This window comes from Herpailurus yagouaroundi, unplaced genomic scaffold, assembly GCF_014898765.1.
Source record: "Herpailurus yagouaroundi ecotype Mexico unplaced genomic scaffold, PumYag 166, whole genome shotgun sequence".
Classification (NCBI taxonomy): domain Eukaryota; kingdom Metazoa; phylum Chordata; class Mammalia; order Carnivora; family Felidae; genus Herpailurus; species Herpailurus yagouaroundi.
Genome location: NW_024412407.1, coordinates 34,948,042 through 35,015,220, shown reverse-complemented (window position 1 = coordinate 35,015,220; position 67,179 = coordinate 34,948,042). Strand labels below are relative to the sequence as shown.

Genomic DNA, 67,179 nt, shown 5'->3' with positions numbered 1-67,179 from the left:
CACCCAGGTGCCCCAAGAAAGATAGTTCTTTATCAATTCTGCATAAAGGATAAAAGGAGTTTTCTGGCTCTCCAAGTATCTTTTCCGGCAGTCTGTGAGAGTCTCGGAGATCCCTAGTATGGGTGCGGGGTGTCTGCACGTGTGCAGCTCACCTACACAACACATCTATGCGTGTAGCCAGAGATCAGATGTAATTGTAAGGTACAGAGTCACTTCCACAGTGAGGTGAAACCATTGTCCTTAATCTTATTCACTCTATGTATGCAAATATATCATGCCGGTAAAAAAAATCATTCCATTCAAATCAGTAACAAAACAGAAGTTGATTGCAAAGTGGAGAAGTGATGCATGTCACCAGGTGTTGTGACCGAGGACTCATGACCCACCCCTGTGACCTGGCTTTCCACGACCTTTCTCATATGCCCTTAGGGTGGGTGATGTGACAATCAAAGAGCATTACCTCGCTATCTATGGCCTCCCACATCCCTGCTTTTCTCAACATCTTTTCTTCCAGAAAGGCATTCCAGTCTGAAAGGCTTTCCTATATATAGTGAAGAAATTTGAGGACATAACTTATATATCTAGACGACGTTAATCCCACGTAGGTTTTCACGAGGTTTAGGTTTGGCCTAAACCCTTACGCAGGACCTCTCATATTCACCTATTGGGACACCTAGGAAGTGACACGAATATTTTAAGACAAGCAGTAAGCGGATGCTGCTGCTCATTGCCAAGACATGGCCAGTCTGGGGCTCTGGTCACCTCAAACCCTGCCCGGCTGCCCCTGGGTCTAGGGAACTGACATTTCTCCATCTTGTGATCCCTTCCAGGACTCCTTGCCTCTCTCCTGTCTGGTTTGCCAGTCCTTCTTGGGTCTGACCCTGCGAGTTAGAGTTCTCAATGGTGCCAATAATTCCCTTCAGAGACGAGTTTTTCTGTAAGTCCTTCCCTTGAGGGGCCCAGCTCTACGTGCCTCCTGCTCAGGTCTTGCCCCCGACTCTTCCCAAATCTCCCCAAACTCTTCTTGACAGCGTTTACACCTCAGTCCAACGTGGCATCCTTTGTGAGGCCTCCTACCAGTTGAGTAATGCTGGTCTCCCACGGTAGCTGGTCTTCAGAGGACCAGCCTCTTTGTGTCCGAGTACTCAAAATTTGAAATTATATTTATTGGCTGGCTTACCTGCTTTTCTCCTACTCTTCTGTGTGCTTCAGGAAGACAGGAACTCGTTTTGTTTCCTTCTGTATTTCCCAGGGCCCAGCACAGTGTCTGCACGTATAGGAGCATTTGTTGCACGAACAAATACAGTTTTGGGGAGAAAGGTGTCTTTTTGCTTGTCACAGGCTAATTGGGATTATAACATCTCATTTAGAGAACACCACTGTCAAATTCCCTCTGCTCTGTTCTGGTGTCTCCATTTCTTCTGAAATAATTTTGATGGATTTCAGCTGATCAACCATGAGGTTCTTATTTTTTTTTTATTTTTATTTTTTCATATAAGAACACTTAAATCCAATGTGATAAAAGCTACTTACAAGCCTGAGGCTTGGAGGAAAGAAAGGAAATTCTTTAGTTTTTGGGCTGAGTGCATTTCATCACATCCAAGTTTTATTTCCCTGAGGCTTTTCTTTGTCGAGCTTGGGAAAGTGCTGTTTCCTACGAGAACCACACAAGAACCAACTTCAAATATAAACGAGAAAAGCATCCCCAAAGCAAAAATCAGAGAACCATTTTAGATTGATCCCCCCAAAGATCAATTGCAATCTTCTTCTTCTTTTTTTTTTTTTTTCAAGTGCATTACTTTTCTAAACTGACTCGAACCAAATAGATGAACAAGGACCTTCCAGCCTATATAAACCAAACTGGAGATCGATGAGCCTATGCCAGCAGGTAGGCTCAGAAAGGATTTATCTTCCTAAATTTAAGGCAGTAAGCTGCTTCTGGCAATGTTTTCTCTTAGGAGAACGGGGTGAGTGTGTCCTGGGCTGAACATGACTCTGGACAAGGGGAGGAGGGGAGGTGCAGATTGGAAGCTGAATGTTTCCAGTGACAGGACTGACTCATAAAATCTTTCCATTGATTGTGCCATATCAAGTCAATCACTTCCTGCCTTCCTGGGCCAAGTTGGGAAAGCCTGGACACTCTTTGCTACAAGCCAGAGCAAGGAGGGAGACCTCCCTTGTTAACAGAGCGGTGCTTGCTGAACTCACACTATCTTTTTTTTTTTTTTTTAAGTTTATGTATTTATTTTTGAGAGAGACCGGGGCGGGGGGGAGTGGGCAGAGAGAGAGAGAGAGATAGAATCCCAAGCAGGCTTCACACTGTCAGCACAGAGCCTGATGGGGAGCTCGAACTCACCAATGGGGAGATCATGACCTGAGCATAAATCAAGAGTCCGATGCTTAGCCAACTGAGCCGTCCAGGCACCTCACACTACCTTCAGAGTCACACGGGAACTTGTGAAAAATGCAGTGTCCCAGGGCCATCTCCTGGAGGTTCTGATTTAGTAGCTCTGGGTCTGACTAGGAGAATTTATATTTGGAACAACTGTCCCAGCTGATTTGTCTGATTCTGCAGGTTTGAGGAAAGGCATTGGATAGGTAGCCACGTTCGTTCTTCTTTGGCAGATCCACCAATTTTCCAGGCAAGCCCTGGTTGCTGCCTCCTCAACCTTTGAATTCCAAGCCAGAGGAAGACTCTCAGTACGTTCATTCAGCGTGTCATGTGGTTCTGTGGACAGTACTTAGGTCCTCTCTCTGGAAGGATCTTGGTGGAGATGTCCCAGTGGTTGAGGTGGGACTGGGCTATCAGGAGACAATCCCTTTAGGGATGGAATGGCCTTTGCCAGCACTAGGACCCCACTTGGGGCCCCCTCCTTATGTTCCTGGTACAACCACACCTTCCCCCCAGTTTCCATCTTCGCCTCTAAGCTCCTTCCCAAGTCTCTCCCTGTCTCTATTAGAACTCCACGGCCTCCAGTGCATCTGCGCATTTCCATTTCAAACTCCGCTCATGCAAGACTACTCATCTCTCCTCTCCACCCCCACATGTGTTCTTCCTGGGTTACCTCTTCTACAAAACAGAATCATTATCCACCTAGTTACCCCGGCCAGGATCCCGACTTCTCCCCCTTCCTCATTCTTTGCATCTAATCCCACATATCTGTTTAAGGCAGTGGTTTGCAACCCTGGCTGCAAAACATAATCATGTGGAAAGATTTTTTAAAACATACCCATGCCTGGGCTCCACTCCCAGAAATTCTGATTTAATTGGTCTGTGGTGAGGTCAGGCCCTGGAGAGCTTTTTTTTTTTTTTTTTTTTTAATGTTTATTTATTTATCCTGAGAGACAGAGAGTGAAGCGGGAAAGGGACAGAGAGAAAGAGAGAGAAAGAGAGAGAAGAAGAAGGGGGAGGAGGGGGGGCAGAGAATCCCAAGCAGGCTCCATGCAGCCAGCGTAGAGCCCAATGCAGGGCTCGAACTCACAAACTGTGAAATCATGACCTGAACCAAAATCAGGAGTCAGATGCTCAAATGGTTGAGCCACGGGGTGTCCCAAGCCATGGAGAGCTTTTCAAACTTCCCAGGTGATTCTAATGTGTAACCAGGGTTCTCTCTCCCCCAGTTACACACTTCCTTCCATAGGAGGCAAATCTGATCAGCTGGGGGTGGGGGAGGCAGGGGGAGGAGGGTAAGGCACTTACCTTGGGCACAAAATTCAAGGGAGCACCAAGACCCGCAGTAATCAAGGTAAATAATATGTTTGAAAATCAAAATGAAGGCAAAAAAGACCACGGTAAACAACACATCAACATTTTATGAAAACAGCCTGTTGCGGTTTGTTTTACAACCCTGCGTTATTTCGCAACAGGAGCAATTGTTTCCAATCGGGCCGTGGTTCCCAGGCTTGTGTGGCTGCCCTGTCCCTCCCGTGGGTTTATGAGGGTTGACAGAGGCGTGTGAACAGATTAGGCAATGGACTTAGATTTTTTTCATTGGAGATTTTCTATTTGGTTCAAAGTACGGGAGGTATTTTGGTAAGTATAAACAGGAACGCTCATTTTGCCTTTTGCCTGAGTTTCCAACGCGGCTCAATACAGCATGGGCTTCTCCCTTTGCAGCTCCTCCTTCCCAGGGCTACATTCCTGCCTTTGGGATAGAAGCTCTGTATGAGTTGACCAAGCCCAGCTCTCCAGCCCCATGTCCGGTTGCTGCCCCTGTTGTGCATTTGTGCTCTAGCGATAACGAATGCCTCGCGGTTCTCTGGATGTGTCTTCATTTTCCTCGCAGCTACACCTTTACACGGGTATTTTTTTCTGCCCTGCAAATCTGGGTCATTGCAGTCAGCTGAGTAGTTTGTTGTTGTTGTTGTTGTTGTTGTTGTTGATTTTTGTACCGCACAGAGACACCTGGCTGAGATGGTGAGCAGGGTTGGAATTTAGCCTCGTTCCGCTTACCAAGCCCTGTGTCCTGGCATGAGGCTGCCTCCCTGGGGGTTGGGGGTGGGGAGGCACCTTTTCTAATTCATCCACCCATAGGGGGCACATTTTTCTGGTTTGCACAAAGACTCCTTGTTGGTGGCTGCTCTGAGTATCATTCCCTGTATCACCTGCCCCATGAATTCCTGCCTACCATTTAAGACAGAGCTCGAGGTTTGACCTCCACTGTGAAGTCTTCCTTGCCCTCAGTCTCTCAGACAGAGTGACTCTGTGTTCTAAGTCACCACCTCATCCTCTGCGTGCTTTTATGATGGCAGCTTTCTCAGTGAATTGTAATTATGGGAACAACCATGGAGACACCTGGCTGGCAGATTCGTCTGGCATATATCAGTCAAGAACAGGGTGGTTCTTCTTTAATCTAAGGATGTCTTTGAAGAGCACTAGAACAATCAGTGGTAAAGTAAAGCATCCAGACAAGTAACTCCTTTCCCTTCAGGACACCAGACAACTGGTTCATGGCTAAGTTAGTCGGAATGTGCTGGGCCAGCTAAGGCAACAAGTCCGACTCTGGGTGAGTTAATACCAAAGTCTTATTTCTTGCTTAGACTACGTCTTCATCATGAAATCCAGATGGATGGAGCTTGCCACCGTGGAAGAAAAAGAATCAAACTCCCGATGGCCCTGCGCCAGCAATTAATTGCCTCTGCCTGGCTTTGACTTTGCAAGTGACATTATCTCTGCTCCAACTTATTGGCCAGAATTAGTGCCATGGTTCCACCCAACCTCACAAGGGCAATCCTGCCATATGCCTGGAAGGCAGGAGAGTTTGAAAAACGTTTGGCAAACAGCACTTACGACTACCGGAGCTGACACTTTCCATAGAGTTGACGGAGTTTCCTTATTTCCTAAATGCTCTTATCATGTGTTTTGGTGTTTAGAAAAATGGGTTATCAACATCAGAACATGGTGATAACAACTGTAGCTAAAAACCAAAGCACAGTCTTTTTTGGAAATCTTTCAGTGACATCTTTGCTCATAAATAAGGATTCTCATGGGGTTTGTGTCTGTTGCAGTTTACAGATGTAGTTCAGATTATACTGTCAAAAACAGCAGAGTGGTAGTGGCCCAAATGCACTTTTAGAAGAGATTCTTATTATCTTAGAAAGATTTATATGTATGTATGTATATATATATGTGTGTGTGTGTATGTATATAATATGATGCATATTATATAAATATATAAAAATTAAATGTATATAACTATCACATGAATATATAAAAATTAAATATATAAACATATAAATATATGTATATATACATACATACATAATTGAAATAAATTGCCTCATCCATCCAATTGATCAAACGAGATAGTGGATGTGAAAACCGTTTGTAAAGTGCTAAAACGTGAAGGGCTGTTTAAAAACAAATTATTATTAGCCTAAAGGACCAGTCATCCCAAAGATCCATCTATTCTAAGACCTTATCCTGCTATAGGCATCTCCTTGTTTCTTTTCCATGGATTTTCATTTGCTTTTAAAACAGGCCCCTAATAATAACAGATCTAGCCAACATTTTTAAAAATGTGAATCGAATCAGCTGTAAGTTCAAATCAAAACTCAAAAAGCTCAGTTTTTCAGACTGACAGAAAGTTTCCAGACAGAAATTGCCCTGGGAGTAATGCCATTTGGAGTTGACATTAAGGAATTTAAAAGTGAATTGCAGATGAAGTCTACACAGAGTTCTTCTACATACCAATAAAGTCCAGGTGGGAGCTATGACAAAACGTTCCCTTTGTAGAATATATTTTTAAAAGTTCAGCCCTGTTAGTATGTTCAGGTGGGCTCTGTTTTTTGGAAGATGTGCATATCTATAAGACTCTTAAAAACAGAATAACTAAGCAGTGAATTTCACATTTAAAAAGAATTTTATTGGAGTGCCTGGGTGGCTCAGTCGGTTAAGCGTCCGACTTCGGCTCAGGTCATGATCTTGCAGTCCATGAGTTCGAGCCCCGCGTCGGGCTCTGTGCTGACAGCTCAGAGCCTGGGGCCTGTTTCTGATTCTGTGTCTCCCTCTCTCTCTGCCCCTCCCCCGTTCATGCTCTGTCTCTGTCTCAAAAATAAATTAAAAAAAAAATTTAAAAATAATTTTATTTATTTTTATTTTTTGTTTTAACTGTTTATTTATTTACTTTGAGAGAGAGAGGGAGAGCATGCACCTGAGCGCATGGTTGGGGGGAAGGGCCAGAGAGAGAGGGAAAGAAAGAATCCCAAGCAGGCTCCACACTGTCAATGCAGAGCCTGATGCAAGGCTCCATCTCATGAACCACGAGATCATGACGTGAGCCGAAATCAAGAGTCAGATGCTTAACTGACTGAGACACCCAGGCGCCCCTAAAAGGAATTTTAAAATCGTGCTCCCTTGGTACATTTATATCACATAAAAGAACATGTTGGTGAGTTAAAAATGTCAGTTTCGTCAAGTAAAATATATATGCAGTACTATAATTTATTTTCTTTCCCTGTGTTTTACACCTTTTTTATGGATAGCTTCCTCTGTATCTGCTTTACTGGGTGTACTCAATTATCCTATAGTAATTGGGCAATAACAGATATGACTGAAATCCCTACCAGTTTAGTTTATCTTGAGCCCTATGATGACACATAGTTATCTCAAGAGCTTGTGACTATAATCATGTGAAAGTCCTGTCGAAATGAAAAATTATGTCTGACCTCAAATGAAAGGACTTGTGTAAAATAAAGTGCCAACACATCTCATATCAAATGCCAATCTTGTACATGTGAATGTTTTTCTCCGAGAACATATAAAAGTCAATAAGATCTGCTTACTTTTCATATTAAAAAAACAGTCTGCCTAGAGGATTCATCCTGTTGGAGATCTGGTGCAACGTTTCCAAACCCGGATTTGATTTATCTACTGATTAAATGTGGCTTGAGTTCTAATAGTTCCACTCTCTTTAGAAAAATCCAGAAAGATATCCAGTGGCATTTCCGAAGCGTACTTGGTAGTTCTTTGAGTGACGGATGAGATCAATATTGGAAATTCCTCATTCAACTCACCTCTCCGATCTGACAGCTGGACTATCACAGTAACCCAATCACACTGATTTTCTTGAGACTTTCTTGAAAGCTGTTCCAGGAAAAGCATTCTAATAACGTTGTCAGCAGTGGATGCATCCTCATGCTTCCTGAGTCCTCCTCTTTGAAGCCCTTTGAATAAATAAATTCTGATACGTGTTAAAATGCAAACTTAATTTTAACTCATCTGTCTGTGAAAGGCAGCCAGTATGATCTCTCACAGAAGACCGGGAGCTTAAAACTGGCTTGAGCCATCAAGACATTTTCGACGACTCCAAGGAGATGTCTGGGATGTCAAGCATGTCTCCTTAGAAGTCGAGGTCTTCACGATTGCCCCCGTTGAATGTTGAGAAGCGCCTTCTTCTCGCGAAAAATACAGAGGCTTTTGTACCAAGGAAGCACACATACGTTTTCCAGTTTATTGCTCATCAATTGTGTGCTTATAAAGGAGATGAGTAGGCTTAATCTGAGGAAGATGCTACAGAAATATCTTCTTTACCATCTGAGCTTGAGGCAAAAAGAGAACTTCATCCTGCCACAACTTAAGGGCTTGGTATGTGACACCCCTGGGTCCTTATATTATCAGAGAAAGCTTCTGGGAAAAGGTAGACTTGGAACTGATTGTGGGAGGAGAAAAAGAGGATAACAAGGCATGAATCTGGCCAATCTGAAGGAGAAAGAATCCTGGAAAGAGGGGTCATCTGTTTAAAAGAAGAGAGAAGAAGGGCACCTGGGTGGCTCAGTCAGTTGAGCATCAGACTCTTGATTTCGGCTCAGGTCATGATCACAGGGTCATGGGATTGAGTGCCGCAGGGGGTTCCGTGCTCTCTCTCCCTCTGCCCCTCTCCCCCATTTGTGCCATCTCTCTCTAAAAAATAAATAAAAATAAAAAAGCAATAAAAGGAAAAGAAGGAATAATGGTAGAGAGCGTGAGAGAATTTAGCCTGATGAGACCACAGCTTGAAATAAGGCATGCTAACTGGAAGCCTTTAAGCTTATGGGGAGAGCATGAAATTTAATGTGGAGGGAAACAAATCTTTGATGATCTTCAGGTCAGGAAAAATCATCAAAATGAAGGATATATTAACTCTACTTGGCAGGTATTTTATTAGCATCATGCTCTAACTGAGCTAACCAGCCACATTATACCAGGGAGATATTTTATAACAAAGTTTTTCAGCAATACCCTTTCTTCTGGATAAAGTCAGCAGAGGATTATCTAAAATACGTAAGAGAATAAGCACCTTTTAAATGATACAACCTGGTACATATAAGTAAATGAGTTTAAATCTTCACATAATACCTGTTGAATTGACTAATTGAGTACAATATGGTAATCATAAATAGTTTTATCATTTTTTTTTAAGTGGTTCCTCATGGATCTTGACTTAGAAGGCTATTGGGGTTTTTAGCTTTATGTGAATTGCTGCATTAACTTCAAAGAAATGATATTGTACTTTCATTAAAATATTCTTTAACTTCATAAACTCATACTTTTCTGGATTAATCTCTCCTGTGTTGGCCACTCATGGTGCCTGCTATGCCTTGCTGCCTGGAGGCGAATTTCCTGCCCACAGCTTCTTGCTGAGGGAGCAGACATATGTGACCAAGTCTGTCCCACATGACAAAGGCAGGCACAGCTGAATGCACCAAGGATGGGTACGAGACCCATGGGCTGGCAGTCCAGAAGCTGACTGTAAATTAAGAGGAGGGCCACTTCTAAAGAGCTCCCTGTCAGAAGCAATGATGATTAGTTGGACCGCTCAGACTTCCTTTCAGGAATCTGAATATGATACTTGGGGAGAGAACCAGTCAGCCCATAGTGGGTGGATACATGAAAACACCTCAAAAGGAGACAGGGAGGAAATTATCAAAATGGCTGAGGGGCATTTCAGGGCTGAGGTGGGGACAACAATCTCCTACCAATGCCTGACAGTATTCCATCTCCACGAAGCTGGCTGAGTGGCTATATCTGCTCTCAGAGAGTTTTGTCTCCCTGCTGCCATATGTAACCTCACAATCCAACGCCATTCCTGAAACAGCCTGAATGAGGCACTTGCCACCGTAGAACCCCCACCCCCCAAATCTAACTAACACGTAGTCCAAAATTTGGTACAAAGATGTTCAATTTTACTTTTACTAATTTTAAGAAAGACATTTTGGGAAACAATATTAGCCACCACATACGGTTTGAATGGGCTTATTATTAAAATGGGTTGGCCAACTCAACAGAAACATCTGCCAAACCAACCAAACAACACAAGACAGAATTATGTTGAAGATGCCACTGTCATCATTTTGAGGATAAAAACTAGGAGGATCAATGATGATGATTTTCTTCCAGAGCAGATGTAAGGTTGTGGCTTGTTTATCCCTCGAGTTGGGTTCTTTACGTGGTTTGTTAAATAGCATGTCATCAATAGGTCTGAGTCTTCACGTTTAAACATTTTCCCTCAATTTTTTATTACCGATAAAAGCAGAGGGCAACACTCTTTGGTCATTTACCTACATACTTGTTTGTTCTGAGAACATTGCTCAGGGCACAGATTTCAAAAAGGACCAGCTATCGGAGGGCAGCAGAAAAATATATGACATGTTGGAACATTGTGCAGAGGGTGAGCAAGCCCTTGAACCGTGGCTGGGGAACCTGGATTCTAGTCAATTCTGCCGCTGGCAAGCCATGTTATTGTGGCCAAGTCCCTTTCCTTGTCTGTAAAAGGAGGGAGCTGTGATCCTGAAATTCTCTGCGTTGTGTTATCTCCCCTACAAAAATCATAAACTCCGCCAAAGCAACATTGTCTGCCTTATCTGCTTAGGGCTCAATCCAAGAACAGTTCCTATTCTTGCAGGTGCTTAGGAAATACTTGGTGATCTTGAGCAGTTCACGCTGTATGTTGCTTACTAAAAAGGCTCTTTTTCATGTATGGAGTCTTAGCTATCCTTCAAATTGCTTTCACATAGGAGGCCCTCAACACTCACTGGTCTGAGATATCACATTTGGTTCTCAGGGGGTCCACGCTTACTTGTTAATACAGAAATTCAGGCATGGAGAAGCCGTATACAATGGGAAGAGGGGTGGCCTGTGAGTCGAAAGACCTGGCCCACCACTAACTACTGTGTGACTTTGGGCAAGTCTTTCTTTTTCTCTAAGGTTCTGTTTTCTGGTGGCACACCTCTGGTCCTGTTATACCTGTTATGTACAACAAATGGGTGTTAAGAATAGAAGAATCCATCAGGAAGGATGTGGAGCTGTAGGAGGAATGTAGTCAAAGTAATTAATGCAGAGGCATCAGTCCATTAGAAACATCAAGACAGGCAGACTCTGTTTTTTATATGCACCGCCTAAAATCCTTTATAAGCATCAACTAAGGTGGTTCTTCCTTTGCTCTTAGTGGTTCATCAAAGCAGGTCACTGACCTCAGCCACATCTGCCACCATACTCGCTGTCATGGGGTGCTAAAACCACGGGAGGAAGCTGCCAGTTTGCTGCCAGCTTGCAAGCCCATGAAATGTCGGTGTTATTTAGTATACCCAATTGTGGGGATCCCGAGGATTTTGCTATAATTTTTGTTGCAAATTCTGGGTTACTCATTTAGGGTCCCTTTATAAAACATGACTAGAGGATCAATCTAGTAGTAAGTTGCTACTGACCTCCCTCTCTCTCTCTCTCTTTCTCTAAGAGAGAGAGAGAGAGAGAGAGAGGGAGAGAGAGAATCCTAAGCAGGCCTCTGGCTGTCAGTGCAGAGCCTGATGCAAGGGTTCATCTCACGAACATGAGATCGTGACCTGAGCTGAAATCAAGAGTCAGACGCTTAACCAACTGAGCCACCCAGGCATCCCTGGACCTCTATATTTTGTCACATTAATATGGCCCTATTTTTTTCAGACCAAGGTCTTCTGGCCCCATTAGTAAGAGGTGCCAATTTGTTTTTGCATTGCTAAGGAAGGGAATCTTTCAGTTGCACAAAGGAAGAAAGAGACACATAATCAAGGTAGGGTGGCCAGCAAGATTGTAATTTTGCTTGAGAGTGTGGTCTTCTGATGATGGGTCCCAGATGGATGGAATGGGCTAGGAAGCAGGGGAGGAAGGATGAGCCCATACTCTGTTGATAGTGTGACTCAGGACTCCCCAGCAACCCATCAGGGCTCCATTGGGATGATCTTCTGAGTTTTCACTGCACATGTTTCCTATGGACTTTGTATTTCTGCATCTTCCTGGGAGCTTGGTTTAGGCAGTGGGATGAAACACTCTTGTACAGGATCAACAGTCTGGAAAAGAAGAAGAAATCCATTGTCAACTTTCTGAGCCAACACAAGGGATGATACTCTCCAGAGCTACGTTTGAAATACCATTTCAGCTTCATTCAGTCCTTTGTTGATAAAGAAAAAAAATATTGAGGCTACCCACATCAGAACTTTGTTTTACCATCTTCCTTCTTAGCCAGTAACAAGAATCTTTTTGCAAGATTCTTGAAGAGCTGATCACTGGACATCGAAGTAATCCAAGAAATTCTTGGAGAAGGTATAATAAAGATCTCATCATGTAAATGCCCTCCAAAGGGTTAATGACGGCAAACGATCTATCTGTATCCTGGGCTGTGTGCCATTCCAGGAAAAGGCAAAGTCTCAGATAACAGACCAGAAGGATTAGGATTAGTTAGAGTTGCCGTGTACGGTCCATCAAACAAACAATCTGAGCATGACTTTCACCCTCAGATTTCAGTTACAGGGATCAAAATACAAGAACCGTGTCCCAGTGTGGTATTTTTGGCTGCCTGCATCTGTGTGCCCTCAAGCCATCGTGGCACAAACGCAAGTTGCCTCCCCTTCTGCTCAGTAGCGCTCCCTCTGCTTTTGTCTGAAAGAATTAAAATCGGTTACACCCATCTGCTGATGGTGGTGACGGACCTAACCCAGTTCTTGGGGGCAGCCTGAGCTGCGGGAGCTAGACGGTGACTCAGAGAGGCAGCCAGCGGGGCTCAGGGGATCATCTAGACAACTGATAGATACTAAAAGCAGATGTGACCTCATTCATATTCACAAGTCCCTGTTGTCCCCAAGGCAAAAAGCAGCGAGCTTGCTCCTCTTCACCCTCGCAGGAACCCTTCAAGCTGCCTTTTCTTTCCAGCGACATTCACCTATATTGGAGTACATCGTTAATGGAGGGGCCATGGGGATTTGGAGGGGCTCGGGCAGAGACAAAGGCATTATATCTGGATGACTCAAGCTGCACAGACTTGGAGGGACGAGCCTGCCCTGCCTGTCCTCTCTCAGGTCAGTAAAGACATTGGAAATGAAGCCTGACAGCTCTCCTGTGGAAGGTGGGCTTGCTATATCCCTCCTTGGTGATTGTAGACGAGCACATTTACCTGCAGCTGAATGGGGGTACCATATGAAGTTAATGCTACATCCTCCTCAGCTCCATCACTGTCTCGGGCTGAAAGCCAAAGGAGGGAAGGGCTGGGTTAGTGTCAGAGATTCACGTGGAAATAGCACATGAGGACTATGAGGAGACTCAAGGGCTTGCAAAGAGGTTCTTGGCCTTTTAGAAAGGAATTCTCATTCGAGGCTGATTTTTTTTTCTTTTTCCCGTGAATCTATGATTTAAAAAAAGAGGGCTTGAAAGCTCATGAGGAAGGTTGACTATGGATGGCGTATGTGTGTTCAGGACATAGAATAATCCCATGCGCGGTTATGTGTTTAATGTCGGTCCCCTCAACAAGACTTTTGAGCTGTATCTGTCTCCGAGGTCAGGCCCTTGCGCATTACGTATCTGTTGTTTGATGGTCACAGAGATGGCCATGCCCCAGTGTTCACACTTAGGGGCTCTCTCGCTAGCTGTGTGACCTGGGGCCAAGTTTCTTAACCTTTGGTTGCCTTTGTTTCCTGATGCGAATAAAAGGGAGATCATGATGATCATAATAGCAAATGTCCTTCATAGGATTGTCTTGAGGATTAAGTCGTTCAATATGTGTACGACCCTTGGAGTAGGGCATGATCATCGAAAACACCATATTACTGTACTCTGCATATTATTACCCACGGTGGTGCTGGTGGTGTGGTCATACGTGATGATCTGACATTGTCTTCCCACTGTCATTTTTTTCTAGAGGGTTGGACCCTGTGAAATATGAAATGCTATTCTTTCCTTCATGACAGAATGAACTGAATTCTCGGTTTAACTGTGTTCCTTGAGGTATAACGAGACTCCTTCACACTCAGCTCCTTAGGGACCGACATCCACCCAACATTCTCATCAGACTAGACTAGACACCAGAGAAGCTTCATGCTCCAGAATTCTCCAGGACTGGCTGCTGTTCATGGATTTACCAAAGGAAAACACCAAAGTGTTTTCCTCTTTCTGTTCATCCTGCAGCCACTTCATGCTGTGAAATCTGAGTTGAGTAAGGAAGACCTTATGTTTATACAGGGAGGAGGCAGAGACATTATAGCCATCATTTAGGCAAGGAGCCTGAGCTTCTAGACGTTGAGGAGCTTGGTTTGGTCTCAAAGTTGGCAGGAAGCAGAGCTGAGCCTCAAGCCAGGGCATCTAGATTCTGTGTTCTTTCTGCTGCCCCATGCTGCACAATTATCTCACGCTCTCTGGATCTTTAGGAATGTCACACCTGTGCCTTATCCGTCCTCAGACCAGACAAATCCTGCCCAGACTCACTGTAGTCTTCCCTACTTTATACCACGACTCTCTCTGTAACCTGTAGCTCTTGAAGGTGATAAAACAGCAGTTCTGAGAGTTGTTCCTGAGAAAGAGCAAACAAAAACTACACCACTTGGGACCACTGAAATTGGGTTTCTCCTAGGAAGGGGGGTGCCTTGAAGAAAAACATGCTGAGAATTGTCAAAAAGGGCCGTGCAGGGGCGTCTGGGTGGCTCAGTCAGTTGAGCGTCCGACTTCAGCCCGGGTCACGATCTCACAGTCTGTGAGTTCGAGCCCCGCGTCGGGCTCTGTGCTGACAGCTCAGAGCCTGGAGCCTGCCTCAGATTCTGTGTCTCCCTCTCTCTCTGCCCCTTCCCCGCTCATGCTCTGTCTCTCTCTGTCTCAAAAATAAATAAAAACATTAAAAAAAAAATTAAAAAAAAAAAAAGGGCCGTCCAGCAAAAGCTCGTATTTACTATAAGGCAAACAGCCCAATGAATGGGCTTAAGTTTGCGGGAACATTCTCTTGATTCACATCATTTTACAGTCATTGAACCACTTTTACACTGCATAGACTCATTGTTTTTATCTTAAAGCCTTCAAAAAGAATCATGCTAGGTTTGTACACCTTCAAACAATGAACAGAAAAAAATGCCCACAATAATGTGATATTTTAAAATATACATGGGTCTTGGGGTGCCTGGTTGGCTCAGCTGGTTAGGCGTCTGACTCTGGATTTTGGCTCAGGTCATAATTTCACAGTTTGGTTTGTGAGATGGAGTCCTGAGTCAGGCTCTGCGCTGACAGTGTGGAGCCTGCTTGGGATTCTCTGTCTCCCTCTCTCTGCCTCTCCCCTGCTCATGCTCGTGTGCATGTGTGCGCCCTCTCTCTCTCTCAAAGTAAATAAATGTTTAAAAAAGAAAAAAAAATATATATATATATACATGGGCCTTGCTTATAGCAAACTTGATATAACAATATCTTAAGTAAACTAGGGCAGATGAAGTAAGCAATATTTAGAATAGAAGATTTCCCTTCACAAAAAAATTTTAATGGCTGATATTCTATATTTAAGATCTCCACAAATTATATTGCATTTAAAATTCTCGGTTAAAAGGGGGCGCCTGGGTGGCTCAGTTGGTTAAGTGTCTGACTTCAGCTCAGGTCATGATCTCGTGGTTTGTGAGTTCAAGCTCCGCATCGAGCTCTGTGCTGACAGCTCGGCCTGGAGCCTGCTTGGGATTTTGTGTCTCCCCCTCTCTCTGCCCCTCCCATGCTCATGCTCTGTCTCCCTCTGTCTCTCAATAATGAATAAACGTTAAAAAAAAAAATCTCAGTTAAAAGGACAACTGGTTTAAAAAATATAATCAATATACAGCTTTCTAGGAATGCATTTATAATAGAGGGCAAAGAATATTTATAACCATTTGTTTGGTGTCCTGTGGGAACATGCCTGAGTGCATTTTTATTCTCCACCCGGATGTTTTTAGATCTCGGAATTAAGTTCATAAGCCACGTCAGAGACATAAAGCCTAATCTTCTTTTGAAAGAATCCCAGGGAAATAGAGTCCTTAATCCCCTTTGCTGATCTATTTCAGTGTTTACTAACTCTTATTTTCACAGTCAATCTAAATCCTTTGTGCTTTGGTTTGAGTTCACTTCTACAGATTGTCTTTAGTTGGAGACAGAAAACAGGACAACAGCCTCTTGGAGAGAGGTCTTCATACTTGTGAAATTCCCTGCTACTCTCCTCTTGTCTTTCTCTTCTTTCAGGTGAATAATTCTCATCTCACAACCCAGTGGTCAATCAAATAATTATGTGACTGGAGTCACAGCTACAGGCAGTATTTAAAAAAAAAAAAAAATTTTTTTTTCAACGTTTATTTTTGGGACAGAGAGAGACAGAGCATGAACGGGGGAGGGGCAGAGAGAGAGGGAGACACAGAATTGGAAACAGGCTCCAGGCTCTGAGCCATCAGCCCAGAGCCCGACGCGGGGCTCGAACTCACGGACCGCGAGATCGTGACCTGCCTGAAGTCGGACGCTTAACCGACTGCACCACCCAGGCGCCCCTACAGGCAGTATTAATCAGAAGAGTCTCATGACAAACGCATGCCTCATGGGCTCACACAAAATGTCATGTTTCGGTATACAGAATTTAGAGAGAGAACTGGCATGGTCTGTGAGGAAGGCACCTTAAGAACTACTGTCTATTCCATTGTATTAACCTTTCCACATGGGTCTGATGTTATAACCCTTTAACTGTCTTTGTGGTTTTCCCTCAGCCTCCCCAAGTCCCCCACACTTCTCATTGGTGGATCCCAGGACTGGAATGGGTATTCTTGTTGGCGACTGGCTGACTGACGCCTGATTGTTCTTGCTGACCACACGTCTATTTAGCACTGTGTTTCTTGAGCCAAGGAAAACAAAGGCAGTGGTAAGCTGCTTGCCTATTGCTAGCTTGTGACCTATAATACGTACGTAGGGTTTCTCAAGTTCTTGTTATCGTACTCTTCTAGTCTGGCTCTTATCTATTTTGTGTCTACTGGTATGTTTTCCTGAGCTTGGTGGAATCCTCTATTTTGTACTGAGTTTTAATTATTCTTCTAAGTTTTGATATTTGTAATTTTTCCCAGGTGACCTAGATTCTGATTCTGTTGTCCCAGTTTAAGTTTCTGGTTATTCTGACCAATGTGGAGAGCAATCTGTATGTCCTTTACTACACTACTGATTTATTATTATTATTATTTTTTAACACAACATCAAACTGGGGGCACCTGAGTGGCTCAGTTGGTTGAGTGTCTGATTCTTGATTTCGACTCAGGTCATGATCCCGGGGTCGTGGGATCAAGCCCTGTGTTGGGCTCTGAGCTGAGCGTAGAGCCTGCTTAAGACTCTCTCTCTCTCTCTCTCTCTCTCTCCCTCTTTCCCTTTGCCCCTCTCTCCCACTCATGCTCTCTCTCTGTCTACAATAAAAACAAACAAAACACCAAACTGCTTTGACAGTGACTGTCACTGGCAGGCATTTCCTGCTCAGAAATGGATTTTCTAACCATGCTCGAGTAACAAGGATAGTACCAAGCCCTTGGTCTTTCACCAAACCCTCCTTAGAACACTTAAAACACTTGTGTTTTGGGGTATGGACTCTTGATCATTACAAGTCCCAGTATGTATGGGGTATTATACAATTCTAAGAACCCCTCTCTCTCTCTCGGCTTTTGTTTCTTGGAAATATACAACGACAATAAAACAACACAAGAAATTTTATCTAATCTTCTGGTGAGAACTACAAAACGTAGTTTCAGGGATTGACTCTGCAATTCTGCCATAAACCTTAGTGATCTGATGACGCACCATCAACAAGCAAGGAAAAACTGTTAAAGGAAGGATGTATAGCATCAATTTCCGACTCTCGGTCAACTGAACTGAAAAGAATGAATGGCTGCATCTCTCTGAACAGGATTTAATTTGAATGTGTAATTAGCCATAGATGACAGCTCAAAAAAGTGTATGCACTTAAAGGGAAGGCTTCTATTAATTTTTTTGAGCCTGGTGAACATTATGTGTGATATACATTTAAAATAACATCATTTTGCACATTAGAAATAAATTGTGAGGAATCAGATGCCTATTAAGACACAAAAATTGATGTAAAACTATGATATTGGGTTATGAATAATAGGCCAGATGTTTCAGAAGGGAATGAATGGGGTTTGACATATTTCTAGACAACCAAAATTAGCCACTATCTCCCAGGTTGTTAGGGTCCAAGCATTTTTGTTGTCATGGTTAATCTATTTTATTCATTAACCAAGTATAGACAGGTGGCTTGGTCTTACATAAAGATAAAAACAAAATCTGACCAGAAATTTTTTGAAAATGTCACATAAGCAAGTTGCTTTATTTCTGTTAATGATTACGTATCTGAGCCTTTATTAAAATTCTGATTCGATGGCTCTTCCGGTCACTTTTTGCAAACTTTGAAGGCTTTCAAGCAGTGAATGGTTTGAAAAGTAGAGATTTAGAAGTTATTGGGCTTTGTGACGTTAATGAAGTGATGAGTCCTATGAATCAGTTTATTATGATGTTTGGGCAAATTAGCTTCAAGACTTAAATTTTTAAAAATGTCAATCACATGTTACCTGGATTGACTTTTGCATCTGATGGCCCAAACGTCTGGACTTAGCATCATATGCCATGCAACTGCATGGTCCAAGCCTAATTTGGTGCTAGTTAACTCACTTTATAGTGGGTGCCTTTCTTTACCCGGCGTGAGCACTCAGTCACACCCTCTTTATTTAGGGCCTTTGATTCATTTCTGTCTTGGCCTCTCCCCCATAAATCTCTGTATTTTGGAAGAACTGATTTTTCGTAAAAGTCTAACCTTGATTCCAGGTATCTTTACCTCCTTTTTGGGAATAGTAAGTCACCCATCTAAATTGTTCCCTCTTGGTTCATCCTATTTCTCAATTTCTCTCCTGTTTTTCCCACAGGAAAGCCTCCCTACTCCCTGAACCCCCTGGGAAAGTACCTCGTGAGAGTTCCTGGTTCTCCACTCTGAAGCTGCATTGGTAGGCTGGGGCTGGGCAGGCATTGCCTGGTAAAGGGCAAGTCTGCTTGCTCGATCTGTAGAGAATGCAGAGCTCGGGTATGATGTACAGCAGCAGGAAGACCCATGCATTGGTGACCAGGGCAATACAGATGACAGGGTCATCCCACTGGGGCTGCCGCTGGAACTGTGGGTTGCCTCTCAGGAGCATGGAGATCCACACCACCCAGATAATGATGGAGATGAGCACAGTGACGAAGATGAGCCTTCCATGTTGCTTCCAGTTCTCACATGGGCCACAGAAAGTGGCTTTGGAGACGAAGAATGTGAGGGCCATCAGGAAGAGGACATAGACCAGGAGCACAACAAAGTCCACGTTGAGCTGACAGGGTGTCATATGCATGAACATCATACCCCTGGTCATCATGAGAGTCACATACTCAGTGGCAATGATTATCTGCAGCAAGCTGACACCAATAGCAATGCACAGAATTGTTGTCCAAGAGAAGGAGACTCTGCCCCGGACCAGCTTCACCAGGTTGGAGGCATGAGCCAAGAGGCATGAGAAACAGAGAGCAAAGAGAACCCCAAAGAGAAAGTAGCGTACAGGGGCAGTTTGCTGATTGAACTGAGTGATGAAGGCAAACGTGAGGCTAAAGAGTCCCAACACACCCAGGAGGAAGAGGAACTGAGTGGGAAGGACATTCCACTGGCTGCAGTCTTGAACCCTTCGCATGAGGAAGAGAAACGCCAAGAGTAGGATAATCGTAACTACTATGCCAATTATTGCCAGGGACTCTAGAACAGTGCTCCATGGCCCCTCGTTGTCACAGAGGAAATAATAGTCCTCAGTGGACTTGACGCAGTCCTCATACATGGTGACTTGTAGGCGGACCTCACGAGAATGGACTTCTGTTTCCCTGCGGAAGAAAGATGAGACAAATTTCTGACTACATCCGCCCATAAGAGCGCCCATCGGGTAGTCCTATTTGGGCACTATAAGGTCTCTCATTCCCAAAAGAAGACACCTGGACATACTGGATACAACGTCCCCAAACTATCAAACCCTGAAATCTCGCCTGGCTCCATTCTGCTGGGAAAAGCAGAACAATGTCTACTTCCCGATGCTTCATCCATTTTCACGTCAGTTTCCACCAAGCCTTTTTGAAACCCGAGGCAGGATCATTTTCACAAAATAGGGTATGTGACAAAGGTTGCATGGTTGATGAGATTCCAGTTAGGTCGGACTCCAGAATGAGCACTGTCAACGTTAATGGATCATCGGATCATTCGAGACACTGATGCACTGCTTGAGGGAGACAGGCAGATCATTCTTCCTAGTAATTCTAATGGCCGTTCCTTCTTTTAACGTAAGGCAATCCAACAGAACATGTTATTGCTAAATACCTACTATTTGTTCATCAAAGACTTATGCAAAATGGTCCCTGCTTCAACTACCTTTTGGGACCACTGAGCACCAACATCTATGTCGTCACTGAGGCTGCCCAGGAAAAAAAAATTCCACACATTCTTTAGGAAAAAAGTACTTGGCAATTGGATACTTCTAGCTCTATTCCCCTTCAGTTATTCCCAAGCCAGATGGCTGGAGCAATCCTGGTTTATAGCTAAGGACATGGCCCCTTCGTTCCCACTTACCTTCTCTGTGTCCACGCTGGAAGCTGAGGTGGTAGTGGCTGCGAGGTTGTAACTGCCAATGAGTAAGAAGGAGACAATCGCAGCTTCTTTAATCTCTCCCCAAATGGGCGGAAGGCCCTCACTCAGGTTCCTGCAGTGCCTATAAAAAGAACCGGAAGGACACACCTATTCCAGTTTCACGGCAACTTTTCTCCAGAGCTTTCTTTGGTGAGAACAATTCTTTTCTTTTTTTTTTTTTTTTTTTAACGTTTATTTGTTTTTGAGACAGAGAGAGACAGAGCATGAACGGGGGAGGGTCAGAGAGAGGGAGACACAGAATCTGAAACAGGCTCCAGGCTCTGAGAGCCCGACGAGGGGCTCGAACTCACGGACCGCGAGATCATGACCTGAGCCGAAGTCCGCCGCTCAACTGACTGAGCCACCCAGGCGCCCCGAGAACAATTATTTTCTATGCTATTGCTAACTTGAGGCACCTTGGCCTTAGGGGGTCCTGAAGGTGACTTTAGGAAAAGACGGCTTCCTCCCCATATACTCCACTGTGTTTAGGAAGCCGCAAGAGGCCTTCAGTTGGCCTTACATGAGGACACTTCACTCTCCGTTTGACCTCCTCCTTAAAGAGCCATCTGGATTCTTCCCCACATCTTGATTTTGGTTGTGAGATCCAAAATAGTATCCATTTAATGAATAAGAGTTTTACTGGGCCTTAAGGAAGGGTTATGTGCATTAAAAGGGCCAGCGGTTGGCAAAATTGTGAATTAGGGGAAATTTGTCTTCTCTACGACTCTTCCCTATCCAGTGGAAGTCTTTCCTCAGGCTTTGGCTGTCCAACAAGTGTGGGCCCCTACCTTGACCAGCTCTTCCTGGTAATGCCAAAGGCTTTGGTACAATATCCTTTGGTACAATGTCCTTCGTCTCCTCATTCCTATCAGAAGACACCTGTTCTGGGTTTCATTCCATCAAGGCATCCCAAGGCCAAAGATGGAACTCACAGTTGAATTTACCAACCAATATTGGTGTAACAAATCCCTTTTCTCCTGTGACAGTGTATAATGGAACACATTAGTAGTGTCCAGCCTATACTGACCGCACCTCTACACCCCCCCAGTTTACTCCTGGGTTCTTTCACTGGGTATTTGCATTTTGATAGAGGACTTCCGAAGACCCCAAGTCAGTACTTGTTAGTTTGGTTTCCAGTCACTCTGCGATCTGGCCCTATCTTTCTCATCCAACTGTATTTCTTTCAGGTCTCCTGGCCCTATGGTTTATCCAGGTTGGTTTTCCCACTGTGCATAAAGAAACAAACTCCGGTCTGATTGCCTTCTCTTAGATGTTGTCCATGACCTGAATTGCCTTTTGCTTTATTTCCGCTGATCCTGTTCCCTAACCAAATACTTTCCCTACCTCTAAGATTTATCTCTTATTTTCTCTGTGAGCTTCCCTGACTCCCTTAATCCCTGGAGCCCTCACCACTCACCTCCTACCATGAACTCCAAGGCATGCTGGGGTTGGGTCTGTGCTCTTCACAATTAGTGGAAACCATACTTTCTGTCCATTTTATTTGCATCAATCGATTTTCAATAAATAAAATAATCAATGAATTCAAAATAGTAATAAATAATAAATGTATTAATTTATTTTCTTTGTATTGGCCTCACCCCCTTGATTAGAGTTATAGCTGCTTGGTGGGGGGTCAGTCTCCACATTTTATGCCCCCATAGCACCTGGCCATCCTAGGTGATGGGTGGATTGTTCAGCTGGGAGAGTCTAATGATAGAATTCCTGACCTTGTGAAGGCAGGTCTTAGCAGTGTGGTTTTCCAGCAGAAGCTTTTTTTTTTTTTTTTAATTTTTTAATTTTTTTTTTCAACGTTTATTTATTTTTGGGACAGAGAGAGACAGAGCATGAACGGGGGAGGGGCAGAGAGAGAGGGAGACACAGAATCGGAAACAGGCTCCAGGCTCTGAGCCATCAGCCCAGAGCCCGACGCGGGGCTTGAACTCACGGACCGCGAGATCGTGACCTGGCTGAAGTCGGACGCTTAACCGACTGCGCCACCCAGGCACCCCTCCAGCAGAAGCTTTTTAATGGAAACTACCAGCAAACAAGTCAGGACCTTAACAAACCCCAGACAAATTCATTCTGAAGTGGTGCTCTATCTTTAGAGACTCTTCAGCTTTAAAGAGCCATCCCCCCCCACCCCCTCCAGCCTTTGAGAGAAGAATATTCCAGGGAGGAGAGTCCTCTCCTTTACTTGCTTTAGGCATAATTGTGGTTTGTCAGAAACTGTAAAAGCTAATCTAAAGTTTACTTTAAGGGTAAAGAGATTTTTCCAGATGATGAAATGGGACATCCATGAGAACTCACTCAGAGAGCCTCGTGAGTAGTTACATTGCTGTCTGTAGAACAGCAGAGGATTCCCCATTTAATTCTTCCAAGAGAACTGTTCTGGTGACCCTTCCCTTTCCCCCCCACCCCCTCCCAGCTAGTTACTCATGGCCACTCCTCACTGTGGTGATGTTTCCATTTCCAGCATGCTTGTCTTCTAAGATTCTTCCTGAGCTCCTGATGGCTTGAGGCAGGTGAATTAATGGGTTAATGACCACAAAGCCCTTTGAGCATCTTAGATAAAAGAGCTTGTCTCAGGTACTAATTATTGCCATTCTAAAATCTGGGGTCATGGAATTAACCCATCTGCTGCCAGGCCTTAAGGAAATGAGGGCCTTCTTTGCCTACACACGTCCACATTACTCACATCTCCTTTCTTTTGGCTTTTATGCAGCAACGACATCTCACCAAACAGTTCAAATGTGGCTTTGATGAATCAGACTATGTTGATTATAACAAGTCCAATAAAAATGAAGACAAAACAGTCAAGAGGCCAAACGCCTTTTGCCAAACACCGATTTGTGTTGTCTCTTTCTTCCAGAAACAGACCTGGAGGGAATGTTAGAGGTCACCTAGTCTCACCCTCTCATTAATAATTAATAAGTAGGAAGCCAATAGTATAACATGAGAAATTGCATAGCAAGGAGGCAGAGGCCCAGAGAGACGAAGGGAGGTACCAAAGGTATGGAATGTTAGAGGGGATGGCCAGGGCCATCTGATTGCTGGCACATTCCTGCTGCCGTATTGGTTGTCTCCCTGACACTTCCCACCTCAGGAGGACAGGCCTCGGAAGAGAGGAGCACTCAGACATGACACATGGGTCATGACCGGAAAGAAAGAAAGATAAAAAAATAGATTACGAGAGTACGTCAGATGCTCGGCATCCTGCAGCACACCCCGCAGCCACGCGAGGACTGGCCGTGTGGTGCGGGGTGCTGGCCAGGACTGGGTTACCTGCTCATTTTGCTCACTGGCATCTCCAGGACCAGCTTCATGGTGATGCCACCAGGGCAGTTGCTCAGGGACTCCCATTCAGAAGGATCCCATGCTTCAAATTTAGCGCCTTGTGGTCACCATCTTGAAATTGTTAATTTTGTCTTTGTGTGATGAACGTGAAGTCAGATGAGACAATGGAGCAGGCACTGAGAGCCTGGAGCCTGGGGTCAGGCGTGATCCTGCCTCCCATTGTCTCTCTGCTTCCCTGAGACAGGTTCTTTGTCGCCTACTCCCTACCACCACTTGGCGCCCTGGGTCACTTGGCTTCCCCATTTCTGTTCCTGCCCCGTGACTGCTGGCACACTCCATCGGGGGTCACCTCTCCCCTTGCATTGAGGTGGTGGGCTCTTGGAGAGGGGGGACTGACTTACCCATGGCCAGGTAGGGTGCCACATTTTCATTTTGCACTGGGCCCTGCAAATTACGTAGCAGGCTTTGGGCATCTCATTAAACTTTCCCATATATGGTCAATTTAATGCATATAATATCGGGATGTTACGACTGTACAGTAGTATATTAATAGGATGTGCAGTTAGTTGCGAGGAACCTACAATGTTTTATCTGGGTCAGCAAAGTGTCAAGACTCAACTGAGTCTCATTTATGAATGAGCAGGGTAGTTTTTGGAAAGGAAATTATCCGACTTTTTTTTTTTTTTTCCCAGTTTGCAACTACTGTAACATTTTAATTGAACTAGTATACATTGCTTTCATATTGGGTTGTTTTATCCTCATTAGAAGAAAAGAGATGATGTGCAAAATATAGAGGTGTGTCAAGTTTAACTGCTGGATCTGGAAGCGTAAACACAACAACATTGAGAAAAATGTCGACTAAGCACTATAAAAAGGAAAAAGTAGAGGAAGGACCTTAAATATGAAAATCACCTAAACGTGATTTAATTAAACACGCAAAGCTTAGCAAAAACCACAGACTTGACACATAATTTTTAATGAAATTTACAGTCTGCTGACTTACCGGGGTTCAGCTTCCAATTTTTGGACTATGGTGGTGCCAAAGAGTAGAAACTGAGCTTCAAATTTGAATTTGATCTTTTTCCGGGCTATGTGCTGAGCAATCCTCTCTCCTGATGTTGGGTGGTGGCAGCCGACAGCTCCCGGTCAGCCACAAGATCATGAGGCTAAACACCTCCATACACTTAAAATCACTCTGCCCCCATACAAGCATTCTGTTTTTCAGCATAGTATTCAATAAATTCTATGAAATAGCCAACACTTTATTATAAAACAGGCTTTGTATTAGATGATTTTGCCCAACTTTATGCGAATGGAAATTTCTGAGCACATGAGAAGGTTTTTTTTTAAATGTTTGTTTAGTTTTGAGAGGGAGACACACAGAATGTGAGCAGGGAAGGGGCGGCGGGGCGGGGCGAGGTGCGGACACAGGATCCGAAGCAGGCTCCAGGCTCCGAGCTGATGCGGGGCTCGAACCCACAAACCGTGAGATCATGACCTGAGCTGAAGTTGGACGCTTAACTGACTGAGCCACCCAGGTGCCCCTGAGCACATTTAAGGCAAACTAAGCTAAGATATGATGCTTGGTAGGTTAGGTGTATTGAATGCATTTTAAACGTACTCTATGTTCAACATAAGATGGATTTATCAGGATGTAACCCCGTTGTAAATCGAGGAAGATCTGTATACCATAATATCTCATCAAATCTGTCTTATTGCAGAGCATAGAGAAGCTATGTTTTAGCATAATTATAGTCTGCTATAAATTTTGTGATTTAACTCGATAACATCACTGATGTAAGTTGCCAACACTTTTGGTTATATCAGATACGAGTGACAAGACAATTTTTATGGAAGATTTTTTAAGTTGTTTACATTTAATTTTACTTAAAACTAGATTAAATATAATCTCTGAGTTGGAACAATATGTTGTTGATTCAATGTTTATTTAAGCTGGAAACATTGCAAAGAAATTACAAGCTTGGACAACAAATATGAGCAGAAACAATATCAGAGTTATTAAAAACTGATTAACAATCATGGTTTATTCATCATGAATCTTTGGCACCTAAATTTCTTGAACCTCATGGATTCACTGAAACCAAGTGAGATGCCAGTGAGCAAAGCTTGTAGAAATATTTTGTTCAGATGTTGGAGCTGACCACATCTACTTACTATACATGGCAGAATTTCTGGTCGCCATAAGATACAACATTAAGCAAAGCATGATACATAAACTCAGAAATAAGATTTAGATTTCTTGAACTGGGAAAATATCTCATTTGGCAAGTCCTTTTGGACATGATACTCGGGTAGTAAAAGTGCATATTAGGCTGATTTGGGGGCATCCTTAATTAACAATTTTGGAAGAAAACTATAACATGTCAAACACATTCAAGGATTCCAAAAGACAGGGCAGTTTTAAAAGATGGCTGTCATTATTGGACATTCCTCCAGTCAAGAAACGGGGTCGAATTCCCCACCACTTGAGGGTAGATCTCACTTGGCTGACTCTTTTGTAACCAATAAAATATGGTGGAAGTGATGATGTGTGAATTCTGAGGCTGGGTCAAAATGAGACTTGTAGCTTCTGCTTTGGTCCCTTGGAATACTTGATCCCCAGATGATTTCTCCTGAGACACAGCTACACAGCTCTGATGCTCTGAGAATCCCAAGCCACTAAGAGACCACAGGTAGGTTCGCTGGTCAACAGCACCAGCTCAGTCTTCCAGCCATCCACACCACAGCACCAGACATGGGAATGGAAAAGCCATCTGGGAAATGGACCCTATTGTTCCAGGTGTTCCACTGACACTACACTGAACAGAACTTATGTACATGTCTATATGTAAGAATTGTTTGCATCGCTATGAGTTTTCTATAGCTTAATGTTTATTTCTACAGAGTTCTAAAAAAGCCAAGTCAGTACTGGGTGACGAGATCCACTTTGAAGGCAAAGGTGACATTGGCAATTACTACCGAGTGGATTTGCAGAATCAAGTCTGAGTTGGCAAGTTTAGAGAGATCAACGCTAAAAGAGCTGGGTTGGTCTTTTGTTTTTTTTTTTTCCCCGACTTGCCAATGTGCTACTCTCCTGTTTTTCATTTCCAGAGGTGAATACCTATGTACTTACCCACTGAGTGGTCAAATGACCAAAAAAATGAGCATCTGGAAGACGGCACGGTACTCAGCAAGATAGCAAATGTTGGCTTAGCTAATATTGGAAATAATGAATCCCTATGGAAAATTTGTGGACAATACCAGTGCCTGCCCACACGAGAAATATAACTTTCATAAACTGTTGGATCCTGAGAGAAGGCTCTGTATAACCCATTGACAAAGATGTCCCAGTGACAAATACGCTTTTTGTGTAGTAGAAGTGCATATAATATTTTTCAAGGTTGTAGTTGTCCTGGTCTGAAACACATGCCAATTTCACATCTAACCTCTAAATCTTTGTTCCTGTCATCAAGCTTTGAAGTGTGTTGAAACTTCATTCAGTGCTCCAAATGAAAACTGACATGTTTTACTTGGGTGGGTAAGTGGGGGTGTAGTCTAGTTAACGCCTCAGGCCCACATCCCCATACGATCAGAGCGACCAGCACTCCATTGAAACGATGTTCATTCCAGTCTTTAAATTTTCCTTAAAAATGTAATAATTCCAGCTGCTGTATGTTCCCGACATTATTGCAACACATAGAAGGGAACATTATAAAAAATCTTTTTTAATGTTTATTTTTGAGAGAGACAGAGATAGATTGCGAGTGGGTTATGGCAGGGAGAGAGGGAGGCACAGAATCGGAAGCAGGCTCCAGGCTCCAAGCTGTCAGCAGGGAGCCCAACGTGGGGCTCGAACTCACAAGCTGTGAGATCATGACCTGAGCCGAAGTCGGCCACTCGACCGACTGAGCCACCTAGGCACCCCTGGAAGGGAACATTATAAAATCAGCTTGAATGAAATAAAAGGAGAGTTACTGTTACACTTCATTTTTCTCTCAAAGTCCCAATCATTCCTTTGTAGAGGAAAATCTGAATCTTGCAGGGAAAACATTGAATAAAAGATACATTTGCTTTTCACTGAATCTGAGTCAATAACTCTGAATCAATAATTGAATTAACCTTCGTGAACAGAAAAGAGAATAAGTAATTTCATTGCATTCTGATACTGAAGAATGATTAAGAGGTATTATGTTTGTTATTTAGACTGAGATTTTAATAAATTTCCAGTTCTACATAGAGAGTATTACTATATTACCAATCACAACAACACATTTGGGTGAATTTTTAGGGTTTTCAACTTTTCCTGGATTAAAAAAGGCAAAGAACCAGGTTCAACAGTGTATTAGATGTATATCCTCAGGTGTACACTTTGTCCAGCAGCTGGAATTATTACATTTGTCCTCAGGTATTCCACTGGAATGAATTTACAAGCAGGTAAGCACATCTGTTCACTAAAGAAAAATCATGTCTAAATTTTTGTTTATTTTCAATTTTGGATTTTTATCTTCTATGTAAATACCAATAGAATCGTATGCAATGTTAACTCTGCTATGTTTTTATTTACCATTGGTAGTAATGGGAAATATCATTTCATATTTTCATATCATTTGTTTCATCAGTGTGTGGGGGTGTGCATGTGCTGTTACTGGGTTGAAATGTAAGACGTATTTCTGACTGTGGGCTGGGGTTAACAAAAAGTTTGAAAAATCCTAGTTTCATCAAATGGGCACTGGCCTGGAATCCGACTTGGGTTTGGATACCAGCTATGAACTAGCTCTCTGATCCTAGACAATTTTCTCGATTTCTCTGAACTTACATAAATGTTTCCTCTTTCCTGTGGGTATATTTACTTAAAGAAGAAAACATCAGTGATTTCTGTGATAATTTGGTGTGGGCTGGGTTAAAGAGTCTTGAAAGCAAAATGATGATATAAACTGTATGAAAGTTTAAATAAGACTGTTGAACCTAGGAATACTATTAATTTTAAAGGACTTTCGTAACTTAATTGTCAACATGCAAACTATGATGCTAAATTCAAATGTTAGGTCTACAAAGGAAGATAGTCCATTTATTTACTTCTAGAGCCTCTCTCTAGAAATGTATTATCGGCATTAATTCATTCATTTGCTCATTTGTTGTTCTTTTTTTAAAGTTTATTTATTTTATTTTTGAGAGAGAGAGAGGGAGAGAGAGAGAGAAAATCCCAAGCAGGCTCTGTGCTGTCAGTGCAGAGTTCCATGTGGGGCTTGAACCCAAGAACCGTGAGATCATGACCTGAGCTGAAACCAAGAGTCAGACACTTAACTGACTGAGACACCAGGTGCCCACTCATTCATTCTTCTAATAACTGTTCCTGAGCATCTGTTTTCGCTTGAGCTGTCACAGCTAATGAGACCTAGGGCCCATTGCTGTATTCAAGTTGCTTATAGACTGAGGTGGGTGGAGAGTGAGCAGATAATGGAAACATTAGGCATTCAGTAAATAATCTGTGGGTACACCCGATGGGGGAATCCGAGAAGACCTTTCAGAGGAAGACATGTGTAAGCCAAGCTAAGCTACGTGAAACGAGGAATCAGAGGGCTCCAGATGGAGGAAACAGCCTGTATGCACAGTGGCTGAGGCCAGGAATGACAAGTAGGTGAGTGGGGGGTGGGGCATGAACAGGTGAGAGAGGAGGAGGGGCCCAGAGCCTTGTATTTTAAAGGATATGCATGCTATTCTGAGGGTAATTTTATTTACGGCATTTAAGCTTTCTATTGCATTACACTTAATATGATTCATTTGTTCCCATACCCACACATGGCTATGGAACATCTGTAACTACTTCTTGTGTCAAATGCCGCAGACATAGAGATGAAGAAGACAGACATGTTTCTGGCCTCAATGAGCCTGTAGTTTGGTGGGAGAACAGGCAGTAAGACAGCAAATAAAATATATAAATATACATTATTTACTGGTTGTGGAAAGTACTATAAAAGAGCCTGTACTAGTGAAAAATGGGAGTGGGGAGTGCCTCTGTTAGGGTGGCTTAGGAGGGTCTCTCAGCGAAAGGGACACTGAAGCAGAGATGGGATGGGATGGGACGGGACAGGAAAGAGCCAGCCAGGACCACGCAGCCAGGACCATGCAGAAAGAGGAAGAGCAATCCAGGCAGAGAGGTAAGATGAGCAGGAGCACGAGGCTGCCAAAGAGTGGAGTGTTTGGGAAATTGAAAGAAGGCCACTGTGTCTGCAGCAAGGGATGAGAGTGGGACAGGAGGTGAGCATCAGACGGTGCAGGCGCTTGGGACCCAAGGAACGGAGTCCGGTGCAAAAGAAACCACTAAAGGGCGGTTAGCAGGTTAGTGATGCGATCCAGCTTGGGCATCAGACTGACCCGCTTGGGAACTGGGGGCAGGAGCGTGGATCGGAGAGGATCAGGACAGGAAGCAGGAGTCCACCTCCAGCCCAGACGGGCCGTGATGGTGGCTGAGTCGGTTTCCTGGGGCTGGTGGGGGAGGTAGGTGGGAGCCAGCGGGATTCGAGGGACCCTTCGGAAGAGGAATCTGACTTGCTGGTGGTTGAGAGACAGAGAATAAAGGAAGACTGGGCCCCTGGAGCCCCCAACCTGCTTCACCGGTCCCCCTTCCACATCTCAGTTTATAGCAACTCCATCTTTCTAGTTCCTCAAATCAAAACCTTGGCATCATCTTGACTTTTCTCTTTCTTTCACGCCCCATATGCAATTTAATGGGAAATCCTATTGGTTCTGCCTTGACAATACATACGGACTCTGATCGCTTCCCACCACTTCGGTGTCACCCGTTGGCCCAAGTCACCATCACCCCGTGTCTGCTTGGCTGAAGGAAGACGCCTAGCTGGCCATGTGCTTCTGCTCTTGTCCCCACCCCAAGCCCGACCCTGTGCCTCTTACAGTATGTAATCAGTACAGCAGCAGAGGGATTCTTTCAAAGGACGGCTTTAGGTATCTGCTTAAAATACTGCAATGGTCTTCTCCCTTTTGTGCAGAGGGAAAGCCAGCGCTTTAAAGTGGCCTCTGAGCGGCGCCTGGGTGGCTCAGTCAGTTGAGCGTCCGACTTCGGCTCAGGTCATGATCTCACGGCTCGTGAGTTCGAGCCCCGCGTCGGGCTCTGGGCCGACAGCTCGGAGCCTGGAACCTGCTTCGGATTCTGTGTCTCCCTCTCTCTGACCCTCCCCCGTTCATGCTCTGTTTCTGTTTCAAAAAAATAAATAAAGTTTAAAAAAAATTTAAAAAATAAAATAAAATAAATAAAGTGGCCTCTAAGGCCTGACAGGACCAGCCCTTTTCATTACCTCTCTGAACTCGCCTTCTGTGCTCTGGCCTTTGCTGTTGCAGCCCCATTGACCTGCCAGCTTGGCCTCAGTCACACAGGCTTACCTTGTCTTAGGGCTTCACATTGGCTATTTCCTCTGCCTAGAATGTGCTTCCCCCCCTCCACCCCCCCCATCCCTCCCGCCCCGCTCCCGACATCCACATGGCTAGCTCGCTCACTGCCTCAAGTCTTTGTTCTCTACGGGGCCTTTCCACACTAGTAAAAATTTCACACCATCCTCTAACACTGCCTATTTTCTTATCCAGCTCTACGTTCTAATTTTGCCATAGCATTTATAATTTTCTAAAATATAAGGTAGTAAATGATTTATTATGTCTATTGTTTACTACCTACGTACCCAACTCCACAGGGCAAGGATCTTTGTTTCGTTCACTGATGAATCTTTATTTTTTTTTAATGTTTATTTATTTTTGAGAGAGAGAGAGTGAGCAGGGAGGGGCAGAGAGAGAGGGAGACACAGAATCTGAAGCAGGCTCCAGGCTCTGAGCTGTCAGCAGAGAGCCCGATGCGGGGCTTGAACTCACGAATTGCGAGATCATGACCTGAGCCGAAGTCGGATGCTCAACCGACTGAGCCACGCTGGTGCCCCTTCACTGATGAATCTAATCGCCCACAACAGTGGGCATATAGCATACAGTGGGGGCTCCATAAATATTTGTGAAATGAATGAGCGATGAGAAGGAATCAGGAATGTGTTACGCCCAAGAGGAGAGCCTAACACCACAAGCTATAAACATAAGCTAAAGCATGGTTAATAGCGAGGACTCAGCAGCAGTCAGCAACATGTATGTGGTCCCCTGGACTGTCACTCTTGGCCAAGCTTGCCTGGAGGCACTGTGGGAATGGTGATCCAGGAGAGGGCCTCCACTCTTCCCTACCCACCCCTCCAGTCTCTGTAAGAGAAGTTGGGAGGAGACAAGAAACAATTGGCCGACTGGTCAAGTTAAAATAGGGGCTTTCCAAGGAGAATGGCCTTGTTGGCAAGAGGAACACTCTGGTATCAGACGATAGCCACACAGGAGAGGGAGAAGCTGCTTGAGGACCACCCACCAACTAAGGGTTTGTCTCTTACCAGGCATATTTCCAGGTTTTTGCCTCAAGTTAGTAGGGGGATGGTGTGCTACTTAGACAAGGAAGACTGAGACAGGAAAAGGTCTTGGTGGCTGGACCGAGAGTTCAGTTTCGGACACATCAAGTCCAAAGTACCTGTGAATTGTGTGTGTGAATATGTCAGGTAGTCTGTTGGATAAATGCAATCTGGAGCTTATAGATTTATTTTTGCTTTTTTGTCCTTTTCTTCATGTGCCAGGTTCCAAGCTTGGTACCAAGCTGGATGACAGGGAGACGGGACACCCCTTCACCCTCACTTTCCGGCTGTCTCTCAGCAGCTGCATAAATTGGGAAGCACATTCTTTCATTTATTCATCCCGCAATCAGACACTGAGCCTTTGCTAAGAACTGGTATTCTGCTGGGAGCTGAGAATACAAAAACAATAAGCCTACCTATCAGCATTCAAGAAATCACATCGAATTGGTGAGCTATGCTGACAAATGTGGAGATGGATGCACTCGAAGGTGTAACTTGAAGAATAAATGAATACACCCACCTCTCTTCCTACCGGAAAGAGACTCCAGAAAAGGGCAGGCCTTATCAATTACCTATTAACCCCCCACAAGTGGTTATTTCAAAGGTCTTATGTTTTCGCATCACTGAGAGGGGGTCTGTTCAGTGTAGGTCTTAGCAATGGACCCATTTCTTAGTTCCACATGCCTGCAGGCCACCTTTTGAAAGGAGATGGGATGCATACAAAAGTTAAGTCTGGGCTGGAATCGAACACTTGGGAGTCACTGGCACATGGATGGTCACAGAACCCAGGCACGTGATCTGTGACATCATGGATGGGCTCCCTTGGGAGGGTGTGCAGAGCAACTGATGTGGCAGAAAGAGGGTAGAGTATTACCCGACTCTACCCCCCCCCCCCCCGAGAAGCACAGCAACCTAAGGGCAGGGTGGGGAGTGAAGGCAGTACGGAGTAGTCTGGGGTAGGTGCGCCTCGAGAATGACAGATCACAGGTGTCAAAGGAGGAATGCAAGGGAGAAGGTGGTGTCTCTATCAAATGGTACAGAGGAGCCATTTACCCTGATAAAGACCAAAATGTGCCTGCTGGACTTTGTGAAGGAGGATCACTTTCAGAGAACGTAAATGTCTATCAACAGAGTGAACGAGAGGCAAGGAAATGAATACTCTGTGTGTAATTTGTTTTTATTTTAATTAATTAATTTTCATAGACAGAGAATGTGAATGGAGGAAAGACAGAGAGAGACACAGAATCCAAAGCAGGCTCCAGGCTCTGAGCCATCAGCACAGAGCCCAATGCGGGGCTCAAACCTATAAACTGTGAGATCGTGACTGGAGCCGAAGTTGGGATGCTCCACCGACTGAGCCACCCAGGTGCCCCTGTGTGTAAAGTAATTTGTAAGGCAATTTGTGGAGGAAATGAGATGGTACCTGGAAAACAAGACAGGACCAAGGGAAGTTTCTCTGTTTTAACTGGAGGGTGTGAGATGATCATACGTTGGAGAGGAGAGAGCCAGCGAAGAGGGAAAGATTGAAATCATAAGGGTGGAGTAAGATAGTCCAGAATTCTTATGGAAGTGAGACCTGGCCCCAGCAGAGGTGACAGGACAGGTCTCGACGGACAGTGGGACACCTCATTTTCTGTGAGAGGGAAGGAATCAAGGACGGTATTGTCCAACGACCACCAAGCCCTTCTCCTAAGAATTACATAGACTCCAATAACTCTGTTTTCTCCATGGGGCCTTTGCAGACACAACCAAGTGCTGAAGGTTCCTCTTGGTTTCTAGAATGGCTGAGGCTTGACGGGGCTCTGCCTCTGGTTGAGGCCTCTCCGTTCATGAAACACACTCCGCTCACCCTGCAAACACCCTGTGTGAATGCCCCCATTTGGTGGCCCATAAGAAAGGACTCTAAAATCAGAGTGGAGGGGCGCCTGGGTGGCGCAGTCGGTTAAGCGTCCGACTTCAGCCAGGTCACGATCTTGCGGTCCGTGAGTTCGAGCCCCGCGTCAGGCTCTGGGCTGATGGCTCAGAGCCTGGAGCCTGTTTCCGATTCTGTGTCTCCCTCTCTCTCTGCCCCTTCCCCGTTCATGCTCTGTCTCTCTCTGTCCCAAAAATAAATAAACGTTGAAAAAAAAAATTAAAAAAAAAATAAAATCAGAGTGGAGACAACATGATTACAGACACACATGATATATTCAAAAGTACGTTGTGGACATTGTTTAAGGAGGGGCAATAGTCCTGTGTTTGCATTGGTGGTATATGAACTTCTTTTAGCTGAATTAAAAAAAAAATTTTTTTAACATTTATTTATTTATTTTTGAGACAGAGAGAGACAGAGCATGAACGGGGGAGGGTCAGCGAGAGGGAGACACAGAATCTGAAACAGGCTCCGGGCTCTGAGCTGTCTGCACAGGGGCCCGATGCGGGGCTCGAACTCACGGACCGCGAGATCGTGCCCTGAGCCGAAGTCGGCGCTCAACCGACTGAGCCACCCAGGCGCCCCTCTTTTAGCTGAATTTTAATCTGTAGAGGGAGAGAGAGAGACAGGACAGACCAAGGCTGCTGGTTTGACCGGTAGCGAGTAGGTTGCTGCTGGGTATCTGTGTTGTTTCTGGAGTTTTAAGTTCCTGGAGTTTGGTTCACCGAAATTTCAAGCCATGCCATGTACCCTAGGGATACAGGGATTATATCATTGCCACTTTGGCTCAGCCTCAGAATAAATTATACAGGGAGGGAGCGTCCACCCAGTATATTCCCTCCTGGCCTCCTTTCCTTCTTGCCAGATGTTGAACTGAATGTTTAGGAGTATTCGGTCCTGGAGTCAAACTTCCTGAGCTCCCATTCTAGCTCTGTCATGTACCATCTGTGCAGCCCGGCGCATGTTAATGAACCTTCCTGAGCTGACTCAGTTCATCTGTAAATGGGGTAGAAATGGCGGCGCCTGTGACTACCTCACAGGGTTGTCGTATAGAACAAATAATTCACATAATGAGTTTGCCTGGGGCCTGGGACATGACGAACGCTCCATAGATGTTAGTTACCAATAGCTCTCATTTAAAAATTCAAAACAATCTACATTAGCAAGACTGAGCATCCACCGTGCACATATCCTTATACTCTGGGGGTGACATGGGGAAGAGGGGTGTAACTGGGAGAATCAGAGAAGAATGTGAAGTCACTTCAGCCAGGATGTGAGGGATGGATAGGGAGGCAAGGGGAGGTTCTAGGTGTGGGAGCAGCGTGAGCAAAGGCACGGAGTGGGGAAAGTGAGGGGTACCTTTGGAGAACCAGCATGTATTCTCATGCTATTGGAGGATAAGGAGCCCAGGAGAGGAGAAGAGGCAAGACATGAAAAGAAGCTGGGTTTGAGCCAGCTCATAACACGACTTTCTGATGAGGGTCTAATGAACTCATAGCCAAGGAAAACTTAAGTTTTATCTGAAGTTTGATTACGAGGTTGCTCTATGCAGCCCGTACCGATTCCTGCCACACTTTCAGTCCTCTTTGGCATTTCCACCTCACACAGATGGATTCTCCGTTCTGCATTTGTGCACATCGCTCAGGTCTCTCCCCAAACTTCTACAGAATGATGATTGCTAGCGAAACAAAACATCTCTAAAGAGAAAGCCTAGAGCTAGTCAAGAATATAAATTCAATCAAAGGCAAGATCCATGGCATTCAACCAAATGCTATGAAGCTTTAATTACTGTGCTCAAGATCAAAGTAATTTTACTCAAGAGTGAAGAAGCCAAATGTAAATGAAGGAGGTCTTCCTTAAACAAGTGATGACCAGTTTCCTGAACTCAGCCAAATGTTCCACTGTAGTCACAGCCACAATCACCTGACGGCCATTAAGCACTTGCGTAAGCAGGAGAGTGAGGTATCGTGCTGGGTTATGTGCCGGACAAAGCTTACTGGGTGGTGCTCACAAAACATACAAGGGTATTAATGCCACAGGAAGATGGCTTCTGGCTCAAGGCAGAGACAGCATCCTTATATATGCATTTCCAGGCTGTGGTCCTAAGCATCAGACCCCGAGCATAGTTTAGATAATTTGTTAATATCTGTACTCTACTGTTTCCTGGTTTCCAACCTCATTACACAATAATCCCAAATATTAACTATATGCTCTACTCCAGACCCCAGGGAGAGAAGGAGGGAGATGGGGCCAGAGGGCCTTTTCATAAAGTCCTATTTTGGGAAAGATACAGACGAGAAGTACATGGGAGTCAGGAAAAGATGTTATCTTCACTAGTTCACAGATTGGCAATTGGAAACCCTGGTTTCTGTGGTTGTTTTTCATTGTTAAATCCAGATTGAAGATAAACATTTTATTTCCTTCGCTCCTGTCCCTCTTTTTTTCTTAATTCACTGTATCACCATCCAGTCACCCCATGTCCTCACTGTGGGGTAGGGGGACTGAAAATCAATCCCTTCTGCACTTTGATGGCACTCCACTCTTCTGGGCTTTCAAAGGGGGAGAGAGGAGAGATGGGGGGAACAGGAACCACCGGCAGAGGAAGGCAGCCAAGTGCGAAGCCATTTGCACCAGCTCAGAAGTGAGAATGTAGAGGGGGCGCCTGGGTGGCTTGGCTGGTTAAGTGCCCGACTTCGGCTCAGGTCATGATCTCACGGTTTGTGAGTTCGAGCCCGCATGGGGCTCTGTGCCAGAGCCTGGAGCAGATTCTGTGTCTCCGTTTCTCTCTGCCCCTCCCTCTCTCCGCCCCCTCTCAAAAATAAACATTAAAAAAAAAAAAAGTGAGAATGTAGAATTAAAACCTTTAAGATCCTCTGCAATCTGGCCTCCACCCATCTCTTCAGCTGTCTCTCATTTCTCTCTGTCCCAAATTCTTGATTCCAGGTAAATAGCCCTACTCACTGTCCTCTTGCAGAAACCCCTGTAGATTAGCTACTCCGAAGCCATTCTGAATGTCATTTTCCCTTGTTGCTCCCCACTCCAGAGGCTGGAAAGTTAAACACACACACACTTACCCCATCTCTGTTGCAGGTATGGGGGCTCTATGTCAGTCCTGGCCCATTAGATATAAGTGGAAATCTGCTGGGGGAGTGTCTGTTTGTTTACTCATAAAATTAGATGATACTACTGATACAGCCTTTCCTCCTCTCCCTTTTTTCCTACCTTGAACATGGATGAACGTGCAATGGCAGGAGGTGCGCCAGCCATCTTGCAGTCATGAGGGAAACAGCAAGGCAAGTGCAGAGATGTAAGCATTGAGCTAATGAACCTACCACTAGATTTCTTGCTATGTGAGAAAAAAAAAAACATATTAGTTTAAGCTACTGTTGGTTCAGTTGTCTGTTACTTAAAGGTTAAATTCATCCCTAAATGATGACCCTGAACTAGGTCAGGGGATATAATGGAGAACAAACCAGGTATGCGGCTCTTCCTTATTATCAAGAAAGAGAGAGGAAAAAAAAGAGTAAGTCCCCAAATCACAAATATTGGCTTGCATTAAGAAGGAAAACATAAATACAATGCTGTGATAGAAAACTGTGGGGGACCCTAGTTTAGACAGAGGGGCCATTATAGACTTTTTTGAGGATGAGGGGGTTAGGTTAGGGCCTATGGGAAGAGAAGAGGGCCCAGCCACTTGAAAAAGAAGGTAGAAAGGATTTCTGGCAGACACAACAGCTAGTGCAAAGGCTCTGGGGGTGATAAAGAGCTCGCTGTGTTCAAGGAAGCAGAAGCTCACCAAGGCTGGAGGATAGAAGGAAGAGATTATAAAGAAAGGAAGGGGACAGAGTGGTCAGGGGCCAAATCACACAAGGCCTGGCAGGACATGAAATGGAACATACATTTCAGTCTAAGGGCAAAGTGAGAGTTTTAAAGCAAAGTCCCTCTGGATGTTGTACAGAAACGGACCAAAGGGAGGTGCGACCAGTCAGGAGGCCGCTGCGGGAGTCCAGGGAAGAAAGATGGTGACGTGCCCTAGGATGGTCCCGGTGGAGACAGAGTTGCCTCAGTGGCACTTCCTGATGTGGCAATGCTCGCTGGCCACGTCCTCCTTGCTGATTTTCCCATTTCTTCCTGCACCACTGACCATGTCTTTGTCAGTCTCTTTTCCTCTGCTCTTCTCCAAACATGGGGTTCCCCTGGATGCTTACCTAGGTTCTCGCTTCTCCTCCGCAGCCTTTCCCTGGGAGAGTCCGTAGTTCATCCACTCCATCTGTATACTGACGGCCTCCGCACGTATGTCCTACGTGCAACTGGGAGGCAGCCTCCCTCAGGTGCTCCTGCACGACCATCGCGTGGACGCTGCTCTCGGTCACCTGCTTCTCGCCTGGGCTCCCTGCCACAGAGAGTGGCAGCTCCATCCACCCCGCTCCGGCCAACATCCTGGGCACTGCCCTGGACCCCTTCTCCCTCACCTCACTCACCCGGTCGCCTCCAAGTCCTGTCGATCCTGCTTCTCTCGAACTGCCCGCTTCTCCCCACCCCCACGCCACCATCCCACCTTAGGCCCCCGTCCTCTGAGAGTTTCGTGACTGCTCTTCATACCTCCGCTTGCATTCCCTTCCAGTCTCCTTTCCACAGAATTTTCCCTTTATTTTTTTATTTAAAAAAATTTTTTTTCAACGTTTATTTATTTTTGGGACAGAGAGAGACAGAGCATGAACGGGGGAGGGGCAGAGAGAGAGGGAGACACAGAATCGGAAACAGGCTGCAGGTTCTGAGCCATCAGCCCAGAGCCCGACGCGGGGCTCGAACTCCCGGAACGCGAGATCGTGACCTGGCTGAAGTCGGACGCTTAACCGACTGCGCCACCCAGGCGCCCCCATCCTAGTGCTTTTATTTTTTATTTTTTTTAACGTTTATTTATTTTTGGGACAGAGAGAGACAGAGCACGAATGGGGGAGGGGCAGAGAGAGAGGGAGACACAGAATCGGAAACAGGCTCCAGGCTCTGAGCCATCAGCCCAGAGCCCGACGTGGGGCTCGAACTCACGGACCTCGAGATCGTGACCTGGCTGAAGTCGGACGCTTAACCGACTGCGCCACCCAGGCGCCCCCAGAATTTTCCCTTTAAACCACGGCGGTGTCGTGTTCCTGCTCACAGTCATTCACGTGCTTTTCCTTTCTCTCCGGGTAAAGTTCAAACGCCTTGCCGTGACCTAAGGCCCCTGTGGCCGCGCTGGCATCTTGGCCCTGAGTTCAGTGTGTGAGCCTGTGGTGTTCAGCTGTGTGTGAGGGTCACCACAGTTCCTCCCTCCCAGAGCGTGTACGTGGGGTACGTGGGGTTGCACGTAAGGCACCCAGCACGGTGTTTCCAGGTGGCCAAGGCTCCAGGGTGCTCTCTCACTGGTCTTCAGAGAGGGGCCCGGCCCGGCCCTCAGAAGAGATGGCCGTTCTGAATGGTTGCCAAGAAAGGCGATGGCATAGCTCTTCCCCCTTTCCTTAGCAAATCCCGTTTTATCCTGGTGAGGATCCAAGCTCATTTTAGTTTCTTTCCTCGCTGCTCACGTTGTAACTTTCTGATGGGTGCCGAGGTGGGTTTCTCCCAGAAAACCTTTCCAGCTGTCCCCGGGAGGGCTGTTGACAGGGCAGGGCCCTGGTACCTGCCCCATGACCCACCAGGCTCTTCTGTCCTCTTGCTTCACCCACACGTTCTGTTTCAGCTCAGTCGCTTTCCCGCCTGCCCCTCACAGCCCCCGGAAGCAGGGGGTCGAGGGGCCCTGCCCTTCTCTGCAGGCCAAACCGCACGTTCTTCTTCAGCTCATGAAACCAGACCTGCGCTTTTTCTAACCTCATCTCGTCGCCATGAATACATCCTCCAAGCAGATTTCCTGCCTTCAGGGATGTGTAACAGAATGTGATGATTTTTCTCATTGGTTTACTTTGGTGACTCCCGGAACCCTTCGTGGACCACAGCTGCAAAAAGGATCGTCAACTCACGGTTGTAGAATCATCACAACACAGTCAAAGTGAACGTCTCTGATGTAGACACGTTCAGGCATATGGCACATGTCCTTCTACCCCGGGATTTTTGGCTTTATATTCTGGAACAAAACTTGGCATTCCTGTAACAGTAAACATCATCACCAGTACTCATAACGGTGTTATTTGTGAGACTCTGGAGTCATGGAAATAACTATACTTAGGATCAGTATCAGCTGTTTGAATCGAAGATCTTTATTTTCAGACAAAGATCTCGTAAGGACCACAGATGAAAGATCACGCACAAATCACATTTTCCCCTCAAGAGCAAAAATACAAGTTCAATAATTTTTAAAAAGCAGTTTTGAGTGCCCTAGATACCTGGAAAAACGTTGCTGATTCTTTTTCTGGTCTACCACAGAGCTTTCTAAGTCAGTCAGAAGGATGCCACCTACCTGGGCTGTATTATTTCCCACCACGAGAAAAAGAGCAGGGATGGAATATACTGATTTCAGAAAACTGGCAGTGAAGGGCTCTGAGGGAAGGAAGATTGGTTAAGCTGGAGATACCGCCGGCACCTTTGCTCCTCCCTCTCCCCCGAGGAAGCGGACACAGAAACACACGTCCAGGAAGGTCTAACTCAGAGAATTACTCATGCTTTCACCAGCCAGACCTCATTGCGGCGTCCGTAGGGCTTCATGGGAGGGTCGTACCCAGTGCAGAAGTAGATGTCACTCCGGCAGGTGGCTGTGCCCTCCAAGGCGGTCCGCAGCTGAGTGGCGTGTGCTATATAGTCGGCCTCCTTGGCATAACCACCAAACTGCCTAGGGTAGAAGAACAAGGGGCTGGTTAAGAAAGCACGCGGTCTCCAAGAGAGGGGGGAGTCTTTAAAAAAAGAAGTCACTGGCCGCTCTTACTATGACAAGCACGTGAGAGCAGTAAGACGTTTGCCACTTCGTAGATGGGGAGATTTGACCCCTCTGAGCCTCAGATCCTCGTGTGTACAATGGGGATGTGCTGTCTCTCCCCCCCCAAGGTTGTTATGAACATTAAATAGAGTAATGGATGTGAAAAACTAACGCAGAGCCTGAAACACAGGAGTCAAGTGCTAAGTGTGAGCTTCCCTTTCCTTTCTGGAATCTCCCCGAGCGAGGGTAGGCTGACCTTCCCATAGGCTGTGCCTTGGCCCTTCTCTCTAGATCTCTCTACCGCCCAGGCAGCCACTCCTCTGGGCCCCTCTGGCTCTAGCTGGGGAAGGAGGAGGAGACAGGGGCGTTAGCTAGGGTGGAGCTGAAGCTAATGTCTCTTCCCCAGCAGATCCTTTTTGAGGAGGGAGCACATCACAGCAGTGACAGGTAGCAGCTATGTTAAAAACACAGAGCGACCAAAGGCAGAGACCCGAGGAAGGCTTGGGAGGCCCCTTGGCAAGCTGTAAGCATGCCCCAAATAAAGAAATCACTTCTAATAAATCCCTTCTCCTGTTCAAATCATGAAAGCCTTCTTTTTCTAGCAAGTAAAAAGACTTTCCTAAATCAGGCTTTTTCTTGATGGCAGAAGGTGGGGACAGAGAAGGAATAAAGCTTGCCTTTTCAAGATGATTATTCCCTCCTTACGTCATCTGCCTACGCTCCAAAATTCATCCTGTGGCCTACCCTAAATATACCACTCTAAATCTGGGTTGCACTAAAAATCTTTATTAGAGTCAAATATGTCCCCAATTCTAATGAGCTTTATGACTCAAAAGTCTGAATCTGCACCAGGCCAAGATTAGGCCAAATGCATTATTTTTGGTGGGGTTCTCTGAGTCACGCTTTGCTCTTTTATAAGCGGTTAGTCATGCTGGGCAAGCATTCAGCACGTTGATTACAGGGTTACTGATGTAAAAACACCCAGGATTTCATCTTTAAGGGATTGATTCTTCCAGTGTCTAGACAATCGCCATAGAACATGGACAAAGCTGAGACCAATCTGGAAGAGAAGAAAGTTGGTTGAAGTATATCAAAGAAAGACTACAAGGCAGTTGAAGAAAAGCTGAACTCTAACTCATTGAGAGGAAACTGGATTAGCAGACCAACGATGAACATTAAGGAAAGACTGTTCTGGCAATAAAAGCTTGCAAGACATTGGAATTATTTTCAGAGAATGTCTATAGGTTGAGAGCCACTTGCCTGAGACGAATCAGATGCTGAATGTAGGAGTGCGGAGTGCCCTCTGCATCCCCCTCTCATGCTGTGACACTAAATTTTATCCTTGAAAATGAACAATGTTGGCTCTTTAGGCTACTGGGTTTTTGAAACGTCCAAAGAAGGTGTGGTCCTCAAATACCTTCATTCATCAGTTGGAGTCAAAATGGCTAGTTGTGTGCTCAATCATACTACCTCTGCCCTTTCCTAGCTCACGGTCTTGGGCAAGTGCTTGAATTTCTCTAATCTTCAGATCCTTCAACTGTTAAATAGGGTCGACAGCAGAATCTCAGAAGGCTGTTGTAAAGATGAAGGGAGAAAAGACTGTGAACTGCTCAGCACAGTGCCCGTCACAAAGTAAGCCCACAACAAACAGAAGCTGTTTGTTGTTACTTTGCAATTCTGCTCAGAACAGCTATCTGGTTCCCTGCCTTTGGGGTGGGGGACATGACGGTAATCTACGGTAATATCAGGAACCCGGGAAGATAGCCTAGTAATGAAGAACCGACTCGATAAACAATCTCATCTTCTCAACTGGACCCTCTCTCCAAACCCTGTTTACTTTTTCACTCCACTTCCCCCACCCCCATTTCTTTTCCCTTTTTCTTTTTTTCTCTCACTCTCTTTTGTTTCTTTCCTTTCCTTTCCTTTCCTTCCTTCCTTCCTCAGCACTTATGACCTTCTAACATACTATATAATTCATTTATTGTGTTCATTGTTTATGGTCTGAATTTCTGAAAGAATATAGGCCCCGTGAAGGCAGGGATCTTTGTCACTTTCCCCCCTGGTATATTCTGAGCACCTAACACAGTGCCTGACACACATTAGATCTATTGGCTAGATGAACAATTCTGGGATAAACAATAAGGATTAGGGTCTTCAGGTTGACAGACCTCAAGATGATAGCACTTAGGTCTATTGGCCTCCATATTCACTCACTCATGTAATAAAATCTGAAGCACATACTAAGGGGACAGTAGTGGTAATTTAAACAAGAAAACTGGGTTGACTGGAGCCACACTGGGAAGGGCTTTGAATGCCATGCCGACTTTGAACCTGATCCTAGATGCAAAGGTGGACCTACAAGGGGGTTGAAAGTAAGAGGCTGACATGATCAGGTTGTGTTCTGGAGAAATTCCTCTGGTGACAGTGGAGGGAGAGATAGAGTCAGTGGAGGCCAGGAACAGCCAGGTGTGAGGTGCAAAAGGCTTCTGGACAAAGGCACAGGTGAGGGGTGACTGGATATGAGGGGAGGGCAGGGAGAGGTGGAGGAGTCGAAGATTCTCCAGGGCTTCCAGTAAAGTCTCTAGATGGCAACTGGTGCCAATAACCAGAATAGGGACGCTACGTTGAAGAAAACAAGGAGCGGGGTGAGGATGGTAAATAATATGGTTTGGGGGCATGTTGATATGAAAGTGCATCTGTGAAATACATTCATGCAACTATTACTGTGTACCTAAGTGTGTGTTGGGCACTGTGAAAATCTCCTCAGACCTGGGAAAGAACTGGAGTCAGAGATCCTGATTTGGGAAGGTGGGCCTAGTGACAGCTACTGGGAGTCCTCAGTGAGTAGCTACTGGCTATCATCATGGTAAGGAGGGAGACGAGGCCTGGACGGTGAGCAGACAGAGGGTCAGCAGTTTACTCTTGGGAGTCCTACTCCCCAAGTGGTGAGCGGAAAAAGTGGCCTTGGCAAGGGCCACTGGAGAAGGAACTTGTCTGAGACGTGACATGGAGAATGTCGTCATTTGGGGATTCTTAAGTTCATTAAAAAACAAAAAACAAAAAACAAACCCAATTAAAAAATATTTATTCCCAGGCTGACTGAGATGCTGATAATGAGAATAAAAATTCCCTATTGCTTCACCATGGAGGTATTCTACTAGAAAACAAACCAAGCGAGTGGGCCATGAAACAGATACATGTGTTCTCCTCACTGGTAAATCAACCAACTCACCCATACCCAATCACAGAACTGCACAAACAGGCCAGAAAACCAAACCCCACAGGGCACGCGGTCCTAATAAATGATTCAGGCCCAGTGCTGGCTCCTCAGCCTGTTCACAGGTAAGCTGCCTCCTTCCTCCCTGCCTCAAGCTTCCAAGCTATCCGCGGAGGGTAACACAGTGCCCATGGCTCTCCAAGTTCACAAGCACGTTTGAGTGTGATTTCAAGAATTCTCGTAACGCGCTTTGAGCTCCTCAAAGGAAGTAAACACGAAGTCTATACGTTATTTTTGTAAGCCTGTTAACAAGTCTCAGTCTCCATCTTCAAAGAAGCTCTCCTCCGGGGCACTGTATTTTATCTCCCCTCACGTCAGAGTTCAGCATTTGGAACAAAGCATTGGGTTACTATGGGAACCGAGGAAAGACACACACACCCTAGACTGCAGAAACATGAAAGGAGCTGACTAAAAAGGTCTGGAAGAGGTTGGGGAGGGGGGGTGGTGGTGATGGATGATGCAGGCATCAATGAGGCAGGCCAACAGACAAGAGGCTTTGGTCCAAAGAGGCAAAAGATAATAATAGTTCAGGCATGCAAATAAAATAGGAAGAGAAATGCATGGTCTAGCCTGACCACCCAACTTGGTCTAAAACTTTATCAACAAGCCCACACAAATTTAGAGACAGTCTGCTATGCATGTAGCCCTGTGCTAGGCAAAAGAGGTATTAAGACTAGGAGCTGATAATTTCATGTCCACAGGAAAGAAGTCACACCGTAAGGCATGTCAGGCCATCAGACTGAACCGTGCTCATGGAGTCGAGCATCACGGGGCACAAAACACAAGCTAGACACCACAGAGCTGTAAAGACGATGAAGACGTCTGTCTACCCTCTCGAGGTCCAACTGTAGTGGTCAGGACAGAAACACACATAAAGATTATATAGGGCAGAAGGAAGCACTAGAATGAAGGTCGAAGGTACAAATGGAATGCTCTGGGGGTGGGGAATAGGGAATGATTGGTTCTGACTTACAACACGAAGGGAAGGCATCATGGAGGACCTGATATTAAGCACTTGTTTATTGAGCATCCCTTCCTGATGCCAACAATGAACAATACGACAAAAATGCCTGTCCTCACACAGCTTCCAAGAAGCAGAAGCTGGAGACAGTCTGTAGGAGGAGGTGGGTGAAAGTGAAAGCGTGGAAGTGGAGGGTGCCTGTGCATGTGTTGGAGGGGGGCCCTGGGAGCTGGGGGGCGGCGTGCACTGAGATCAGGTGGACACGGAGTGGGGCGACATCGTGGATGCGATGCCATGACCGAGCATTTTTACTAGGCTTCGCTGCCCGGCTACACATTCGGGGACCCAGCCCAAAGTTTCCCCATCCCCCTTCTCATTTTATTACTAGCTTGGGCTTAGATCCCAGCCCTGGTGCGTGCCTAGGTCAGAGGCAGGCCCGAGGCCCGTGACCGGAGTTGAGCAGCAGCGGGGAGGGAGTGCGATCGGTCCCACGCTCTATGGAAGGTGGTGATAAAAGGACAACTTAGAAGGGGCAGAGGTGGAAGAACTAGAAATTATCAGGAGGACACAGCAACAGTTCAGGCAAGAGGTGCCGAAGACCAAGGCGGTGCGGATGCAAGGGGAGGCACGGCTGGGGGGGTGACCAGGACTTGGCCGACGGTTGATGTGCCAGGTGAAGGAGTCAGGATGACATTTGAACGGGACGAGTAGGAAGACAGAAGGGACCTTTAGTAAGACAGAACACAGGCATCAGATCTGGGGAGGACATCTGAATTCCATGTTTGACGTATTGATTTGGGAGACCCTGGCGAGGTGTTTGGAAAGATGCCTCCTGGGGAGCTGGGAACGAGAGGCTGGTGCTTGGGAGACAAGGCAGCGCGAGCCGTGTTGACTCAGGCTCATCCGCCCAGAAATGGTGGCTGAAGTCCCTTCCAAGTACCCGTTCGCGAAAGACTGGCGGGACACCTGACCGGTTGTGGGGGGAAATGTTGTTAGATTCGGAATCTCATCACTGGCAGGCTCTTAGAAGGGAGGCGGCTTAAATATCAGAGGTACTCGATAGACATTTGCCCAGTGGAACCAAACTTCCCAGTTAGTACGAACATTACATAGCACACGGGCTGCACGTCTCTCCAGACGATGCTTAGTCTCCTTCAGGGCAAGGGCTTCCTCGCCTTGTTACCTGTCCCTCTTACTGTTAGATACTTCATGCCAGAGTAAGAAATATGCTCCCCTATAATCTCAACCCACAAACACGACTTCTTATCTCGGAAATAACACAGTCCTCAAATACTTGAGACATCATCTGTCTCTCATCTCTCTTCCCCACTAGAATGTTTTTCGGGCTTCAGAGGGCGGCCACGTCGCTTGTTCCCCTGCACTATTTTGAGGACCTATAGCAATTCCTGGCACAGAGTAAGTGAATAATGAATATGTGGTGTTTTTGAATGAATTCATGGATGTGTAAATGGCCTCACCTTAGTCACCATGTTGAGTCTGATGATTGCTAAGACATTCAAGGGAGCTGGAGAGATGGTCAGGCTGGAGATTTACCAATGGAAGGGTGACAGTTGAAGCTGTGGGAGGGGACCAAGATCTTTAGGGAGGACAGCAAAAAAAGAGAAGTGCAGGGAAGGCAAGGACCAAGACTTTCACTCACTTATTTATTCAACTTTTAACTGAGCACTTACTAGAGACTAGCCCAAGGTCCTGCCCTCAAGAATATCCTGGTGAGGGAGTAGACAATAAATAAATGAACAATGGGTATATAATGCAGGTGAGAATAAGTGAGGTGAGGAAAATAAAGGGTGAGGGGACAGAAAAGGAAGGGGTGAGGTTTTTGAAAGAAGGTGAGGCTCCTTGCAATCAAAAGGACAGAGCTTGAGTATTGAGCTGACCAAGGAGGCAAAACTGTATTATGTCGCCCTCGGCCTGAGCCTCCTGTGATTACAGATGGGTGCTGGAATTATCTACGAACTTGGCTAACACTGGTCTATAGCTCTGGGAACACCCTAGAAGCTTAGCAGTTGTACTCTTTTTACCAAAGTTCATGTTCTCTAGGCTGAACTTCCCAAGCTGCCAGTGTCCTCAGTGAGGGGCTGGTTATTTATTTATTTATTTATTTATGTTTATTTATTTTGAGAGAGGGAGAGTAGGGGAGGGGCAGAGAGAGAGGGAGAGAGAGAATCCCAAGCAGGCTCTGTGCTGTCAGTACAAGGCTGATGTGAGGCTCGATCCCACAAACCATGAGATCGTGACCTGAGCTGAAATCGTCTGACACTTAACCGACTGAGCCACCCAGATGCCCCAAGGGCCTGGTCATTTAGAGAGAAAAACAACATCAGCATCCGTTGGTACCTCATGGCTGACAAAGTTGTGTCATATGCACATTCACTGGACCCTAACAACAGTGCATCATAAGCTTTATTTTATTTTATTTTATTTTATTTTATTTTAACGTAATTTTTCGAGATAGCAAGAGTGTGAGTGGATAAGGGACAGAGAGAGAGAGAGAGAGAGAGAGAGAGAGAGAGAGAGAGAGAGAGAGGAAATCTTAAGCAGGCCCCATGCCCAGCATGGAGCCCAACACAGGACTCGATCTCATGATCCTTGGAAGGGTTAAGAGCCAAAATTAAGAGTTGGACACTTGGGGCACCTGGGTGGCTCAGTCAGTTATGCATCCGACTTTGGCTCAGGTCATGAGCTCCGCATCAGGCTCTGTGCTGACAGCTCAGAGTCTGGGGCCTGCTTCAGATTCTGTGTCTCCCTCCCTCTCTTCCCCTTTTCACACTCTGTCTCTCTCAAACTTTTCACACTCTGTCTCTCTCAAAAATAAACATTAAAAAAAAAAAAGTTGGATGCTTAACTGACTGGGCCACCCTGGTGTCCATAAGTTCTATTTTATAGATGAGAAAACTAAAGCTCAGAAAGCCCAACTGTAAAACTCATAATTATTAGAGTTGAGGTTTGAACTGAAGTGTATCTGTAGTAGCTTGACTTTTTTGTTAATTCTAGTAAAACTTGACCTGATTCTCAGAGGGAGGTGAAGTCAAGAAGAGAAGAGGCTAACTCTCACCAAGGGTCTACCTAATGTCTCGCGATGTGTAGGCATTCGTGGATACACAATATTGCATCCTCACAACAATCTTGTGGGTTAGGTACTCTTGCTCCATCTTATACTTGGTGGAAACTGAGGCACAGAGAAGCTCGGCAATACGCCAAAGGTCCCGTGGCCACTGAGCTAGCATTGGATCTCAGATCACCCTGACAATGAACTCCTAGTTTCCAACACTTTATACCCACACATTTCACTAAAACTGTCAACCTTCTCCTGCCATCAGTCTCTGTTGAACTCAGTGCTGAATTATGCTGAGGAGGCTGAGCTGTAACCTAAGTGGCCTTTGTGGAACACAGAGGGAGGACAGTGGTCTGGAATGGGGCCACTCATATAAATGTGAGGGTATTTCTATTGCCTCTTGTGAATACTAAAAAGATTCTGATAGTATTATTCTTTCTTAGCCTTCTATTCATTGACTGCTAACACATACTACTAATAAATGTATACTCCCTTCTGAACATCCCTTCACAAGCTCATACAAAAGGAAGGCTGAATGAAGGATGCAAAGCTTTCATTTTGGAATTAATTTTTTGGTCATCTAATGCACATACTGTGTACTTGACTTTCTACTACCGTATTCACACTGCCTTCCACATAAAGGTACTTTTAAATGCACATTTGACTTGCAGTGACACCCAGTGGCTGGTTGAGGAATAACATATGTTAATTTAGGACCACGTGTTCGGTTAAAAAAGAAATTCACTAAGCCATGCAAGATACCATTATTTATCATTTTCATCGGTTTAGATTTCAGAGAATTAAAAGGAAACTTCCACAGACCTGATGTTAATAGTACTTTTAAAGAGATACCCTCTCACACTATAAGGAACCAGGGTCCTTGGAGAAATGGCTAATTCCAGCTCTAGAGCAAGAAATGCCCAGATGTGCTTGAAACATTTTTGTGACACCAGAAAGCAAGGAAGCTACCATAGAGCACTACAGTCATGTCCAAAGGACCCAGAAACCAATTGGAAGAGGCTCCCACTGGCCAAAGATGGACAATTTGAACATCAGTAAGAACAGCTACAAAGAACTGAAACACATCAATTATGTCTAAATTCCTGTGTTTATACCGACACTCAAAAAACAGATCGACACCACCTTGCATGTGGCAGATGTTCAGGAACGAAGTCATTATTCTGAAAACAGATAAGGAGAAGGCAACAAGCTACAGAGAAAGTATCTTGCTTTTTCTCTACGACTCCATCTCAGGGAAGTCAAATGGCAGACGAGGAGAGGTTTCTCTTTGTATCAAAGTATTCCAGCTAATAACTGAAGGACAAATAGAGCACATTATCACTTTACCAGCTCTAAGAAAGGGCTCTAGGCAAGGGTGATCTACAGTCGCTGACCTCACAAAAACAGAGGCAAGCAAACCCCCGATAGAGGGATATAGCACCACCTATGAAACATCCTTGCCAAAAGCAGCAGCTGGAATCTGACTATGCCTCTGGTTCTAACGACTAATTTACAGGCAGTGCCGGAGGGAGAGGAACACGTTAAAAAGTCACTGAAAGGCAATCTGCAACATTCAGACTACAGGAAACAAGAGGACAAATGACCCCTAGGCAGTAATGAAAAATGAAAAGGTGTAGTGGCGAGGAAGGCCGCAGATTAGTAAAAGCTTAAAAGGCACACCAACCAATTGCAATGGATGGATTTTATTTGGATCCCGGCTCAAAACAAACTTTTAAGAACAAATTTTCAGGTAGTGGGAGAAATCTGAACACTGGACATATTTTATATTATTATCACATTAATGAAATGATGTTAAAATTTTAGGAGTAATAAGACATTATGAGTGTGTTTTTAAAAGGTCTTTGGTAGTCACACTGAAGTATTTGTGGATGAAATAACAAAATGTCTGGAATTTGCCTAAAAATAACCCAGTGGAGGGGCTGGGTGGTAGTTGTGAGGGTACCCATGACACAGATTTGACCTTGAGTTAATTATCTTGAAGGTGAGTGATAGGTTACATAGGACGTCATTAAGTTTATTGTATCTTTTTATTACACAGGTTTGGCCTTGAGTTAATTATCATTGAAGGTAAGTGATGGGTTACGTAGGATTTCACTATCTTCTATTTTTTTATAAGTTTGAAAATTTCCATACTAAAATGTTAAAAGAAAAAAAATCATACCAACTCCTCACCCTGGGTCTGGTAAAACAGACGATTCAAAGCCAGCCTCGTCCGCTTGAAGTCTTATGTGAACTGATTTAACCATGTCAACCTCATTCCTCATGAAATCAAAAGGAGTGAAGGGAAAAAAAATTACTGAAACTTACCGCAGGTCATGAAGTGGTTTGTAAAGACGGAAGCATCTTAGTAACTACTGAAAGGTACTCTTTAGTAATAATCCTATGAGGGACATTGTTATGGCACTCGACAGATGGAGAAACTGTCTTAAAGAGGGTGAGGGACTTCCCAAGCTTCTGGGATTCAAACGAAAACATACTTATTCATTGGAGTATACCAGACTGCCTCCCAAGACACAGGGAAGAGAATGGAACAGAGGGATCAGGCATGAAGGTCAGATAGGTGAGACAAAGGGCATAAGATTTAAGGAGGCGCTTATTCTCTCAGTGCTAACCCTACACTTGGACAACTGTGAAAGTGGATGTCTCTTTAAATTCTGTGCCACAGGCACCTCACCTCGCTTCCCCACTCTAGTCCCTGCCCTTGGGAAAGACATTCTTTTTTTTTTTTAATGTTTATTTATGAGAGAGAGACACAGAATCCGAAGCAAGCTCCAGGCTCTGAGCTGTCAGCACAGAGTCCGACTCGGGGCCAGAACCCATGGGCCTTGAGATCTTGACCTAAGCTGAAGTCGGACGCTTAACTGACTGAGCCACCCAGGTGACCTGGGAAAGACATTCTTTACTTAGAGTTTGCTTTCTCTGCAGACTCTGTAGTGAAGGCTGGAAAGTCTGATGACTGGAGAAAAGCTGAGTTTCCAGTGCTAGCGGTCCAACTGCAGTACACTCACTGTCCTCTGGGGGGGCCCTGCGTCGCTTGGCCTAGGACTGCCCAGAGCAGCCAAACTCACATTCCCAGCCTTAGTGTTGGCAACAGAGAAAGTTGCATCCTCAGGTGCAGAAGTGGGGCGGGGCAGTCAAATAAGTATGTGTGGAGGCCCCTGGGTGTGGACAAAAACTCTCCAGTGCAAGATTATTTGTATATTTGTTTTTCTTTAAGTTGTTCCAGAGCAAGAGCAGATCCATACCTATAGTTGATACTGGTAACGTTCCTGGTCTCTGACTATACATGGTTCAGTGCCTGTCACAAAGTAGGATTTTGAAAACAGGGAGTCATTGATTATCTACAAGAGACTTGGTTTCTGAAGGGAGGTTGGGGCCCAAAGAATAAAAACATGCAACCATCTGTACCTGTTGTGCTCTACAGTCAAAAGGAACACGACCCCATTTGAGGCCCTGGCAACAGGACTCGAATGATAATAGTGCTCTGCTCAAAGGACCATGGACAGTGAACAGCTAAGGGGGTGGCAGTCCAGCTCTGGCAAATACTCCCTGCCTTTCTGGCATTCAAAGGGAGCTTGGGCTAAAAAAGGAGATTCCCCCAAGTCCTTTATGTATTTATGTACTCATTTACATATTCGTGACCCCAAATTACCGCTTGACTTAGATATTCCCAGAGTCTCCCAGCACCCTGCTGTGGCTAATGTGGATGTTCAGCTTAAGCTGTGGGGATACTCTATCCAGGTGAATTTGGCAACTGGCAAACGCATTTATTCAGATACAGTACAAATGTTTGTGTGTTGTAAGCTGAAGAAACTGAAGTGAGAAATTGTCAGGACTCAGTATTTCTTAACTTAATTCGTTGACAATACAGAGAAATTAAGGAAACAATCCTATCGACATCAAATAGGAAAGAATACCTAGGAATAAATTTAACGAAGGAGGTAAGAGATCTGTACCTGAAAACTGTAAGACATTAATGAAGAAAACTGGACAAGACACAAATAAATGAATAGATATTCCATGCTCATGGATTGGAAGAATTAATATTGTTAGGATGTTCATACTACCAAAAGCAATCGACAGATTCAATGCAATCCCTATAAAAATTCCAATGGAATTTTTCACAGAACTAGAAAACCAACCCTGAAATTTGTATGGAACCGCAAAAGACCCCAAATAGCCAAAGCAATCTTGAGAAAAAAAGAATAAAGCTGAAGTGTATGTCCTGATTTCAAACTGTATTACAAAGTTATTATAATAAAAACAGTACAGCATTGGCATAAAAACAGATATACAGATCAACGAAACAGAATAGAGAGCTCAGAAACAAACCCATGCATATATGGTCAACCAATTCACAACAAAGTAGCCAAGTGTCTTCAATAAATGGTGTCTGGAAAACAGGGCAGCAACAGGCAAAAGCAACTGACATGGGACCTCTATCTTACGCCACACACAAAAATCAACACAAAATAGATTAAATACTTGAACATAAGACCTGAAACCATAAGATTCCTAGAAGAAAGCATAAGGTGTAAGCTCCTTGGCATCAGTCTTGGCAACAATTTTTTGTATTTGGCAACAAAAGCAAAAATAAACAAATGGACTACATTGAACAAAAAAGTTTCTGCACAGCAAAGGAAACCATCAACATAATGAAAAAACAACCTACTAAATGGGAGAAAATATTTGCAAATCATATATCTGATCAGGAGTTAAAAGCTGAAATATATAAAGAACTCCTATAAATCAATAGCAAAAAAGCCAAACAATCTGATAAAAAATGGGCAGTTGGTTAAGCATCTGACTTTGGCTCAGGTCATGATCTCACGGTTCATGGGTTCAAGCCCCATATTGGGTTCCACGCTGACAGTGCAAAGCCTGCTTCAGATCCTCTGTCTCCCTCTCTCTTTGTCCCTCCCCTGCTGACACACATACACATACACACACACACACACACACACACACACACACATTCTTTCTCTCTCCCCCCCCAAAATAAATAAACATTTTAAAAAAGTGGGCAGAGGATCTGAATAGACATTTTTCCAAAGAAGACATACACATGGCCAATATGTACATGAAAAGGCGCTCAACGTCACTAATCATCATTGAAATACAAATCAAAGCCACAATGAGATATCACTTCACATCCATTAGAATAGCTATTATCAAAAAGACAAGAAATAACAAGAGTTAGCAAGGCTATGGAAAAAAGAGAACTGTGCACTGTTGGTGGGAATGTAAATTGGTGCAGCCACTAGGGAAAACAGTATGGAGGGTCCTCAAAAAATTAAAAGTAGAACTACCATATGATCCAGCAATTCCACTTCTGGGTACATATCCAAAGGAAATAAAATCACTATCTTGAAGAGATATCTGCACTACCACGTTCACTGCAACATTATTTATAATAGCCAAGATACGGAAACAACCTGAGGGGCCATCAACAGATGAATGGACAAAGATGTGGTACATATATACAATGCAGTATTATTTAGCCATAAAAAAAAGGACAATCTGCCATTTGTAACAATGTGGATGACTTTGAGGGCATTATGCTAAGTGAAATAAGTCAGACCGAGAAAGGAAAACACTATATGATCTCACTTACATGTAGAATTGAAAAAAAAAAAACAAACCCTGAACTCACAGAGAAGAGCTTAATGGTTGCCAACGATAGGGGATGTAGGCGGAGAGTTGGAGAAATGGGTGAAGGTGGTCAAAAGGTACAAATTTCCAGCTATAAGGTAAATTTGTCCTGGGGATATAATAGAAAGCAAGGTGACTATAGTTAACAATATACTGTAATAAATATTTGAAAGTTATTAAGAAAGCAGATCTGAAAAGTTCTCATCTCAGGAAAAAGCAATTGTAACTATGTCAAGTGATGGATGTTAACTAAACATTATGGTGATCATTTCATAATATTTACCTATAACAAAGCATTACATATTGTATACCTGAAGTCACTATAATGTTATATTTTAATTATATCTCAATAAAACTGGAATAAAATATAAATGTAATGTAAATGCTTCCTCCAGATGATTAAGGAGTGGTGATGGAAGTCACGTGCTACCCTGGATGCCTAAAGATTCCTCTCCTTACAACAATAAAATAAAAACAGAGAGAGAGGCAAACCATAAGAGACTCTTAAACATAGAGAACAAACGAAGGTTGTCGGTGGGGAGGTGGGGGGATGGGCTAAATGGGTGATAAGCATTAAGGAGGACACCTGTTGGGATGAACACTGGGTGTTACACTAAGTGATGAATCACTGGGTTCTACTCCTGAAACCAATACCACACTATATGTTAATTAACTTGAATTTAAATAAATAAATTAAACACACACACACACACACACACACACACACACACACACACACACACAGAATCCTCTCCTTACAGGGAATAGACAGTGATGCTTTCCCTCTCTTCGATCTTAACACTGTCATCGGTGGGAACTGGCGGGTTGCTCTGAAACTGGTTTGGAATCCGGAACCAGACTTTCAATTTCTTCTGCAGGGAGCCATCATCACTTGGAAACACAGCAAAGGAAACAGGCACGGTCATGCCCATCCCGATTCCTGAAAACATAAAAACCCACAGAGTGAGGGTATTGTAGACAGAACTTTGGCTCAGAACTGTGAAAGATCTGCTGGTCTCATTCTTCTTCCAAATCAGGATTCTTTTTGTTCTTGAAATTAATAATAAACCTTTCAGGTATGAAAACTATACAGTCAGATACATACAAAACACCTCTTATTTGTATATTTTGGAAATAGGAGTGTAGTGATTCAACTCATTTGGAAAACATTATTTGCTAATATATATCAAGACTGTAAATAGATCAGTATCTAATTACTCTCTATTTAAATATAAATTTTAAGGAAATAATCCAAAATGTGGAAAAGGCTACAGGTGATAGGATATTCATTGCAGCAGAATTTATAATTGTGAGAGACTGGGAGCCATATAAGTGTTCAAAACAGCAATATGTCTAAGTGAATTATAGGTGCATGATACAATATAACATAGCTATCAATAATTATGCTTAAGAAGACAATTTCTCAAAGGTGGAAAATAGTTATGAAATAAGTAACAGAAGGGTATACAATTGCACAAACACTATGATTACATTTTAAAAGCCTATTAAAGGATGCCTGGGTGGCTCACTCGGTTGAGCGTCCTACTTTGATTGAGGTCATGATCTCACGGCTTGTGAGTTCAAGGCCCGTGTTGGGCTCTGTGCTGACAGCTCGGAGCCTGGAGCCTGCTTCGGATTCTGTGTCTCCCTCTCTCTCTCTGTCCCTCCCCCCTCTCACGCTCTTTCTCTCCCTCAAAAATAAACATTAAAAAAAAAAGCCTAGCAAAAAGCCCTAAAGAAATACATTCAGAAGACAACAATGATTGTATTATTTGGGGTGCTGTTGTGTTATGTTTAAAATTTTCTTTAACGAGTTTTATAATTTTTATACACATTTTCTTCTAAAAAAAGTTATGACAGTATTAAGAAGGAAAAGATTTCTGACTTCCTACTGGTGGACTTATACAAAGCCTGATTACTTTAGTCCTAGTAAATGTTACTGAGGTTAATACCAGTTTCTAACTTTCTAAATTATCAGCTTGAGAAATACCCTAAAAATAAAACATCACATCTCTTTTTTCACCTTGCTTTCTGATCCACTTTGGGTTTGCACTGATCATAAAGGGTAGTTTAAATTAGAGAGCTTTAGTGTTACATTCATATTAAATATGGTTTTCGTGCTGACAGGCACACTGAAACTTCACGCCCATCATTTTAAAAATAGGGGCACAGCCATCACAGACTGCCAAGACTGTAAGGAGTGGGACAGCTTAAATATTCTCAGACCCTTCATTTGCTAGAACAGAGCCGGGGACCTGCCATACTCAATACTCACTGAGCCTCAGTACCCTGCAGATTCTGAGCAACCAGACCAGGGGACTGAGCAGAGATGTTCAGCCTGGAGGCAGAGGTCTGGGTCAGACGTTGGCCTGGCTCTGTGACTCGGCTTCCTTCACTCAGTCATGATAAGCACCGTATGGTTAAAAACCCCAGAGTGTATGTTCACGCCTGGGAGAGAAGCAGGAAGGCAGTGATACTGAGCAGGGATACCACACAACGAGGGGGAGGCTGGGATGAAGTCAGTGTGGTTCCCGCCCCCCCCACCCCCCTCACCCCCCCCCACCGCCTGCCGAGTGCCCCCGTGCACACAGTACAACAAGTTCACAGGCCACGGAAGCACACGGTGACATGTGCCTTGTGGCCTCTCCCTGTGTTTTTCACTGATGACGGGAGCCGTAGCAAGCTTGCCTCTGAGACTAGAGCCACATCCCTCAGGGATACTCACCCTTGTCATTGGTGCCCCCCACATACTTCATGACCTTGGGCATGGCTTCACGCAGACCCTCATCCACAGGCTTATCTGTCACTTCCACTGTGGCAAATTGTCCGCCTTCACAGGTCCTCTCCTCATAGGAGACTTCTTCCTAGGGGCAGAATACACATGCTTAAGAGATGTAAAGTGGTAACCTGTGGTGACTCCAGAAGCAGTAACGGTCCAGCTACAAGAGACCCTGACTGCTAAAGAACTTTCCATGACGAATCCGGGCATGGTGGCAGGGTAGAAGAGATGACAGTAGAGGTATGAAGGGCCATGAGAAAAAGGTTCTGGGATTTCTTACAAATGTAGAGTCAGCAGAAAAAAAAACTTGGTATAATCAATATTCTCAGAGAGATAAGAGAAGATACCGCATTCCCAAGCCACTCAGAACGTCCCCCAGAATGCTATAAAAATAGAATGTCCAGAGATCAAAGGGCTCTTCGAAATTAAAAATACAACAGAAATGAAAAATTCAGTGGAGAGGTCAGAAGATAAAGCGGAAGGAAATCTTCCAGAAAGTCAAGTGAAAAGGCAAAGGAGTAGAAAACAGAGGAGGAAAGGAAATCAGGGGATCAGGCCAGGAGATCCAACACCTGAATGACAGGAGAACCAGGAAAAAGAGAAGAGAATTGCAAAGGAGGAAACAAAGAGATAGAACAACACCGCCACAGACTCCAAGGCTCCAGGATGGGCCTCATTCTAGAAGCAGGGACTCAGGGCAAGAAGAAGCAGAGTAGCTCTCTTCCCTCAGTACTTCCAGACACTACTCCTGTCTCGCTAAATGGTACCCCTCCCCCACTCCCCAGGATGCTCAGCTCCACTACGTCTCCAGAGCCTTCCCGGTGGGACCCCACCCCCGCCACCCCCAGCATGACCACTCTCTGTGTGGGTCTCTGCCCGAAGGTCTTTTGCCATAGAGACCCACGCAGCTCTCCTTCACTCCCTCCTCCTCTTCCTTGCCCTGTGCTATCTCCGATAATTTCATATTCCTCAACATACACTATAAGACCGTGTCTTTCAAACGTTAAAGAGAACCACGACACATAACAAGAAATGTGTATTTTTTTTTACAAGGAGAAACAAAGCTTCACAAAAATAATACTTTACCCTTAGGGAGGGGATATATTCCGCATCTAGCCTTTTCTTTCTTCCCTGTTGACTTCCACTCTACTCAAGTAAATTTCATGCTATTCCACGAAAAGATGAAACATGTGCCCTATATTGAGCTATCGGGTAAGGAAACCCTGGTGCAGTTTGAAAAATCTGCCATGAAGTCTTTGTGGACAAGAGCTATGCCACGAAGCATCATAAATGAGATGCTCATCATAAATTAGATGCTTAAGGAACTGCCTCGTTTACTAATGATGATGAAAACCAGACACATGGGAGAGAGAACTTGGCTGCCCCTGGCTGGGGAAACAGGACTTCCTATGATATCCTAGACTGAAAGGTCTCAACTCCCAAGGGGACCGAATGACTCTGTGGAGGTGGGGCTAAGTGGCCTGGATAGTCTGAAAGAGTACATTTACATTATAGTTTTGTGTTTAGAATGAGAAAAATACCTATTGTGTTTGGAATGCAAAATTAAAGGAGAATAGCAAGAAGGGGGGGGGGGCGGGAATTGCACCAGACCGGGAATCAAGAGGCTGCAAATCTACCTCGGCTACTAATTCCAAGGATTGCTGTGAGGCCCTCCCCTCGGAGAGCGTCACACTACCAAAGAGTCTCCAGTAGCAAACCCTCTGCTGTGTAAACGGGGCGGTTTTGCTCGTTCTGACTGACGACACACACCTTCCACTGGAGGTCCCACCAAGTCCTGCCATTTATGTTTTAAATTCCAGAAATGCTACTCTGTGAATCACAGAATTTCAGCCTGAAATTTCCCAAAGAGGAAATGAGGAACCAGAGGGATTGAACGGCCCAAGAACACACAGCTACTAAGGGGTGAAATTGGAACCAGACTTCACACCTCCAAACCCTAGTCTAATGCTTACTGCCGGACTCTATACCGTATGGGGGATGATGTTAGTGCTTTGAAGCATCTTTCTTTAGCTACTGAGTAAGTTCTTTCTTTTTTTAAAAGTTATTTATTTATTTTAAGAGAGAGAGAGAGAGAGAGAGAGAAGCAAAGAGAGAGGGAGGGAGAGAATCCCAGGCCGGATTCTGCATCGTCAGCATAGAACCAGACGCGGGGTTTGATCTCATGAACTGTGAGATCATATCCTGAGCTGAAATCAAGAGTTGGATGCTTGCGCACCTGGGTGGCTCAGTTGGTTGAGTGTCCGACTTTGGCTCATGTCATGATCTCACGGTTTGTGAGTTTGAGCCCTACATCGAGCTCATTGCCGTAAGCACAGAGCCTGCTTTAGATCCTCTGCCCCCACTCCCTACCCCTCCTCCGCTCACACTCTCTCTCGTAAAAATAAATAAAACATTAAAAAAAAAAAGTTGGATGCTTAACTAACTGAGCCACCCAGGCGCCCTGAGTTAGTTACTTCTGATAGACATTTGTGTGCCTGTGTCAAACTCAGAATAGGGGCATCCAAATTCATTTCATGGACCCTCATCTCTCACAACTGGAGAAACCAATGATAAACTCTCAATGGAGAAAAGAGCTGGTTGGCTCTTTCCTTTGTTCTTTCTTTCCTTCTTTTTATTCACTCAACCTACAACGATGGGGCATCTACCGTGTGCTGAGCACTGTGGCATGGGCTACGATACAGAGAAGACAGAGAGTCTCTGACATCAGGAGGGGCACGGGCTAACAGGTAATAATCTGATATGTTTAAGAGGAGAGGCAGGGTAGGGTGGGAACACAGAAGACTAGTCAGGTTGTTTTGCAGGGCACGGGTGCATGTTGATGTGTTTGGCTAGGTCAGGCTGACTTTGAGGTGCTTATAGATCATCCAGCTGGACATTCAGTCACTGATGCATTGATTCATTGAATAAATATTGAAAACCTCTGCTGGGTGCTATAGATTTAGAGATTAATATGATATGGGCAGTCTGGTTGGGTGGTGAGAAGATTATAAAATTATCGTATGATGTAGTAAATGTTCTGATAGCTCGGGGAGGGCGATTCCAGGTCGTGGACACCACGAGTGTAAATGAAAAGAACAGAAGAACAAACTGCTGAGGGTGATGTGGTTCACTGGGGCTGGAGCAAAGGCAGTCAAGCAGGGCACAGCAAGAGAGGGGCCAGACGCACAAAGACCTCATAGGCTGTCACAGGGAGAAGGATTTTGTGACAACTGTCCTAGTGACGGTGAGCCGAGTGTGCAAGCCAGTTTCATTCACCCCACATTAATTCAACTGACTTTGTGATCCAGATATGGAATTTCGAGTAGGAGGGGTCCCGGAGCAGAAAGGAGAGTTCTGGGGATGGTCTAGGCGATCCGTGCTCTCCGCCTGTCCCCCAGGCAGAAAGTCCAGGGACAGGGAAGAAGGGCTTCAAAGAAAGGAATCCAGTGTGATTCAGAGAGATAAGGCTTCCGTGATAAGTCTACCCACCCTTAAGGCTCAACTCAACCTCCTCCTCCAGAGTGATTCTTCCTTCTGAGGAGCTCGGAAGGCAGACGAGACTAAGGTTAGAAGGGCCCTTTCATATCTATCTGTTCATCTGCGTCCTGTTATAGATGAGCAAACTGTCCATTGTGCAAGCTGGACACGTGGGTCTAGAGCTCAGCAAGACACTGATACAGGGATATAAGTTTGGGAGTCATCAGCAGAAGGGGTAACTAAACCTGTGAATGGAGCGAAGATTGCCTGGGGAACAAATGAGCATTCAGTATCACTTAATCATGTTAATTAATCCCCTACCTACAAGTCTTCATTCACCAGGTTCTTAACCTATCCCAGGTGGTCTAGGCCCCACCTAAATTCTGTCTGCCTTGCCAGCCACACTCAGAGCACTTCCTCACTGGCCTTCTATTGCCTTCAGTGCCATGGTCATTCCTGCCTCAGGGCCTCTGAACCTGCCTCTTTTCTCTCCCCGGAATATTTTTCCTGTCTCTGCCTGACGAACCCCTACTTATCCAAAAAGCCCCAACCGAAAAGTCGCTTCCCAAAGAGGATCCCAATTTAAAACAAGTTCCCCTGGGGGCACCTGGGTGGCGCAGTCGGTTGAGCGTCCGACTTCAGCCAGGTCACGATCTCACGGTCCGTGAGTTCGAGCCCCGCGTCAGGCTCTGGGCTGATGGCTCGGAGCCTGGAGCCTGTTTCCGATTCTGTGTCTCCCTCTCTGTCTGCCCCTCCCCCGTTCATGCTCTGTCTCTGTCTGTCCCATAAATAAATAAAAAAAAAAACGTTGAAAAAAAATTAAAAAAAAATAAAATAAAACAAGTTCCCCTGGTATTTTGGACAGGCCCTTGTCCTTTCGAGACACAATATGTATTGTAACTACAGCTGAAGAATAACGTGTTTAACCTACACCTGCAATCCCAGGCCCCATGGGGGCAGGGGCTGTCTGCATCTCTTAGCATGTACTGCTGTGTCTTGCATACAGTAGGTACTGCAAGGGTCTGTGGGGAAGGAGACTGCGGAGTAAAACCTGGTCTTACCCTAACGACAAGGAATACAACAGACATAGCTGGGTAGAGAGACAAGAAACTAGTCTAGTTATATTTATGCTGGAGAAAAGCAGGGCCACAATGTCTAAAGGTAGTACCATGGCAGGTCCCACCTTGTTTTTACAGCATCTAAGTCCATAAACTCTCATTGTTTACTGGATCGCTCAAACCTAAGTGACGGATATTACAAAACTACTCTAGTTCTCGAGGGGGAATTGAAATAGAATTCCATTTCTGCAGAAAACAAAGCACCTAGGTTAACCCAGTTAATACATTTGGTTCTTCAGATTTAATGTCTTTAGTGTGTTTCTTTTATTTTTTAATTTTTTTAATTAAAAAAAAATTTTTTTTACGTTTATTTATTTTTGAGACAGAGAGAGACAGAGCATGAATGGGGGAGGGTCAGAGAGAGAGGGAGACACAGAATCAGAAACAGGCTCCAGGCTCTGAGCTGTCAGCACAGAGCCCAAAGCGGGGCTTGAATTAATGAACTGCGAGATCATGACCTGAGCCGAAGTCGGACACCCAACTGACTGAGCCACCCAGGCGCCCCTAGTGTGTTTCATTGTCACATGGAACAGAATAGCCCACTTCTGCCCCAGATCCGGCTAGCTTATGCTCCCAGTCATATAAGGATTTGGCCCATGACTACAAACACCAATATTCAGCATTCGATGGGAACCCTGGTCAAGTTCAAACTCCAGACAGGGATCTTGCAACAATGCCTCTTGCAACGGTATTTGCAAGGTCCTCTGCAAGGTCAGTTTTTTTTTTTTCCTTGCCACCTGATGTGGTGGGTGTACATGTTAATTCTGGAAGCCAGCTTTCTCATTGTAAGAAAATAATAATAACAATCAACCTAACTCAGGACTTTCTATGTGTCGGGTATTATTTTAAATATTTTGCATGGATTCGTTCACTCAGTCCCTCCAATGATCTTGTGAAGACGTTAGTGTTTTTATCTTCATTTTCAGATGAAACTGGAGCACAAGGGGTTAAATAACATGCCCAAGTTACAGCGGGCAGGTGGTTGAGCCAGGATTCCAACCCAGGCTGTCGGGTCCCAACCAATGTGCACAGGCTGGAAAAAAATCCCATAAAGATGTCAGTTGTTGATGTCAGTCCTGCTCTGAGCATCCACAAGACCCACCCAATCCAACACAGAGAGCAGTGTGTCCTCCTCTCTCCAGAAGCAATGTGGAAGGCACCTGATAAGGTCTGCAGCAGCCTGGACCTCCCCCATCACAATCAGTTCTGAACATCTGGTGAGCCTGAACCTGAGCTACACAGGACACGCTTCCTGCCATCAATTTGCCCAGCGAAGTAGGCAACAGTTCCTGACCCAGACTCTTTCCAGGGTAAGATGCTCAATTTCAGGGACAGTCTGTTTTCAAAATAATAACACCCTGAATGTGTGTGTGTGTGTATATATATATATATATATATATATATATATATATATATATATTTAAAAAGGCTTGCAAGTACCTTTGAATATTTAAGTAACTGTCACATAGGCATGGTGATTCTTGTATTACAGTTGAGGAATTTCAGGGTTCAGAGTGGTTAGGAGGTCAAGTAGTTTACCCAAAATTACCTGTGAAACTAAAGGGATACTAACACCATACCCAACCAAGTGTTAGGTATTTTGTTGAACAACTTTGAATTGGTTATCTCATTTAAGCTTCCAAACAATCTTATAAGATACAAATTATTTCCTCTCATGCTTACTTCAGAGAAGTTAAGTAAGTTGCCTGTGACCACACAGCCAGTAAGAACAGAGCTGAGTTGTGACATGATGATATTACCACATTTGAAGGGGGTAAACATTTTAAATGTTTATTTATTTTGAGGGAAAGAGAGCACAAAGTGGAGAAAGGGCAGAGGGACGTAGAGAGAGAATCCCAAGGAAGCTCCTTACTCAGTGCAGAGGCCTATGCAGAACTCAATCTCACCACCCCAAGATCGTGACCTGAGCTGAAATGAAGAGTCAGAACACTTACCCGACTGAGCCATCCAGGCACCCCGCATTTTCATGCCTTTTAAAAAATTAATATGTATGGTAACACTGGGAGCAGTTGGGAAAGATATTTTTATATCCATTCTACAGCTGCTGAAACTGAGGTCGGTCAGGTTAAATGATTTGCACCCGCCTGATAGCAACATCCCAGATAGCACCATACTCCCATCAAATGTTGAGGGAAGATGCTTATCAGGGAGTTGTATTTGTCCTTAGAGGCACCAAATCAGTGGTAGGTGACACTGTATCCATAAGGGAAACAGAAGCTACCAGAGTATTTTGAACACAGGCATCTTGATTCAAGGAACTAATTTCATAAATAATAGAAGAGCGGAGATGCCCCACAGGGAGCAGCGAGGCAACCCACAGGTGAGTGAACACCTTAGGAGGGGTAGAGGGAGGATTATGCTACCTGAGCTCAGACACCTGGATCATGATGGAAGCTAGAACCATGGTGGCCCGTCTAGAAAGACCTGGATCCACAGAGAAACTCTTGGTGCCAGAGACCTGATAGTTTGGAGAAACACCTTCTTCCCTTCTTCCCACCCTCTGATCTCCCAGTAGTGCCTCCCACTGGGTGAACCTCACTGCCAGGTGCCTGACATCGGAGCCTGGGAAATAGGCAACTGGGATCAGCCCCCACTCCACACAGAGACCCAGAGAGCAAAGCAGGGAGTGGATGAGGAAGGGATCTGAGGGCAAACAGGCAGCAGACCAACTCAGACCTGAATTTGCAATTGTCTCTTAACCTAAAGAGACCAAGTAAGCTGGATTCCACTATAGAAAGGAAAGCTTTCTGGAACTTGTTGGTAACATGTGGATTCTATAAGTGTTAGGGCCAAAAAGCACCGTAGACATCCCTGGGCTGAGTCCACAGACTGGCAGGCACACAGGCCTGGTCTAGGCACAGACAGATCCCATGGCCTGCAGTTTACAAACATTCGTAGGCAGCTATCCACAGTTAAAACCGACATATTTGCACAGCCTCACTCCTAAAATTCCCTGTTCCTTCCTCTCTCCCCTGCTTGTTTTTCTTCACAGCCCTGATCACCATCTGATAATGATGTTTGACCTGTTTTTTTGTTCACTAACCACTCAGATGTAAGCCCCATGAGGACATGGAATTTTTTTGGTTTTGTTCACTGCTCTATCTCCACGGCCTGTAAGACGGACTGGCACACAGATGGCACTCGACAAGTAGTTCCTTGTCAAATAAATTAATTTTAACTTGGGAGAGTTCACACGAAGAATCTGGATTTCTGGTCTTCCTTAAAAATCTGGCAACTCTGGTTTACGTCTCTGTGACGCCACATCACTGCCTTTGTAGAGGGGGCCCTGAGTTCTCTCTGATTTGCCTCAGACCCCACCTTGCCCCAGCACCTAACACGGCTAGCGTCATTCCCCTTACCTGCTTGGATGCTTGTGGGCATCTGACTATGTCACCCTTGATCTGGGCTAACCTTGATCATTCTATGTGCTGCCGAGGAAACGGAGAGACAGACAGATGAAGGGACAGGCCTCTGGTTATAGTTGCTTGAAGAGTGCAGACTATAGTCTAGTTGAGGGCTTTTGTGACCATCACTGTAGCAGGTACCAGAACTTGGTCGCCAGACAACACAGTCCTTTAACATACGAGATGCGAAGCTGGGAGCTGAGTCTACAAAGTGCACAAAGTACTTGTCTGCAAGGAGACTATGATCTAGTGGGGGACTCTGTCCTCAGGGGGCAGTCCCATTTGCTTGTGTTAGCACTGATGTAAATTTGGGGGGAGACAGCAGTTACGCCCTCTTCACCCAACCTGTATTCTAGGACCCAACTCTGGGAGTCCCACTGGCCAACATACCATTTCACAGCTCTGGGCCTTTGCACCTGCTCTCTCCTTTTCTGTGCACTTCTAACCTCCCTGAGGCCCAGCTGAAGACACCTCCTCAGGGCAGGCCCCCTCATCAGCCCCTGGCAGAATGGTTTGTTCCTGCCCCTGTGCCTCTGTGGAGCACAGATCTTGTTCCTTTATACTCAGTCCTCCAGGAGTTGGGAGTTTCTTAAGGACAAGCATGTTTCTGGTCTTTCTGCAACCGAAGGTCTCCCAGGAAGCAAAAGAGCAGAATGCTTGGGATGTTTAAACGAAGGAATGCATTCAACAGGCGCAGTTCTATCGCCACGGGGTACCCCTCCCCCAAAGCAACCTCTCCTTTTTGTCACCCCTCCTCCCAGCAGAGCCCTAGGCCCTAGGGAATGTGCTGGACTTCCCTTACTTCCTCCTTCCCAGTTCACGTGCTGGGCACTCGGGGGCCGCGCCCCCGGTAGGCGCCAAAACGTACATACCGGAGCACAGCGCTGTCCCACCTGCGCGTCAGAACCCGCCCCCGCCCCCCCTCCGATCAGGGTGCGGTGGGAGGTGCCGCCCCGTTTCAGGTCCTCGGCAGCCCTGCGGGCCTACCTTGCCCCCTTTGCTCAGGACCTGCCAAGGCCACGTCTCTACGCTCCCGAACAGCGAGTTCTTGATCATGCCCAACATGGTGCGGCTGCGGCGCTCCGGACGCTCCTGCGGACCCGGGGTTGCAAGGGTGCATAGGGCGAGCGGGGCCGCAGGCCGCGGGCTGGGCTGCTGGGGCTCCGCCCCGCGGAGTGGGGCTCGAAGGCGGGCTGGGCGGGGCACGGCGGGAGCGGCGGAGGAGGGGCCGCGCTCCGCCTCCGCCGGCCCCGCCTCCTCCACTGAGTGCGACTGTTCTGGGGGGCCTGGAAACAGATTCTCCCGCGTTAGGGATTTAGGCAACGGTAACGGAGAACTTCCTACATCCCGCCGCCCTCCACTCTGTCCACGGCTGCTTCTGCTCTCAGGTACCTGGACACCAAACTTCCAAGCCTCTGATTCCTCTCGGGCTTTTTTGGTGCTCCACTCTTAAGGCTCTGCCCCCCGCAGGGACTGAGTAGACAAGGTTCAAAGTCTCTGTAGCTCCTGACCCCTGGAGACAGCTGATGGCGGCATCTCCACCTACAGATATCCTAGTGTGTCCCCCCACTCCACCCCGTTACCTCTCATCTGGACGATTGAAAAAGCATCTTAACTAGTTTTCTCCTTACCACTTTCTTTCCTGCAACCAGTTTTAATCACAAATTCCACGTTAATTTCTCAAATCGTGGCTTTGCTCATTCATCCCTTCTATTCAAAACCTTCTAACCAATGTTATTACCATTTGTTGAGTGCCTGTTCCCCCTGACAAGCATTTTACAAATATCACCTCCTCTCACCACTAAACATGCATATTTTATAGCCATTTTACACAGGAGGAACTCGATACTCAGAATAATTGACTTTCCTAAGATGAAAAACCAGTGTGCAGCTTAGCCAGGATTTGAATCCCTGAGCATGCTGTCAATATGCATGGTGTCAACATTCTCTGACAGTACAACGTTCATTGTGTCCCTGGAAACACCGTGTGGTCCTTCTGTCTGAACTCACCCACCATTTTGTTTATTCAAAGTGTTCTGTCCATATGAGGGATTTAAATGCACCTTTAACTCACTGGTAATCATTGTCATCTGGCATTGTTAACCTAATTGTTAGCCTCATTTGTGCAGGTCGCTCTGCCCTAATCTTGAAGGACTTCCTGCTGTGCCTGCATCTTGACAGAGAGGACCTTGAACCTGAGCCAGATAGTGGTGATCAATAATGGTGATGCTAATGGCCTCCAGTTTTGTGGTAACATATGTTAACTTTATTGCGTATAAACAAGATTTACTTTTGACTAATATTTGTTGATTACTATAAAATAAATGACTGTTTAATTATTTTAATTACTTGATGACACTGATTATGAGGCACTGTTATTTTATGTGCCACCAAGCAAATGTTACCTGGT

General features: G+C 45.1%; 2 protein-coding genes and 1 long non-coding RNA gene across 6 annotated transcripts; 1 reads left to right on the top strand and 2 right to left on the bottom strand.

Moving 5' to 3' along the window:
- Positions 1 to 11,526: 11,526 nt before the first annotated feature.
- GPRC5D (G protein-coupled receptor class C group 5 member D) lies at positions 11,527 to 20,492 on the bottom strand. Its single transcript, XM_040488871.1, has 4 exons — positions 20,394 to 20,492; positions 18,720 to 19,657; positions 12,903 to 12,970; positions 11,527 to 11,802 (listed from the first exon to the last, which is right to left on the bottom strand). Exons 2-4 carry the CDS (start codon positions 19,612 to 19,614, stop codon positions 11,722 to 11,724), a joined length of 1,044 nt encoding a protein of 347 aa, XP_040344805.1. The 5' UTR covers positions 19,615 to 19,657; positions 20,394 to 20,492; the 3' UTR covers positions 11,527 to 11,721.
- Positions 11,775 to 33,442, top strand: LOC121038904 (uncharacterized). Of its 2 annotated transcripts, none has more exons than XR_005794561.1 (3): positions 11,775 to 12,807; positions 18,682 to 20,600; positions 32,408 to 33,442. It is a non-coding gene; the product is annotated as an uncharacterized LOC121038904 (long non-coding RNA). The 2 variants fall into 2 exon arrangements; XR_005794560.1 differs by lacking the exon at positions 32,408 to 33,442 and adding an exon at positions 21,638 to 22,208.
- A 6,865-nt stretch (positions 33,443 to 40,307) lies between these two features.
- On the bottom strand, positions 40,308 to 65,952 carry HEBP1 (heme binding protein 1). Of its 3 annotated transcripts, XM_040488870.1 has the most exons (6): positions 65,757 to 65,944; positions 64,725 to 64,973; positions 56,696 to 56,834; positions 54,730 to 54,910; positions 53,972 to 54,079; positions 40,308 to 40,899 (listed from the first exon to the last, which is right to left on the bottom strand). In XM_040488870.1, exons 3-6 carry the CDS (start codon positions 56,736 to 56,738, stop codon positions 40,728 to 40,730), a joined length of 504 nt encoding a protein of 167 aa, XP_040344804.1. In that variant the 5' UTR covers positions 56,739 to 56,834; positions 64,725 to 64,973; positions 65,757 to 65,944; the 3' UTR covers positions 40,308 to 40,727. The 3 variants fall into 3 exon arrangements, with proteins under 3 accessions (XP_040344804.1, XP_040344802.1, XP_040344803.1); XM_040488868.1 differs by lacking the exon at positions 64,725 to 64,973 and having other exon boundaries at positions 65,757 to 65,952; XM_040488869.1 differs by lacking the exons at positions 53,972 to 54,079; positions 64,725 to 64,973 and having other exon boundaries at positions 65,757 to 65,946.
- Positions 65,953 to 67,179: the final 1,227 nt, after the last annotated feature.

Excerpts from the sequence above, each read along its gene's own strand:
- HEBP1 (XM_040488868.1), bottom strand. The coding sequence starts at position 65,834 with ATGTTGGGCATGATCAAGAACTCGCTGTTCGGGAGCGTAGAGACGTGG. Across the intron at positions 54,911-56,695 it reads GGGGGGCACCAATGACAAGG|GAATCGGGATGGGCATGACC; the intron begins GTGAGTATCCCT and ends TTATGTTTTCAG. Across the intron at positions 40,900-53,971 it reads CAACCATTAAGCTCTTCTCT|GCAGTTTGGTGGTTATGCCA; the intron begins GTGAGTTCAGGG and ends CTTCTACCCTAG.
- GPRC5D (XM_040488871.1), bottom strand. The coding sequence starts at position 19,614 with ATGTATGAGGACTGCGTCAAGTCCACTGAGGACTATTATTTCCTCTGT. Across the intron at positions 12,971-18,719 it reads GAACCAGGAACTCTCACGAG|CCCGAGACAGTGATGGAGCT; the intron begins GTACTTTCCCAG and ends TTTGGCTTTCAG. Across the intron at positions 11,803-12,902 it reads GTACCCCCATTCAGCTGCAG|ACTGTTGATCCTGTACAAGA; the intron begins GTAAATGTGCTC and ends CTTCTTTTCCAG.